This window comes from Rattus norvegicus, chromosome 5 (assembly GCF_036323735.1).
Source record: "Rattus norvegicus strain BN/NHsdMcwi chromosome 5, GRCr8, whole genome shotgun sequence".
Classification (NCBI taxonomy): domain Eukaryota; kingdom Metazoa; phylum Chordata; class Mammalia; order Rodentia; family Muridae; genus Rattus; species Rattus norvegicus.
In genome coordinates, this window is record NC_086023.1 from 166633761 (window position 1) to 166703256 (window position 69496).

The 69496-nt window shown below is 49.4% G+C and overlaps 2 protein-coding genes and 1 long non-coding RNA gene across 13 annotated transcripts in view; 1 reads left to right on the forward strand and 2 right to left on the reverse strand.

Annotated features, from left to right (window-relative positions):
• Positions 1-2790: 2790 nt before the first annotated feature.
• Park7 (Parkinsonism associated deglycase) lies at positions 2791-26065 on the reverse strand. Of its 6 annotated transcripts, NM_001277251.1 has the most exons (8): positions 21327-21424; positions 20396-20454; positions 19895-20001; positions 18696-18797; positions 17257-17316; positions 16505-16574; positions 13967-14053; positions 9726-10073 (listed from the first exon to the last, which is right to left on the reverse strand). In NM_001277251.1, the coding sequence occupies exons 3-8, from the start codon at positions 19982-19984 to the stop codon at positions 9913-9915; spliced, it is 570 nt and encodes a 189-aa protein (NP_001264180.1). In that variant the 5' UTR covers positions 19985-20001; positions 20396-20454; positions 21327-21424; the 3' UTR covers positions 9726-9912. The 6 variants fall into 6 exon arrangements, with proteins under 6 accessions (NP_001264178.1, NP_001264180.1, NP_001264182.1 ...); NM_001277249.1 differs by lacking the exons at positions 9726-10073; positions 20396-20454 and adding an exon at positions 2791-3685; NM_001277253.1 differs by lacking the exons at positions 20396-20454; positions 21327-21424 and adding an exon at positions 25916-26065.
• Positions 26066-30733: 4668 nt separating this feature from the next.
• Positions 30734-57074, forward strand: Tnfrsf9 (TNF receptor superfamily member 9). Of its 6 annotated transcripts, none has more exons than NM_001025773.1 (8): positions 30734-31138; positions 41770-41894; positions 42850-42954; positions 44694-44831; positions 45636-45705; positions 47037-47167; positions 48131-48265; positions 56798-57074. In NM_001025773.1, the coding sequence occupies exons 2-8, from the start codon at positions 41795-41797 to the stop codon at positions 56893-56895; spliced, it is 777 nt and encodes a 258-aa protein (NP_001020944.1). In that variant the 5' UTR covers positions 30734-31138; positions 41770-41794; the 3' UTR covers positions 56896-57074. The 6 variants fall into 6 exon arrangements, with proteins under 6 accessions (NP_001020944.1, XP_008762504.1, XP_038966576.1 ...); XM_008764282.3 differs by lacking the exon at positions 30734-31138 and adding an exon at positions 31241-31739; XM_039110647.2 differs by lacking the exon at positions 30734-31138 and adding an exon at positions 40283-40735 and having other exon boundaries at positions 41659-41894.
• An 11022-nt stretch (positions 57075-68096) lies between these two features.
• The window catches only part of LOC134479048 (uncharacterized), a 2402-nt gene continuing 1002 nt past the window's right edge, over positions 68097-69496 (reverse strand). Inside the window, exons 1-2 of the long non-coding RNA XR_010052013.1 lie at positions 69195-69496; positions 68097-68637 (exon numbers count right to left, since the gene is read on the reverse strand). The exon at positions 69195-69496 is cut by the window's right edge and continues 1002 nt beyond it. This is a non-coding gene — a long non-coding RNA (uncharacterized LOC134479048). The remainder of the gene's footprint in view (positions 68638-69194) is intronic.

Here is a 69496-nt window from a genome sequence, read left to right on the forward strand (position 1 = left end):
GGTGGCAATGTGTTACAGAGGCAATGTGTTACAGCGTTAAAAAAAGAAAATTGAGATCCTAAACCTCTTGGGGAAACTATGGAAGCAAAAGGAAACTGGCCAGCTGACGAGCAGGCTGAGACACAGTCATGAGGTTTGTAGACTCTTGTCTAACTTTGTTTCCCTAGTCTACCTCTGAAGTCAGAAACCAGGCCTGGGCTGAAAAAATCAAAATGCCGGTGAAGAAATGAACAGAAAGTGCTACCAACTAGGAATCAGTGAATGAGTCAAACACACGCAGGTAAAATCATAGCCTTGTACACTGGAGTAGGATAGCCTGTTCTTAAGACCGTAGCAGTGGTCAGGGTAGTTATGGAACACTAGAGTCTGGTATGGCTTTGGGGAGAAAAGTTTTTAAAGGTACTTGACAAAACCCATATTTTACGCACGCCTTCTGTGTGGGAGGTGTACTGCGGAGTTATGATGGTTGAGACCTGCCATTGTGCTCACCGGGGCTGGGAAACTATAGCTGATAGGTAAAAGCCAGAGCTTGCAGACCCATGTATGAGCACTATCAAACGCCAGCAGGGTCTTGCGACCTCCCCAACATAGCAGCAGTGTGGGACGGGGTAAGAGAGGTGGTGGGGTGCACAAGCCAAATTGGTCGGGAAACAAACATGTATGAAAATCTCATGATGTGGGTTGGAGAGATGGCTCAGTGGTTAAGAACACTGACTGCTAGCTCTCTTTGTTCTCTTCTCTTCCCTGCTCTTCCTCTCTTCCCTGTCCTTTCTCTCTACCCCCACCCCTTCCCTCCACGTGCTCATGGCCTTTCCTCTCCTCTCCTCTTCTTCTCTCATTAAACCTCTCCACGTGGAAAAAAAAAAAAAAAAAAGAACACTGACTGCTCTTCCAGAGGTCCTGAGTTCAATTCCCAGCAACCACATGGTGGCTCACAACCATCTGTAATGGGATCTGGTGCCTTCTTCTGCCTGTAGGCATAAATGCAGGCAGGAAGCTGTTTACTATATATGTAATAAATAAATGAATCAAAAAGAAAAGAAAATGTCATGATGAAATGAAACATTGTGTACAACTAATAAATGCTGATGAAAAACACCTTCAAAATGAAGTCTCACAATAGTACTGGGTCTCTTTGACTGGTGTTCTATTTGTAACGTCCTAGTAACCAGAAATGGTTTTTCCTTCTTTTTGTCTTTTCTGTTTTGTTTTGTTTTGTTTTTCAAGACAAGTTTGTTTTCTCTGTGTAGTCCTGGATATCCTGGAACTCAATCTATAGACCATGCTGGTCTCAAACTCAGAGATCCCCCTGCCTCTGCCTCCTCAGTGCTGGGATTAAAGGCCACCAGGCCTCATTCTTTAAAGCAAACTTGGAGATAGTTACCCATGTTTTCAGTTGATAGATATTTAAGTTCTCCTCCCTAGAGAGAGAAGAGGGCCTCTCTGTTCAGCAGAGAAAGAAGCTAGGGAAAGGAGTTGATACAAAATTACCCTCAGTACAATGAGCTTTAATGGAGTGGGGGAGGGGGGAAATCTGGGTGGGTCACGTGACCATGGGGACCATAAAAGAGGAAGGGGAGGTAGGGAGGAGCAGGGAGAGAGGTAAGCCCCTTAATTTTAAGGCTTCCCTGGGGATGGGCAGGGCCATAGCCCACAGCCTGTTTCTGCAGGTGGTGGCCCACATTTGTTGCAAATTGGCTAAGTCCTGAGGCCAGAGGAACCAGAGCAGCTGGAGGCTACCTCATCCCTCACAGTTTAGAGCCTGGAACCTTAAATGGGGTAAGGGCAGCTATAGAATGAAACCAGGCGGTGGTAGCACAGGCCTTTAATCCCAGCACTCTGGAGGCAGGCGGATCCCTGAGTTTGAGGCCAGCCTGGACTGCAGAGGGATTTCCAGGACAGCCAGGCCTACACAGAGAAACCCTGTCTCGGAAAAAAAAAATTTAAAAAGATGGAAAAACCATTTCTAGCTACTAGGATGTTACAAACAGATCACCAACCAAAGAGAGCAGACCTAGGGCTATCTTGAAACTCCATTTCCTTGTTTGAAGGTTTGTTTGTTTGTTTTAAATGGGCATTTCTCCTCCCCCCCCCCCCACCGGAGCTGGGGACCGAACCCAGGGCCTTGCGCTTGCTAGGCAAGCGCTCTACCGCTGAGCTAAATCCCCAACCCCAAATGGGCATTTCTTAGTTGTACACAATGTTTCGTTTCCTCCTGAGGCTTTCTTACCTGTTTATGCTCCAGTACCACTTTGACCATCATCACCCCACCACCTTCTCTTACCCCCTGCTACAGAGCTACTACAGCGAGGAGGTCCTAGGACAGGGGCTGGTTGGCTCTTGTTTCAGGGGACCAGGCAGAGCAGAAGGAGATTCTGGTCTTACAACATTCTTGGACGTGGTCTTTGGGGGAGGGTGGGTTGCTTCATTGCTATTTGCTGATTTCAGATATGGCTAAGCAGCTGCCTGAAGTAGTTTGTTCCCAGTTGCTGTGTGAGGTTCCAGTAATTCCCCTGCCCCAGGGGCTGCTTAGACGGAAGGCCTGTTCTCCACCCCTACCCTTACCCCCAGGGACCAATTTACCAAAATGGCCACTGTAAAGGTGAGAACCAAGCCCAGGCTCCCGGACTGGGTTATACTCAAGTCAAAGACCAGAACACAGGGATCACTACAAAACCCAGAGAAACAAAACAAAGTCTATGTACACTCGAAAGTGGCCAGACTTGCACATACATGTCCATGTGATACATAAAACATAGCTTTGAATGTTTACATTAGAAGAGAAGAAAATCCTTCCATTTATTTATTTTATTTAAATTTATTTATTTTGAGACAGAATTTCTCTGTGCAGCTCTGGCTGTCTTGGAACTCACTCTGTAGACCAGGCTGGCTGGCCTTGAACTCAAGGATATGCCTGAGTGCTGGGATTAAAAGTAATCCGGCCTACAGCCCAGTTGAGAAGAAAAATCCCAGAATTAATGAGATAAGCATCTAGTTTTAGACAGAAAAACGCCAAAGGAAAGAATAAGGATTGCAGGTTCTGACAGCCAAGCATGGTGGCTCAGTCACTGGTTCACATGGTGGAGGGGACTCACCTCTGCAGGTTTTCCTCTGACCTCTGTACCTCAGCTCCCTCCTCACCCCACCCCTACACCGTAGGGCAGGCTGTCCTGACTGCTATAAGAAAGTAGGTGAACGGGCCAGTGAATGGTTCTACTTTCATGGCCTCAGTTCCGCTCCAGCATCATTCCCTCGGTGATGGAGTGTGGCGGTCAGAACGTAAGCTGAAGTGAACCCTTTCCCTCCCCAGCTGCTTTAGGTCATGATCTTTTATCACAGCAATAGAAACCTTAACTAGGAGGGGGGCACAAACATGAATATGTTAGAGAAACAATGGTAGTACTTTTCTCCTACTACAGCCTATACCCTCTGGAGCCATGGGCTTTGGTTCAGGCTCTCAGTGTCAAGCATGAACCCCCTCCTGCAGAGCGGGCCTTCAGTGTTTGGCTATCCCTGTAACCTTCACAGCTCCTCTTGACTGGCAGGTCAGTACCGTCGCATGGAGGGCTTGCTGTAATATCCTTGAGGACTTTTCTTCCCCCAGAGGCCTGCGCTACGAACGCTCGACACCAGGAGGAAGTTTTCAGGTCAGCCCAGCTTGATTTCTCTGTGTCCTGCGAGCAGCCTGTTGGATTTTAAGGGATTCCCGGTTCATAGAAGTATGGTTAAATACACGACAGCATAGGTGTCCCATAGAAATACTCCCCCGCGCCCAGGCAAAGGCAGTCTGACCCTGGCGCACATCCAAGTCCTACTGAGTTGTAAAACAAGCCCGTTTGCAAAGCAGTGTACACAATGAATCCCATTGTGTACCCACTTAAAAATAAATGCTCACACGAGCGAGAAAGAGACAAACGTGGTGGGTCGTCTCCCACCAGAGAGGCAGGGAGGAGGACAAGGTGGGCTTCCCTAGAGGGCAGGGAGGACATGGGCGGGAAGGAAGACAACATTTTAAGTCTTGCTTTATAAGGCTTTCATGGGTTGAGATCTTCCTACAGATGTATTTTTATGATTAAAACATCTTAAATGCTCTGAGACAGACTCGGCGCTGAGCTGATGTCTCACAGGCTAAAAGGACACAGTATAATCCGCCACCAGGGATCACTGTGGTAAGTGTACTGAGCAGCTGTGGCTCCTGCATAAGGCCACACAACCAGGTCCTAAATGTGGTGACCTCATTCTTGCCTGTGAGCTGTGCACACTTCCTTTTCCCCTGGACAAGTGGCTGCAATCCGAATACAAGGGACCAAACCTCCCTGCTTGGCTCTTAGGGCTGATGGTCCACCACCATACGCAAACTGACCACATAGCAAGCCTCAGCCTGCGGGCTCACTGGCCCCACAAAAGGGAGAAGGGAGGTCTGAGGGACACAGGATTGACACCACCACAGCTTGGGAAGACAGAGAGGTTCTAGCAGGGTACCATTCAAGGCTGGCTGTCTTGGAACCCACTCTGTAGACCAGGCTGGCTAGCCTCGAACTCAAGGATCTGCCTACCTCTGCCCTCCCAAGTGCTGGGATTAAAAGTGTGAGTCTCCCGTTCACTGCCTAGGTGCAAAAGAGCTCCCCCCTCAAAGATGCAAATCCAATAGGATGGATCAGCCCCTCCCGCTTCTCCCTCAGCACCTTCTGTCGTCCAAGTGCAGTTCGTCTGGTCTGCGTCCCTGCTATCACACTTCTGTTTTTGAAAACAGTGACTGTCCTCTGTAACGTTACCTCCTGACAAACTAGTTATGACGTAGCCGCAGATCAAACCCAAGGGCTCATGCATAGTGGCTCTGTGTCCCCAAGGCCCTGAAATGCCTTGCTTTTTGAGGCTTACATTTTGTTTTGACATGTGGTGGTGTCCGTCTGCACGGTGCCCATGGAGGCTGGAGGAGAGTGTCAGATCCCCAGGAACTGGAGTTACAGTTCATGAGCCAAATTGCATGTGCTGGAAAACAAACCTGGTCCTCTGCAACAGCCGCCAGCCCTGAGCCATCTAATGTCCAGTCCCTCTGATTTAACTTTGAGCCACCTAAAAACTCTACCAACAGACTGAATTAAAACAGCAGCAGCGGCAGCAGCAGCCGCAGCCGCAGAAACTTGTCTGAGTTGGCCACTCTATGAAGCCCAGGCTGTCCTGGAACTCAGGCCAATCCTCCTGCCTCAGTTTCCTGAATGCTGAGATTACAAACATGCATTCATGCTAGACCCAAAAAAATTTTTTTTAAGTGCAAAATTGCAAAGTTAAAATAAAGCATCAAGTGGTGCATCTCGTCTGTCCTGGTGACAGGGCTTGTTGGGGAGGCTGAAGCTCTGTCCTGAAACAGAGGGGGGGGGGGGAGAGGGGAGAGGGGGAGGGGGAGAATGCAGTGACAGTGATGGCGGAGGTGCAATAACGATGATGGTAGTGATCTTAGTCAGGGTTTCTACTGCCTCAATGAAATGCCGTGACCAAGGGAAGAGTTTATTTCCCTTACTTCTAGGTCACACAGTCCATCACTGAGGGAAGTCAGGGCAGAAACTCCAGCAGGGCAGGGAGCTGGGAAAGAACTCAGCTTATAGCTTGCTCAATTGACTTCCTGTCACACAAACACATCACCGTTAAACCAAAAATCTCCTTACTTCCCCATCCCCAAGAACTCCTATCACTGTCACAATATAAACCATCCCAACTTCCAGAAGTCCCAGCTTCACAAAGTCAGACGGTTTTTAAAGTCCATTCTCCTTAAACATCCACAGTCTCTTCAGCTCAAGTCTTTCTTCAACCTCTCCGAATCTCTAAAGTCTCTCGACTGTGGGCTCCAGAAAAGAAATATCAAAGTAAGTTAAATACCTTTTCATTCCGAGAGGACAGAACCAGGCACAGTCACAGTCCAGGCAAAGCCAAGCCAAGGGTCTAACAGTTAAGGCGCAAAGTCAGATTTGCCACACTCAGGATTTTCTGGTCTCCAAAAGGGTTGTCATAGCAACTTGTCTCCTAAGCCCAGGCTAGCCTCTGCTGCCGTCCTTGGGGACTGTCCCATGGTACTGACATTTCCAAAACATCGGGGTCTCTGCAACCAGCTGTACCCTCACCCATAGCCTCTCCCGGTCTCTTGGGAACTCTAACCCTGCCACATGGTTCCAAGCCTTCACCAACAGCCTCTCATGGGCTCTCTACAAGCCATGCTACACAATGTCGCAGCTGCTCCCTATGACCCCTTCCTATCTTCACAACCAGTACCAGCTGGGTGACCCTTACACATCATCAAGTTCGAACGGCTGCAGCCTCAGCCCCCTCTGGACCACAACTTCTGTGTGCTGACTGCAAGGGGACGCTTCTGAATTTACCATCCTCCATGATGTGTCTCTCAACCACCGCTAACTTCTCAGGTCCAGCTCATCGACGCCAGTTGTCTCAGACCAGCCGGGCTTTCCTTCACTTCAGTGGTGCTGGTCTCTGGTTAATCAGAGCTTGTTCTTTAGCCCCAGCTGACCAGAATCACAGATTCCTAACTCAAAATACGCAGTGGTCCGGAGAGAGTCTTTAAGGGGCTCTCAAGCTCACAGGTCAGTCTGGTGGGGACATTTTCTCAATTGAAGTTTCCTATTCCAAAATGACTCGAGTTTGTGTCAGGTTGACATGATAGCTCATAAGCAGAGTAGACCGTGACGGTGTTCATGCCGGACCCCAAATCTGCCCTCTTCCCAGTGTTGAGGCTCAGAACTGTCAGGGCACCCTAGGGCTCCACACCCAGGGCACACTCTCTGGTTCCATGGGGGCTCCTGGGATGGAGCTGGCCTGTATAACGGGCTGTGTGAGCCAGCCAGGACCAGCGACTGACTTAGTTGAGGTCTGGCTGCTGTCCACTCACCAAGGGAAAGAAGAGACACTTCCTAAAGACACCCAGAGGCTTTTGCAGAATGAGCTTTGGACGCTAACGTTCTCCTCCAATCTCAGTGGAGCATCAGTTGAGCGAGGAACAAGGGACCAACCTCCAGGATGGCACAGTTGGCCACACACTAAATGTAAGAAGTGTGCTTTGCTGGATCCCGTGGCCTTTGTAACACACCATGGCAGAGAACAGATGGGGTCATAACTTCTACAGGCAAGGTCTTCTCACAACCATCTGTAATGGGATCTGATGCCCTCTTCAGGTGTGTCTGAAGACAGATACAGTGTACCCACATACATAAAATAAATAAGTATAATCTTAAAAAAAAAAAAAAAGACACAGTTTCATGTGATCAAGGCTGGTCTCACTTTTGATAATGTAGTAAAAAGTGATCTTGAAATTCTGATTCTCCTACATCCCGTTCCCAAGGTTGGTTTTTGTTGTTGTTGTGGTGGTGGTGGTGGTGGTGGTGGTGGTGGTGGTGGTGGTGGTGGTGGTGGTGGTACTAGGGATCGAACCTGGGTTTTGTGTATCAGAGGTTAAGGGTGTGAAGGCACATCCTCGAGCCCAACAGGAAGAAACTGCAGGTACCAAGGCCACTCCCAACAGAAGGGCCCCCTCGCTTAGGTGCTAAGTACAGAAGTGCTGAGAGAGTCTTCCTCTTTCGGGGTACCACTTTACACCCAGAAAAGAATCAACGGTCCCTACCGCTCTGCCCACCGCCAGCAGCCCACAGAGCTGGCTCAGAAGTCAGCTGAGGAAAGCCGTTTCTGCAGCTGGCTTAAGGCTCTGAGTACCTGGCCCCACGAAGACGAGCTCTGAGCAAGGGTCAGGATTTCTGGACTGGGTGAGAGCAGCCCCTCCTAGCACAGGCTTGGGGCATCAGGGTCACTGTGCTCTGAGGTGAACAAAGTTTTACCAAAAAAGGGAGAGAACAGCATACCAAGGAGTCACTCTGAGTCACTTCAGACAGAGAAAGAGGCAGTCCACTGATGGACTACACCCATTCCTAACCCCAGGCCACCTTTCCATCTATGCAGCCCACCCCACCCCCTCAATTCTGGGTCCGTGGCCACCTGTTGGAGAGGAGCAGGCTGGACTAGCACAGCAGGCAGAGTAGCCCAGGGGCTAGAATCTTATCAACCCCAGAGCCAGCCGGCCGAAACTAGCCAGAGGTGAGAGTTTGATGAGCTAGCTTCCTGGAGCCCACTCCACACTCCAGATGCGCAAGCTGATATCACTTCCAAAGCTACCTTTCAGGGTTGGCTGTCCAGTCACTTCCTGCTGCTCAAGGGCAGGGACTGGAGCACACATCTCTCCCCCTATAGATGACATTCCAGGAAACCACGCAGAGCTGGAGGGATGCTCCTCGGGATGTGGAGTCCGAGGACAGTCATCATTAACAGTCAATTATTCTCAGAGAACAGTTGGTGACTGCTGGGATAATGCGTCCTGAGACAAGGGTCTCTCTCGCTCTGGCCCAGGCTGGCCTGGAACCACGTGACCCAGGCTGCTCTCAACCTCAGGGTCTGGGGTTCCAGGTGTCAGGCACCACCCCTGGCCTTTGGCTTTCATGACCAGATAAAGTATATTTTATAGGTACCTCAAATCCAAGCTGAAACCCAAATTCACCATCTCTGCCATCTCCTCTATCTGCTGACGTGTGAGAATGGCTTCCTGTGGAAGCCTGTCCATCCTTGGTCACTCCACCATTAGCCTGCCTTAGCAAGCCGGGGGTGCTGCCTGTTTCTACGACAAGGGTGACAACTGGGCCTCCTCGGCCAGCTTTGGCCACCTCTCCAGCTTCCACTCACCAGATCCTTCTCATCCCACCGCTCCCTGCTTCTCCACACCCCAAGCCAGCAACTACTTGGCCTTTGTGCGGTTTTTCTGTTTTGCTTGAGGCCTCTTATCAGAGCCCAGCCCATTCATTCTCAGATTTCCCCAGGACCTCAACAGGGAGGCCTGTGTTCTCACCACAGGACATGTACATGTACCCCATGAGCCCACTGACTTACTCCTGGGTCCTGTGACGGGGGCCTGGCACACAGCAGAGTGCTCAGTGGATGAGGGGCTGCGTGAAGAGTCCTACTGTAGCCTTGGCTGTATTGGAGCTCACTGTTGAGAGCGCTGAACTTGTGGATGATCCTCCTGCCTCAGGATCAAACCAGTGTACCACCTTACCCAGCTCCACCCCCATCTCACGGTAAGCGTGGCCCCTAACGTCAGTCTTGCCAGCCTGCCCACCCCCACCGCATCTCTTTCTCCCTCGGCTTTCTGTGTTATCTTTACTAGTGTTTCTCACAACGTGCATCTATCCCCAGCACTCAAGAGGCAGAGGCAGGAGCAACTCTGCTGAGTGGGAGGCCAGCCTGGTCTACAGTTAGTTCCAAGAAAGTCAGAGCTACATGGGGGATCCTTGTCTCAGGAATGATGTGCAGTTTCCAGCTTTGCTTCAACCGGAGCTGCCGGTACCTGTAAGGTTCTTTCCTCACAGTGACAGGATGGCCGCCAGGTACTCCATCTCTACCTTTCTTCTTGGCTACCCCAGCAGAGAAAGAGAAAAGGCCTTGTGTACTGGCTGACCTAGCCTGGGCTATATGGTCAGGGCAGATGAGGCCCACCCCCAGCAGATTTTACTCCTCAGTGAGAGCCCTGTGTGCTCTCGTCTCAGGCTGGAGGCGACTGAGGAGCCCAGGAGGCTCCCCTCCGTCAGAGGACGAGTCCACAGTGGAAGGGCTGAGCAGCTCCTTCAGCCTGAGGCTGTATGCAGCCCACACCATCACAAAGAAGCCAGACACAAAGGTAGCCGTCAGGAGCTTGGGGAACTGTTTATTCTACTAGCAAGGCTCAGAATAGTACAGAGCCAGGGCGAGATTCCTGAGCAGCGGGCTACTTCACACGTTAGTTCCTGAGGTTCACTGGGCTGTGGACACACTAGTGGGCTTCCAATGCCTGCTCAGCCTGGGGGTCCAGGGTCCAGGGCTTGGGCTCTAGTCTTTGAGAACAAGCGGGGCCTTCACTTGGTTAGCCATGTCCTTGCCACTGAGTGCCTCCACAATGGCCAGCGCAAACTCGAAGCTGGTCCCAGGCCCACGGCTGGTGAGGATGAGGCCGTCCTTCTCCACACGGCTCTCTGAGTAGCTGTAGTGACCTACAGGGAGCAGACACAGTTATGCTAGGTTATGATGGCCATAGAGAACCCTTCCGCACCACGCTGCTGCCATTCCTGGTCTTCAGTGAGTAAATGAAACTTAGGCTGCAGCTATTACCAAGGTCTGTCTCCTCGGCCCTCCAGGCCACTGCAGCCCTGTGGGAACAATGGTAAAGCAAGGCAAGATGGGTAGAAGGGACCAATGGCACAGGTGAAGAGACCTCTGCGGGCACTGGTGACAAACTTCCCCACTTCCTACACCAGGGCGCCATGGCAGAGCAGAGCAGAACAGTGGGGAGAAGAGACTGCCTGGTCCTCTGCAGCCTCAGGCCACACAAGACTGGTAGCTGGGAGCCTCTGCCTCCCCTGCTCCTCTGAGCAACTAAAGCAATGGGGTGGGCTCCACCAAGGCTCCCCAGCTCCCTACCTTCTGTCTCTGTAAGACAGGACCCAGGCTCCAAACATCCACCTGCCCGCTGAGGCCTTACTCATCTCCAATCCTCACCCTACAGCCCAGGGCTGCCTTCAGTGAGCCTTAGCCATGGTCCCAGCATCCGGTCCTTGGGCCGACCCAGTGTGGCCCTGGAGCAGGCCTGCTGACCCCACAGCTGGGCCACGCTCGTTCCTCCAGCTGCAGCAGCTGAGTCTGCTTTCTTATCAGCTGCTTCTCAGAGTGCTTGGGGCCTCTTCTGTTCCCTGCCTGTCTAACCAGAACACGGAAGCAGTTGCAGTCCAGGGTGAAAGTTCCCTGACTCGGTTCCCTGAGACGGTCTGCCCACTGTTCAAGTGGGGCTCTGCACCAGCGTCCCACCCTGGCCACTGTTTCCCTCAGCACGAAGGGCGCCGTTCAGGGCACACTGTGCAGAGAACCCCACTTTCTCAAGTACCTAGGAGACCCTCTGCCCAGGCTCTCTGGGCCCGGGCCTTGGCACAGAGGCGGTAAGAGAAAGGGGTGGTTGGGACAGAACCTTCGGGAAGAAGTGGATGTGGGAAGTGAGGGCAGGCAGAGAACAGGAATACAGGCCTCCAAGGCCAGGGCTCCTGTGGGAAGAGGGCCACATGCTGATGGTGAGGGGCAGACACACCGACACAAAGAATGATCACAGACCTCCACACCCCGCTCAGTGGGACCCTCCAACACGGCCTCAGCCCAAGATGCTTGGGCACAGCTTCATGTACCCTGTCGCTACCAGAAATGACGAACCCAGGACATCCAGAGTTCACTGAGGCCCCCAGAAGCATGCTTCTCCTCTAAGTGGGCCGCCACGCCTGGAAGAGCCTGCCTTCCTATCTCATTCAAAACTCACTTCACTGCTGCCCAGACGGACACAGCAGACACTTCCCATTTACACTACACGACAGAAGACGGAAACCACCACGGGAAGGGAAGTTTCGGTTCACCCAGCCCTACTTTCTGATGGCTAAACCAGGACAAGACATTTTAAATGAAACACTAGAAACCCAGCCTCAGTCTAAGCAGGAAGTTTAAAGGGCTCAACCAGGGTGAGTACTTGTCAATGGCCCCACCTAGTGGCCACAATGAGGAACAGCCTCACAAAGTACCAATGCCACCGGGGCTGCAGTGGGGCCAGGGAGGCTGTGGGCTGGGGAGAAGGACTGGGGGTTCAGGATAAATTTGCAGACATGAAAGAATCTCTTCAGAGAAAGCAACTGAAGGCTGCCGCCTGTGTGTACACAGAGACATAAATCACTCACTACTTAGGTCTTGTCTGTGACAACTAGGGAACACTACTATAAGACAGTTTCCATAGAGATCTGAAGCCCAGAGAGCCTCGAATCCTTCCACTTGGTCCTTCGAGAAAAGGCAGAGCCTCTGAGCACAGTGGCTCTGGGGTCTGGTCCCTCCTTAACCTGCCCTTCAGAGCGGCCTGAACTCTCTAGGCCTTGCTGTTGTGGGAATGGTGCTCACCCAACACAGTTCTCATTGCTGTGGGCAGGGGAGGAAGAGGCCTTTCCCCTTCCCAGAGGTTTATCAAGTGTTACGGAGCCCTCAGAAGAGCCTCACCTATGACAGTCACATGGAGGAAGGCTACAGTTCCTCAGACTGATTTTGAGGGGGCACAATGGCCAAACTTACTGATCCCATGCCTAGCTAAGACGTAGGAATGGGGAAGCCTTGCACTACACAGAAGGGGGTTGGGGAGATGGTTCCTTGCCTTGCCGAAGCACTGTAGGCTCCAGTGCTGGGCACTGTAAATTCTGAGGTCCCACTGCATGCTCTCAACAGTTAGGTTTCAGAAGCTCAGGTGACGCAGGACCAGCACCTGCGCACAGCGCAGCCTCAGTTCCTGTCATTCTCCCCACCATGACCTCACTTCACAAGGTTCACACAGACTCAGCATCTGTATTTACAGCCCCCAAGAGCCAGAGCTCGGAACAGCGCAGTGCCACTCAGTTTCAGAGACCCTGAAACAAAGCGACAGGCTTTCAGGGAAACAGCACTCCGGACAAAGCCTACAACATGCAGAAGTGCAGTCACAGGGCAAGCCCGGGTGCCAACTGAGAAGACACTGCAGAAGGCTGGCCTGTAGTGGAGCCAGTCTGTGGAGCGCCCTGAGTCATGGGTGATGTGGGTGGGCCCAGCTGTGGGCTTTCTGAAGCTGTAATGTACCAGGTGCGGTATGCGCCTTTAATCCCAGCATCTGGGAGGCACAGGCAGCCTGGCCTACAGATCGAGTTCCAGCACAGCCAGTGCGCTCAGTGCCACTGGGGATGACGGTGTTAGCAGTTAAACCCGGGTCTTGTGTACACCGAACATACACTCTACTACTGAACCTTAGCCTATAAAATAAAAAGGCTACTAATTCTTTAAAAATGCATGGTATACTATTTTACTTTGAAAAGGGAGCTCTAGGGCTGGAGAGACAGCTCAGTGGTTAGGGGCTCTTGCCAGAGGACGCAGGTTCCATCCCCAGTACTCCCCCAACTGCCTGTGACTCAGCTTGCAGGGAACATGACACTCTCTCCTGGCTTCTGTGCACACCTCTGCTCATGTGCACACACATAACTAAAACCAAAACAGTAACTTAAAGAAAGTTCTTGATGGTATGGGTTCACACAGGCAAAGAAGCAAAACCAACCACAGTCTACACCAGGAGCCAAAGAAACACAAGACACAGGAGATCCCACCAGCAATGAAGCCACCTGCAAACGTTGAAAGCAACAAGGTTAAGGTGAGACGCTACAGCCTCACAATGGCACACACTTACATGCCCAGTACTTGAGGCTGAGGCAGGAGGATGGCTTCAAGCTACCTGTGCAACAGTGGGTCCCATCTCAAACACAAACACGGGCTGCAGGGCCAAGTGGCTCTGAGTGAGAGTAACTAGAAAGGACGCGGGGTGCTCCAGACCCCCTAAGACACCTCACAGGCCTCACTGCCCAGCGGAGGAGGAGAGAGAAGGGAGGGGCCTCTAGCCTCGCTTCACCCTGCACACCCAGTCTGCCTGCTTCACCATAAAGAGAAGCTGCTTTTATAGACTTAATAAAACCCAGATGCTAGCCGACACGCAGGAAGCAAACACATCCCCAAAGGAGCTGGCCTGCCCTGAAGACAATCCCCAGAGTCTGTGGAACTGTGGACTTCGGGGAAACAGTCTTGGCTGAAGCTGCTGTTGGGGCTTCAATTCTACCCGTGGGTGCTGTTCAGGACTTGGTGAAAACACTAACTAAGCTTGCATTTCATAATCCTTCCTGCTTTTGAATCAGGGATCTGGTGTCTCATGCGCGGAGGCTGGGAGGCTCCTCTGTACCAGGCTGGGCAAGTGCCCCTGAGAGGGGCATAGAGGGAACAAGGCTGCCATACCACACCGGGGAACCCCCCGGTTCTAGGACTCTGTCAGTGGAAAAGCACAGGGTACAGACATACTTACTGCCGTTCATCATTTTGTCCTTAGCCAATGGGTGCGATGTAACCTTGCATCCAAAGCCTACTTCGTGAGCCAGCAGGGCCGTAGGACCTAGGAGTAAGATGTAAGAATACGCATGAGAGGTTAGAGAGAAACCCTGTGCTGTAAAACCAAAGCACAGCCCTGTGAGCCCAGGGACATGGGAGGCAGAGGCAGGTGGATCTCTGTGAGTTCCAGGCCAGCCTGGTCTACAGATCCAGTTCCAGAGCGAGTCCCAGGCCAATGAAGACCACATAGAGGGCCCTGCTCCAGAAAAAGAGAGAAAAAACAAACCAAAACCGCTTAGCAGGAAAAGTATTCTTCTAAATCAAACACCTAGAGCGTGAATAGCCACCACTCTAAATACCATGGCTTACACAGAGCATCTGCAATGAGCCTATGTGAGCACATCTGGTAAGGTAAGCATGGCTGCCGTCCCGTCATGGAAAGCAACTAACCACTGTTTGTTTCTTTTTTTGGGGGTGGGGGGTGGGGGGGGAGTTAATGGCCTGATCACCACTGCCATCACCTGAGCCTCTGATGAAGACCATGCCAAGTTAGCTCTGGGAACTGGCAGCAGACAGGGCCCCCCCTCCCCGCCTCTTCCTACAGCGCCGCCTGGTGGACGCCTGAAGGACACCCAGCCAACTAGAACTCCTTGGGTTCCAGGTGAACCCTTACACCCCAAGCTTCTGACTCCCAGGGCCCCTTCCCCTGCAAACTTCCCTCTCTCTCCCTGACTCATCCTCAGGAAAGCCTCCCTGCAATGACTTTCTTCTGGACTCAGCAGCACCAAGGGTGAGGCGAACAACTGAGACCTCCTGCTGATGAAGACAGGCTTCATCACAGAGCTCCGTCCTCTGCCCGAGTCGCCCCGGTTTTTCTGTTTATCCTTCTGAGACGGTGACATAGGACTGCTAGTTTCTTTTTTTAACACTGACTAGGTTTGGAGGAAGGGCTGGCCCTCAGGCCTGACTGAGCACAAGCAAGCGAGCAAGCCAGCTTCAGCTGCCGACATTCTAGTCCATGACACGGAAGACGATGACACTGCTGTTTACTTTCAGCCAAGTCTAAGGAACAAACCCAGGCAAACCGTAGGGAGGCTGGTCACCCAGACACAGCGAAAGACTTCCCGTCCAGTCAGGACAGGACGGTTACGGATAGCAACCATCAACCAACAGAAACCCCTGAGCTGTGGCTGTGAGAGCTCAGGCCGGGGCCCTGTCAGGGGAGCTGATGTGCAGGGGCTCCCACTGGCTCTCTACTGTGCACTCAAGCAGCAATCCCTGGATCCCGATGCCCACAACCTGCCACTTCTGGGAGTAAGACTGGCTTCCCATGTGTGTTTTTGGTGCTGGGAACAGAGCCAGGACTTCCCACACGCTAGGCACATACAACTCAGCCATGCTAGGGCCTGCACTGGGGACTTACAACTTATCCTCACGTTTTCCCTTCTTTCTTTTCTTCTGTGGAGAGAGGCTCTCCTATGTGGCCTAGGGTGGTCTTAAACTCACAGTACTCCTGCTTCTACCACCACGGCACTGCGGTTATAGCTTGGTCTCCTAGCCGGTCCAAATGGGGAAATTTTTTTAAATTTTTATTTAATTTTATTTTATATGCATTGGTGTGGGGATGTCAGATTCCCTGGAAGTGGAGTTACTGACAGTTGTGAGCAGCCATGTGGTTGCTGGGAACTGAACTGCAAGAGCAGCCAGCGCTCTTAACTGCAGAGCCAACTCTCCAGCCCCAGGGAAAGTTTTAAAACAGCAGAGTATAGCATAGTGCCTAGCCTGAAAGATGGCTTCGACAGGTGCCGTCATCTCAACAAGACACAAATAGCCACAGAGGTCCCTGCATCACCTGCTTTGTCCCTTGGGGGGAAACCAGGGCACCAGAGCTAGGATAGAGTCCCTTGATCCCCAAAGAAACCATCCATCCCTTCAGTCACTGTCCATTTGTTCTGTGACCACTTCAGGCATCGGATGAGGAAGACGCCAGATGCCAGAACATCGCCTGATGTTAAAGCAACAGCATGGATTTTAAGTGGGCCAGGAAGCAAACGATCAGAGTTTCAAGGCTCAGGACATGGACGAAAGCCCTCATCTGAAGCAGGAGTGTTCAAGAGCACTCAAGCCAAGGCTCAGTCATGCCCTAGAGGCAGGCGAGCCCGGGGAGATGTGTGGCGTTTGTGCCGGTCAAATTCTTGCTGACTCTCCTGGCAGGCCTAACTGCTGGCACAGAGATGTGCTGGAACAAGCTGTCTGCTGGATTCCAGAAGCCTTATTTTCCCTGAGGTCAACCAAACAGGGAAAACACCGAACTTCACAGACAGCGACCCAGGGCACAGAGACAGAACGCTCAACAATTGGGCTCAGTGCTGCCGAGACAGGAGTTCATGCCACCCAAACCAAACAGCCAGTGTGGGCGCCTTTTGGCTTCATGAAGGCAAGCTGTGTGCAGTCAAGCCCTGAGAGACTGGCCAGTGCCTCAGCCGCTGCATGCCCCACACCCGCACTTACTCACCCGCACAGATGGCAGCTATGAGGCCCTTCCTGTTCTCCTGCTCCTTGAGGATCTCCTTCACCAAAGCCGACTAGAGAGAGAACCCAAACGCCAGTCACCACTGAGACTGTCACTCCCAGCCTAACTCACTTCTAGCCGTTTCCCAGAAAGCGCTCTAACCAGCTTCCCAGTGTGTCTGTGTTCTCAAGCCTGGTCAATGGCATTCACTCCAAGAGAAAGGCCCAATAAAGACTGGAAAGACAAAGCAAAGTCACTAAGACACATAACCCTGTCCTGTGCTCCAGAAGAGGCAGAAGTGAGGGGACACAGGGTTCAGCAGCTTCAGATGGCAGAGGGAAAAGACCCCCAGGAGGTACAGCCCACTCCCTGCTCCTGCCTCTCCTGCATGACTCTTCACATAGAGCTCGAAACAAAGAGCAATGGCTGCCTCTCATGTCATCCTGTCTGTGGTCCTGCAGCTGTCCTCAACCCCGATGACAGAGCAGGCAGCACCTTCTAGGCTTAACCCACTCTGCTGCTGCAGCAGCTGGGAAGCTTGCAGCCTTGCGCCAGTCCACACTCGCCAAGCCTGTGTGCAGCAGAGATCTGCAGCGCTGTTCTCAGAACTGTGTGGGCAGGCTGGACTCAGAGCTAACCTCTGCTGCTTCTCCTGTGCCTACAGCACATCCTGAAGCATACCAAGGCGACAAGGCAGAAGCTGTGAGTTTCTCCACAAGCTTTTTTTTTTTTTTTTGTGACAGTGCAGTTTTTACCTCAGATAAGTTCTGTGCACCCAGATTTCCTCCTGGAAGAACAACCACATCGTATGGTCCCTGTGAGTCGGGAAACAAAAGGGAACACTTCAGTTTTACTGTATTAAATGGCAGCCCAGTATCTGCCAAAGAACAGCATGTATGCCTGCGGGGTGTGAGGGGTGGGGTCTGGGGGTGGAGTTATATGAATCTCTGTGGTAGAGCACATTCTTACCATGCTTGAGGGCCTGGGTTTGACTCTAACACCAAAAAAAAGTAAGTGCCAGGCATAGTAGTGCACACCCATAGAAGGAGGTAGAAGCAGGAAGGTCAAGGGTTCAAGGCTACCCTCAGCTACTTACTAACTTTGAGGCCAGCCAGATACCAAGACCCTGTCTCAAAACAACAATAACAAACCATCCAAAATGAAACAAATAAAGGTGGTAAAGGTGTGCACCTTTTGTGGAACAAAAAAAACCACTGTAAACAAACAAAAAAATGCACTGACACGGGGCCCAACTGCCTCTAACTCCAGCTGCACAGGACCCAACACCCTACCTGTTCTCTGGGGTGTGTGCTGTGCGTGCTCGCTCGTTCTCTCTCTCTCTCTCTCTCTATATATATATATATATATATATGTGTGTGTGTGTGTGTGTGTGTGTGTGTGTGTGTGTGTGTGTGTTTTAAAATGCAGAAAAATCTGTGATGGAAAATGTACGGAAGGAAGCCCAGGGAGCATGTGTAGTGTAAATGTACCAGGGTAGAGAGGAAACAGCGCCAACCACAGGGCCTTAGGGAGCCACCACACTCATGTGCACCAAAACAAACAGATATTCATCAACACCACAGATGCTCGCAGACGAAATACACCCAGCAGTGGACAGGGACCAGCCTGAGATAAGAGGGGTGCTTTATATATGTTTATATATAAACTTTATATATAAACGTCTCTACCATGTGACTTTTTCAATAGAAAATACAGGCAGTGTACTTTTAATAGCTAAAAATAAAAACCCAAATATTAAAAGGCAAAGAAAAAAGTTAGCATTATGAAACTTTGGGAAGAGAAAAATCACAGTATCCTAATATCTTAAACATTCGAACACCAAAAAAAAAAAACCTAATTAATTTTAAACATGGTGAAATTAAAAAGTACAAACAGAGAGAGAGAGAGCGAGCGCGAGTGCTATCATAATAGTATACACTGTAGTACGTGCCATCCACTTAGTCTTTGTGGTGCTGGAAATGGAACACATAGCCTTCCTAGGCAAGTGTTCTCCCACTAAGCCACACGCTGCCCACCCCACCCACCTACTGACTAAGGGTTCCAGAGCCTCCACCCAGGCCAAGTCCTTCTCCTAAAGGAAGTCTGTTCTAACTGCTGTCACAGACAGGGCCAAACGCTGTTTCAAAGAACTAATGAGCTCCAAGCAGGAAGAGTCCACGTGGACAAAACAAACCTGTGTTTTTGCTTCTTCCAGACTGGTATCCGGACAAATCACTACATCACGGCTACACTGCACGGGGTCCTTCCCAGCCAAGCCTGCAACGGTGACTTTAATCTAGAGACAGAACAGGTATTCAAGAACAGGAAAGCACGCACAGTGCGGGGCAGCAACTCTAACACCCATTCTGTGGTTTGTAAGTAACTCGTTAGGGAGGACAGGACCAAGCCCAGGCAATGGCAAATTCCTGGTCTCTTCTGGTTTACCCGGAATGGCCTGGCTAGAACACCCTCTATTCCTCAAGTGTTGGGTCTGGGAAATGAGTTACCGGGCCATCCTAATAACCCACCATGCGAGGGTCACCCTTGTTATCAGTCAAACCTCACATGCTTTTCCCAGAGCAGAAGTGCACACCAAACAACTAAACAACACTTTATCCTGCAAAACATTTAGTAGGGGACATTGGAGACAACTTGTCAAAACCCAGTGACGATGACTACACAGTCTTGGCCCAGCAGCGCCACCTTCAGGTGCAGAGCCTGAACAGCCATCCTCACATTTGCGCAAATGAACCCCACAAGAGAACATTTACTAAGAGGGTGCAGAGGTGGCCCAGTGGTTGAGAGCATCAGGGTTTGGTTCTCAGCGCCGACATGGCGGCTCACAACCACCCACAACCCTAGAATCGGGTATCCTTTTCTGGCCTCTTTCCGGTCCTGGGCACTTATGTGGTGCACAGCCATGCGGGCAAACATTCATATGCACACAAAGGATAAACGGAAGCCTTGACGCATTTCCTCCACTTTCGTAAGGCTGTCGTTGGAGGAGAGGGGCAGTGGCTTTCCCATGGTGTCAGGCCCTTTGCTATAAAGAAATGAACAGGCTGCCTGGGGCTGAGCCCTGCTCTAACTGGAAACCAGCGCGGCTGAGTTGTCTCTGCCTGGGGTTTGTGAGAAGAGGCAGAGAGCTAACATCCTTGCGGTAAGGAAACGCTTACACAAGGTAAGCCTGGCAAACATGAGTGCACTGAAAGCTTGCCGTGTTATATAAACACAGGATGAGGAGCCCAGGCTAGCCCGTGAGACAACACACAGCCCCTGACCTCCACATCTGCACCATACGATGCGGGCTCACATACATCAACAACAAGTAAAAATGACTTAAGAGTCCCCTCCTTTTAAGACAGGGAGGGCTTGCCCATGAGGGGAACTCACCCCAGCTCGCCGCATGATGTCCACAGGAATCACTGTCTCCATCTCCTCTGCTCCTTTGGCTAGGATGACCAGAGCTCTTTTGGATGCCATTTCTATTTCTTAAAGACCTAAAAAAACGGGGAAAAAAGTTGAAAATGTTGCCACTGTAACAACCAACTGTTCACACAGAGTAATATCTTCTATGCGACAGGTGCTTAGGGTAAAACTATTTCACATGGCAGCATTTCAGCGCTCTAATTCCAGGATGAAAACAGACGACGGGGTGGCTGGGCTGGAAAGATGGCCTGTGGTTAAGAGCACAGGACCAAGGTTTAGTTCCCAGCACCCACAAGGCTGCTCCCAACTGCGTATCTCCAGGTACAAGCGATACGGCGCCCTCTTCTGGTCTCTGCTGGCACCGCACACACATACATGTGGGCAGTACGCTGATACACCAAAAATAAATCTTTTTTAAAAAAAACAGTAGGGGCTGGGGATTTAGCTCAGTGGTAGAGCGCTTACCTAGGAAGTGCAAGGCCCTGGGTTCGGTCCCCAGCTCTGGCCCTGGGTTCGGTCCCCAGCTCCGAAAAAAAAACCAAAAAAAAAAAAAAAAAAACAGTAAATCTGGGATTGCTAATGTGTGCTAGTATTGTTTGCATTTTCCAGTACTGTGCTTTCTTAGGACCAATTTCTAACAAAGGCTGGTCACATAATGGGCCCTGCGTCTCAGTCACACTATGGAGAGGCAGGCTTTCTTAAAATATTGAGGGGGAGGGGAGAGAAAAGAGCGAAGGGAAGAGAAAGTTCGAGCCGGGAGTACACCTTTAGTATCATCGCTCAGGAGGCAGAGACAGGAGTTATCTATCTCTGTGAGTTCGAGGCCAGCCTGGTCTACAGAGTGAGTTCCAGGATAGCCAGGGTTACACAGAGAAACCCTGTCTCAAAAAAACACAAAACAAAAAACCCCTAAAACAACCCAAACCAAATTATTCGAACCCCCCCCCCAAAAAAACCCTGAATTTCACTGGTAGAAAAACCAACTTGTAAATTTTGAAGGTTTTGTTGCTGTTGTTGCTGTTCCGATAAACTGCTGAAATGTCAGGACCAGGTTGGGGGAGACCAATGGTGCTAAGTCTCTGACCACACTACTAATGATTAATAAAGATGGAATATCCCTTTAGGAGGTCAACCCTGCCAGACGGCTCTGCACCGCGAACGAGAGCAGTTAGCCGCCACTGTGAAGCACGTTCCGCGTGTTTTTCCTGCGCGGTTCCCAGGCATCAAAACTTTGGTTAAGCCTTCCAGTAACTGTGCTCGCCACAACCCGGAGGGGGCTGTGCAGAGCTCTAGCCCGGCATGCACCGCGGCCGCCGCCCCCAGCCCGCCGGGCCCGGATCCTCCCCGGGCAACGGGCGGACCACAGCCCGGCCTCCTCCTGCCCCGGGGCGCTGACCTGCAGCCGCGCCTCCTCCACCCACGCGAAGCCACAGACAGTCCCGCAGGAACACCGTACCCGGCTCAGTCGCACAGATTTGTACACAACACGCATGCGCACTATGCGCGATGAGGCTGCGCACCCTCTTGCTTCCGCCTCGGTGTGCGTCACGTCCGGTTGAGCTCAGGACCCGGGATGATGAGTGAACAGAGGATACTACGCGGCCGTTTTTTTTTTTTTTTTGCCCGAAGCTGGGGACCGAAGCGCTCTACCACTGAGTTAAATCCCCAACCCTGCGCGGCCGTTTTAACACGCCCTTCCCTCCCCCAACCAATGGTACTGAGCACCCTGCGAGCGCCTGCGCGGTTGATCTGCAGGGTTTCTGCCCCTGCAAAGGTTAAGAGGATAGTGGCTACGAGTTCGAGGCCAGACTGGGCTAGAGTTTGAACCATCCCCTCCACCACCACTCCCCCTCGCCGCCGTTTGTCCAATGCAGGAAAAAGAAAGGGAGAGAAAATAAAAGTACACAGCACAGTGGCCCACACTTGTAATTCTAGCATATGCGAGTTGGAGGCTGACGTTCAAGGTCGTTTTTGGAAGACGTCTTACACCCCGTTTTTTGTGGACTGTTTCCCTTTCTTGCTCCTTACTGTGACATCCCTTCTATTTGCCCCTGGCTTGCTAGTACTCCGTTCCAGGTCATCCCAGAACTGTCCCTTCCTGGTCACCCTGTCCCCTGGGTCACACGAGGGCAGGAGGGAGTCAATTTAAGAGCTCTTGCTTGTTTTGCAGAGGACCTAGGTTGGGTTCCCAGCATCCACTTGAGTCTCGTCACTGCCTCTAATTCCAGATCCAGGAGATCTAATGCCCTCTTCTGGCCTCCACAGGCACTGCACTCATGCACACACACCTAATAAAATGCCCTACTGCACCCTCAGGTTAGACAACGCTGACATCTACGATAAGATAAACTATTATCTAATTTTATTTCAGTGTTTTACAGTTTGGGGTTGACATTTATTGTGTGTGCATCTCAACCCGTGCCAAAGAGTGCATGCAGGGGCTCACTGAAGACCACTTGCTTACTGAGTGTGCTCTTTCTTTACTACAAGAGTCTCGGATGGAACTCAGATCCTTGGGTGTGCCACAAGCACCCTTACCTGCTGAGCCCTCCCGCTGGCCCTCTCCTAAGTAGTTAATAAATATCTTTCAGCTTACAGGGGAGAGACTCATCCTTACCTGGTCCTATCTGTACCCACTACAGAGAAAGTCAGCTCATTTGACAAGTCTCAGAACTTTATGCAAACCCCAGACAGGATGTAAACTTGCTTTCCTTCCTATATAGAGATTGACTACCCCACATACATTGGCTGATTTCCATTATAGGTTCATAGTTTATAGGTTATAAACTGGAAATTCCCAGGCATTAAAACTTTGGTCAAACCTTCCAGTAACTGTGATCCCTACAACCTGGAGGGGGCTGTGCAGAATTTAATTTTTTTGTTGTTTTGTTTTTTTGGAGCTGGGGACCGAACCCAGGGCCTTGCGCTTTCTAGGCAAGCGCTCTACCACTGAGCTAAATCCCCAACCCTCAGAATTTAATTTTTAAAATTGTTAAGTAAGTCAGGTACACAATAGAACTTGTTTTAGGAGTTGTGGAATGGATGGGCTCTTCACTCTGTGCAAAGGGGAAAGACAGAGCCAGCTGTCTGAAAGTACAGGAAGCTGGAGTGACAAGACCTGGGCAACTTGTCAGATGTGTGCTTTGAGATCCACAGAGGGTTTGGGGATTGGTGGCTCATGCCTGTAATCCCATGTACTTAAGTGAAGAATGAAATCTACCTCTAGGGGAACACATGCCCTGGTCTCTTCCCTTCAGGGTTAATTCAGTGATGCAGTTCAGGGACCTGGCTGGGAACACCCCAGGAAGGCAGCTTCACCTTGAGAAGGTGTGCGACTCCTTTCTGGAGTCCCTGGAGTGGAAAGACACAACTGTTCCCTTTTCTTCTCTTTTCCTGATGCTGGAAAGATGCTTTTAAACTCCTTAACATGGAGTTTCCTCGCTCTTTTCTAAAGCTCCTGTCCTCACTGTGTGGCTGCCTGCTACCATATGCTGAGTCCTGCCGCCATGTGCTGAGTCCTGGCACCTCTGTGCTGTCCCCTGCAGCCATGTGCTGATCCCTGTGCCATTTTATCTTTTCCATACTCTTACTCTGGGGTGGCTTCAAGATGAACAGCTTGACTCTCTGGGGTTTTCTTTTAAACTCTGCTTACATAATTCTCAAGCTCCCATCTGATCTATACTTTAATTTTTCTAGTAATGAAGAGATCCTGATTTCCCCAGTCTCTATGGTGACTCTATGGAGACCTCCCAAGATTTGTGGTAATGCATCCTTCTTGCCTTCTAGATCTTTAATTGGCAGAGGATATGAAGCCATTCCTGCACCTCTAGACAGGATCATTTGGAGACCTGAGGCAAGATCTCAAGTTCCAGGCCAGCCTGGGCAACTGAGGGAGACCCTGTCTCAAAGCAACAATGTGGCGGAGGCTGTTGTTCCAGGGTAGGAAGCCTGCATAGCCATGAGTCAGTCAGGGCCCCTCATTCCAAACTCCAGAGCTAAAAATGGAAGAACAAGAAAAGGGAGGCACAGAAAGCTGGTTGGCTGCTGTGGCACGAAACAACTGAAGAAAAAAAAAAAGGTAAGACACATGGTGGGGTGGTGGCAATGCCATGTCAATACTTTGAGGGGACAGAAGTCCACAATCCTGACATCTCCACACCACCAGCAGGAACTGAAAACGGAGCAGGGTCAACTCTGGTTTTATCCAGTGAATACCCTGCTCGCAGTTTTAAAACCCACATATTGGGGCTGGAGAAATTGGCTCGGTGACTAAGTGCTACAGAGAACCTGCGTTCAGTTCCCAGCATCTACATTAGGTGGCTCACAGCTGCCTGGAAGGACAATGTCAAAGGCCCCCCCATGACACCTTCTGGCCTCCAAGGACGCACACATGCACGCACGCACGCACGCACGCATGCACGCACACAACTACACACAAGAGGAACATCATTAAAAATAAATCTTTTTAAAAAGCCTCCAATGTTGTTGTTACCTCTGGGAGCTGGATTCTCCCTCCGCCCCCCAGAAATAGTCCTTTCCCCTTCCTGCTTGCTATATGATGCGGTTTCCCTCCTCCCTTCCCTCTGCCAGTCTTGCCTCGGGGATGTTAACCCAGGATTGAGCAAAGTCCTGAAGACACGAGTGGAACAGACTTGCTATTAGTAACTGCTGACTTACACAGCAGGAGCTCCCCTCAGTCCTTCCCACCCCAAACCTTTAAATGTTCCCTTCTGCCAAGCTGGCCTCATGGAGATTGGCCTTCTTCTGCTTCCCAAGTGCTGGGGTTAAAAGCATGTGCCCCACACCGGACTGGATCTCAGTATTTCCAGCTAGAATGCTGATGTTTCTCTTTGACTTTGGAAGGTGTCCGTGAATACTGTTAACTTGACAAGATGTGGAATAATCAAGGAAACAGCCCTGTGCGCGGACGTGGGAGGACGTTAGATTGGGAACACCGCAAATGTGAGGGGCATCATTTGCGGGATGGGGACAGTCCCTCCTTGAAGGTTCAAAAACAAGGCAAACTGAGCACTGGTATTCGAAGATCTACTTCTTGCGTGCCAATGCCACGTGTTCAGAGCTCAAGCCCCTGCAGGGAGGGGAGTGTAAACCCTCGGTTCCCTAAATTACGTCTTGCCAGGTACTTTGCCACCACAAGGAGAAGAGTAACTAATACAGCATATCATCATTTTCATTTTACAGATACGAAGACTGAGGTAGAGGAAAATAAAATGATTCTATAAGGTCTTGCAGTCTTGGACAAATTCAGATATTCTGATGCCAAAATTCACACTCCGCCCACCCCACACGCTGCCAGCATTAGTTAATAGTGCCAGTAACACTCAAGACAGCTCGAACACATTTCTCACTACATATTCATAGAACAAAGTAAAAAAAAAAAAAAACCCAAGCATTTACCAAAATATATTGCTGTAATTCTGGTCATGATGACGCCTCTTAGAACAGCCCCATACCATTCACGAACTTTTTCACTCAACGTTTCTCAGGTCATTATGCATTGTGGGGAGACGGACAAGCTACAACTTCCCTTGGGTTTCAAGAAAATTGGTGTGTTGAAGCAATTGCCATATTTAATCTAATTTCTCACATCAAGGTCATTTGAGCAGATCGTGATTGTTACACGTGCCATTTGTAGCGGGAAATTAACATTTTCAACTCTTTCGTGCTTCCCTAAAACTAAACCACAGGTATTGGGCAGAGGAAATGCTTTTGGGACGTTTACCAAAAATAGGAAAAAAAAAAAAACCGGGGGGGGGGGATTGTCCTACATTACAGCTCAGTAGACTAGAACTCGAATTCGCGGGCATCCTCCTGCCTCTGATTCCCGAGTACTGAGACATGCGCCACCACGCCCGGCTGATACTCCTGTTTCCGAAGTCGCGGAGAACTCCCCCCCCCTCCGCCCCCGCCCCAGGGCCCACGAAAGGTCAGGTCGGCGCGACCGGAGAGTGGGCGAGCCCTGACCTTTGAGGCCGCGCTGGCGCAAGGGGAAAATTCTGACACGGAGATCTGTGAGGGGCCGAGACCCACTTCGCCTCGGCCGGGACGTTGTAAAGCTTCTCGAGGGTTGACCACCCGGAACGCCTCCCACGGAGCACCGCCCGCCGGAAATGAGTCGGCTGACCCGCAGAGACGCACAGCTCCCTTCCGTCAGGGCGGCGCCGTCGATTGGCTAAACCTAACCGTAGTGGGAGGGCGCTCGAGCTGCCCTGCGGGACTTAGTGCGCTTGCCCAGCTTTCGTGCTCTCACCCGCACACAACCTGATGGTATTTGGGTCGACCTCTGCGGTCCCCGGGCGCCCTGAGGTCACCAAGTACTGCGACCTTGTGGACGTCCGGGGCTTGAAGGTGTGACGCGCTTGCTGCCGACTGCTGCAAATAGACTGGCCAGAAAATGACAGTTTACCGAATTTCCTTTCTGCTTTTTACTATTAATTCAACGCTTTATTAACTTATTGAGGACAAGTGGCCAGACCTTACTTGGGGGACAGATTTTGACACACAGTCAAGATGGATAATAGTTAAATATAAATAGGACCCTTCTACTGTAGGTTAAGCAGTGGCTACCCCCAGGACAAGGACAAAATACTTTCGAGAGGCTGTGCTTGTTTGTAGTTCTCTGAATCTGCAGATTTAGGCAGTGACTCCTAGATAGGCATTAAAATTAGTAGGAGTTATGCCAGCTACCAGTCCACCCACATTCCACAGTGTGGCTCAACATCTGTAGTCTCATGGCCCTTTGTTCCAAAACAGTAAGGCTGTGTGCATCATGTATGTAGTGTCCTCCTCTCAGTGGTATGTCCAAACATGCCTCACAAAACAGGAAGAGGTTCGTGACGGTTTATATTGTTCTCTGAGTCCAAGGGATGTAACAGTGGACAGTGTCCTTCCCTGGTTATCAGATTCTGTTCAGTGGGAGGAAGACAGACCAGTCTTGTGTCACTGATGACGGAGACGTGTTCTGAGAAGTGCATTGTTGGTTTTGTGTGGACGTCACAGACACATGTGCACACTCAGCTTCAACATCATTAAGCTAGCACTTTCTGGGACTAGGCTGGTGTGTGTGTAGTATGTTTTATATCATGAAGGACCCCCGAGGATGAACAGGTGAATGTGTGTGTGTGTGTGTGTGTGTGTGTGTGTGTGTGAAGACAAGTTGCACACTGGTATTTTAGAACTTTGATTTAGTGTAGCGACATTTAACTGAAAAACAAAAATAGAACAAAAAGCAATGTTTATCCATTGATTCTTCATCATGAAAGAAATGTAAGGGAACAGAAGGGAGATGCAGGGAGAACTAGAATGATCTAGAGTTATTCGGATTATCTGTTACCATTTAAAAGCTCAGGGTTAGTGGGGACATGGCTCAGATGTGCCTGCAGGCTTGCTGCAGGAGCATAAGGACTCAATATTTATCCCAGGACTCAAAGTAAATGAATAAATAAGCCAAGCACCGTGGCATGTGCTTGTAAGCACCGGGGTGGTGGAGACCAGGGTCCTCTGGGCTCTGTGACCAGCAGCCGGTCTAGCCAGTGGATAGGACAGGCCCACTGAGAGACTACACATAGGGAAGGGGGAGGGATCTACCTCTGATTGTCTTGTTCTTTATTTGAATAACAATAAAAACAATGCTAGTGGACATAGGAAAGCTGAACCTCTGAAGTAATCAGGTGAATTGGGGGATTGATTTGGACAGTGTCCTTTGTGTGTTATTGCGTACCCCTCCTGTCTGTCCCTCCCTGTTCCCACCCCCACCCCCCAGTGCTGTGGTAAAACCTGAAACAAAAGTCATACAACTCTTGCTGTTTCTTGGGGATGATTCATCTGTGCTTGTCACAATTGTCACTGCAGTCCAAGGAATATCTTTGAGTGACATTCAATTGCTTTCTAAAATAAGCACGACATATTTATATTTACTTGCCTAATAATTTTTTGGCCACGTGCTCTTGACTTCTTCCTTTTGTTTCAGAGAATTGAACCCCGTACATGTCAAGTTCACCCTGTACCACTCTGATTAGATTAATTGTCAACCCCACCTAGAATCACCTGGGAAGAGTCCTTAATAAGGGACCATCTTGAGCAGGTTGGCCGGTGAGCATGTCTGTGGGGAGATTGTCTTATAGATTGATGGAGGAAGACCAACCAAGCCCACTGAGGGCAGCACCACTCCCTAGGCAGGGGTCCACAACCGTGTAAGGAAAAACTGAGTTGATCACAAGCAAGCAAGTATCCATCCCTCTCCGCTCTTGGCGGTGGATATGGCGTGACCAGCCATCTCTCGCTCGGGCTGCTGTGAGCCCCCTGCTTGGATGGACTGCAATCTGGTACTCTGGAGTCCTGAGATAAAATAAGCTTTTCTTTTTTTCAGGATGTTTTATTACAGCAACAAAATTGAAGGTAGGACAACCAGAGTCAAAAAGATGTGCGTGCACGCACACGTGCCAATTTGTGCAGGTGCCCACAAAGGCCAGAAGAGGGGTTTAGATCCCTTCAGGGTAGACTCACAGACGGCTGGGAGCTGCCAGACATGGGGGCAGGGATCAGATCCTCGGAGGACCAGCCAGTACCATGCAGCTAACTCTCCCAGCCAAGATCTGTAAAATGGTGGCTCTGTGTAGTCACTGATGCTCCTCATCCCGTCTGAGTAAGGGGGGGTGGACTCTCCGTTTCTGGGTAGTCATTCACGTAGCTGTGGTTACTGCCGTAGCTCTCAAACCACTGAGTCTACAGTCTCACCCCTGACTGCTGAGTTAACACTTTTTTTTTCATTCACAAGAGTAGAACCAACTCAGCAGCTCTGGAGTCAGTCATCTCCCTTAACCCCGGGTTCAGGCGGCTTCCAAACGAGAAGTCCTGGCCTCCATCCTGGCATCTCCTTCAACTTTGGTTGCCTCTAGTGGCAGTCTGCAGCCTGTATCGGCCTAAACCCAGCCCTTGCTGAGTATTTCTGAGCAAATTACTAACCCCTCACTCAGGCCTCAGGCTCCTGGCCTGTAAAACATAATAGTTAAGGCTTTGCTCCCCTGCTGTAGGCTGCTGGACATGATCTTGTAAGGGGAAAGGAAGCTTAACCCGGCTTCCGAGCTACGTGACCTCTCTGTGGTGAACCCCCCTCCTGCCGATCTCAGGACGAGATTTCCAGGGTTTGGTCACGCCTCAACCCCACTTTTGCTCCAGGATGGCTCCCCTGGCCTTACAGCTTTCTGGCCCCACTCTTCCTCCCCCCCCCCTTTTTTTTTGTAAAGGGGAGGAATCATCAGGGTCCAGCCTCTAGGTTGGGACTGGGTTGGTATTGAAGCAAATCCTGGTTGGTAGTGACGTCCGTCAGCAAGGTTGCTTGCTGATTTGGTGTTTCGGAGACTTGGTGAAACGGGGCCAGGAGGAGCAAAGGTTCCTGGCACTCTTGGAGGGCAATCTCCTGTCCCTGTAAGTCCATTTTATCCATAATAGCTTTCTCTAACAAAAATCTCCAGTGGTGGGTATTGGGAAGATCAGGGAGGGGCCGGGTGGGAGTGGAGTGAGAGTGGAGCATCACAAAGACAACAGGAAGAGCGGAGGAGAGGCAGGCCTGGGGGCACCTCCTTTGCCTCCTCAGTCCTTGACCCATCAGGGAGATCTTCTCGGTTGGTACAGTGGTATCAGACACTTCTGGCTGGGATGCCAACAGACACAAAACCCTTTCCAATCATGAGAGGGTCAGGTCCCTTCCATGTTCTGTCTAAGGGATCACACCATCATACCGGGATGGGAGGAGTTAGTCCTGGTGTGTGTCAGTGGACGGGGAGAGAGGAGGGCGTTGGGAACCTTTGTAAATCTCAAATATATTTAGAGTAGCCATTGTTAGTGGTATGTTAGGGGGTAGGCGATTGCTTTTTGTTTTTAAAGTTGGGCTTTTAGAATTTGATGTGTTGGGCTGGAGATTTAGCTCAGTGGTAGAGCGCTTGCCTAGCAAGCGCAAGGCCCTGAGTTCAGTCCCCAGCTCCAAAAAAAAAAAAAAAAAGAAAAGAAAAAAACAAAGAATTTGATGTGTCCTTTCTATGACTCCTTGGCTCTGGGGATCGTAAGGAATGTGGTGGTTACGTCATCTCCTGTTGTGAGGAATTGAGTTAGCTTTTATCTTTTGAGGGATGCTGACATAGCAAAGGAGGGGGAGCATCCTTGTGGTGAATTCATCCTTTTGAGCTTTCTCCCGTTTGGGCTGCAGTGTTGCCCGATATGCGTTACGGACTGGGAAAACCTGTTCTTAGTTGTGGTGTGGTTCAGCCCCAGCACACACACACACACACACACACACACACACACACACACACACACACACCCTGCCCCGCCGGGAGCTGGGGACCGAACCCAGGGCCTTGCACTTGCTAGGCAAGCGCTCTACTGCTGAGCTAAATCCCCAACCTCACAGCACACACCTTTAATCTTTCTATCCGGACACAGTAAACAGGATTAGGTAAAATCAACCACAGGTCAAGGGGCGGAGCAAGCAACCGGGTGAAAGGAAGGGAACCTAGGATTATTAAGTGAAAAACTGTAGAGTAAGAGTTGGGAGGGCACAGGGTTGGGGATTTAGCTCAGTGGTAGAGCGCTTGCCTAGCAAGCACAAGGCCCTGGGTTCGGTCCCCAGCTCCGGAAAAAAAAGAAAAGAAAAAAAAAAAAAAAAAAAGAAGTTGGGAGGACAGCTGAGAGACTCACAAGAAGCAGAAGGGAGGGGCATTCAGTCTGGAGGAGGTCATTTGAGAAGGTTCTGCAGACAGGGATTCCTTCTGGGATTCCAGCCGAGGAGGAAGGTCAGCTGGGTGTTTTCTCTGCCTCTCTGAGCTAACAGGCTTTCCACCGTAGTGGCTGCCTTCCAAGTGTTCACTGGTGAAAAGGAACGATTGAGATTTTGTGGGGTGGGGAATCCTGTGAAGGGATCTTTAATATCGAGTTATTTTCAGTATTAGGGTTAAACCAAAGAAAAACGTCCAAACAAACAAACAAAAAAAATCAAGCAAAGAAGAAAAGTCTAAGATCTGGGTCAGGCTGTGACGCTGTAGCTGCAGCTGCCCCACCCCCCACCATCCGACCATCGGTCATTCCTGGAATTCAGGTGCTGAAGGCCAGCCCTCAGCGTAAAGAGCTGACAGAGACCCTGTGGCCAGGGGTTCTGAGTTCCAGCCACCATTCATTCTTTTTCACCTTTGGGTAAGTTTCACGCCACTGTTCTTGAGCAGGGCTCGCAGAGCCCTCTAACTTGGGGACTCCTTTTGACATGATGAGGTATTTTCCATAATAGGAAAGGTCTGGTTTTACCTGGGCAGAGAGGATCTTTCTTGGGCAGTCAGGACTTGAGCCTGTCTGCAAATTTCAGAGAAAACAGTGACCGTCCTAAGGGTGTTTAAGTGGTCATTGTATAACTGGTCTTTTTTTTTTTTTTTCCCAAGGAGAGATTAAAGATATGGGGTTATGACTGACACCCAAGTAGGCAGGGGTCTAGGGTCCTTCTACCAATGCCAAGCAGTTACCTTGGCCAGAAGGTGACACCATAAACAGAAAGTAGGAGATCAAAGGCAAAAACAGACTGCCAGTCTTCATGGTGGGGAGGCGGGATCTGGTGGGGCCTGTGGATGTCCCCTGGTGTGTGGGCGTTGCTCATTTTCTTCCCGAATGTCCGGTTGGTGTCTGTGTTTCACACTGAGGTGCCAGCTGTCCTTCAGGCTCCACTTCTCTGCCCATAGCGGCATGATCAGCCTGTGATCACAACCTGTGGATCCTGAGGGGGAGGTGAAACAGGAACTGCTGAGAGGTAAGAGACAGGAGGCGGAGAGCTCTCTGTGAAGAGTCTCGGGAGACAGAATTCAGTGAGACATTGGGGGGTGGGAGGATGTTATAAGGTGAAGGCAGGTACAAGGTAGAAAGAGACCTGTCACTGGACAAGAAGGAAGGATGGGCGGGAGAAAAGTTTGAGGGAAGAGGAGGAGACTGGAACAGAAAGGACAGGAGACTGGAGGAGACTGCAGAGTAACCTCAGAGGGAACACGGAGGCTGATGTTAAGATTCCACTCTGGGGCCTGGGGATTTAGCTCAGTGGTAGAGCGCTTGCTTAGGAAGCACAAGGCCCTGGGTTCGGTCCCTAGCTCCGGAAAAAAAAAGAACCAAAAAAAAAAAAAAAAAAAAAAAGATTCCACTCTGCACATTTACAGGTTGTTATGAATATTTTTTTTTTGGTTCTTTTTTTTGGAGCTGGGGACCGAACCCAGGGCCTTGCGCTTCCCAGGTAAGCGCTCTACCACTGAGCTAAATCCCCAGCCCCTGTTATGAATATTCTTTTTTTTTTTTTTTTGGTTCTTTTTTTCGGAGCTGGGGACCGAACCCAGGGCCTTGTGCTTCTTAGGCAAGCGCTCTACCACTGAGCTAAATCCCCAACCCCATGAATATTCTTAAGGGATGGATGTGAACAGGACTTTGTATGTTTAGGTGGGCAATTATGTCTTATCAATTGGGTCAGAGGTTATTGTGTTGTGTGTTCTTTCATGTAGTAATTTAAGTGTAAGAGAGTGTGCGGCAGCTAGAGGCCTTGGGCCGCCACGGAATTGGGATGTGTAGTGTCGAACCTGGCGGGGTAAAAGACTGCCCTTTTTATAATTTTACAACAACAGACACAAAGCCTTTTATTTATTTAAATCTGGTGGGGGGGTTGAGTAGGGGTTTCTGTTGGGGTGAGACCAGGATCAGGATACCTCATTTGCATAAGGAGGAGTTCCAGGTGCTGCTGGACATGAACTTATAAGGGAGAGGAAGTTTAATCTGGCTCCCTGGCTACATGACCTCCTCCAGAAGGGCAAAGGTGAGGGCATAGGGCTACATGTGCCGGGACATGTAGGCCCTGGGCAAGCAGGAGTGATCCTACTTCTGCCGATCTCAGGACAAGATTTCTGGGGTTTGAACACCCCTCAACTCCATTCTTATTCCAGACTGGTTCCCCTTGTCTCACAGCTCCCTGCCCCTGTGAGGTCCGACTCGAACCTCTTCCAGGACCTCTTGAATGAGACTCATGGAGACAGTGATCGATGCAAAAGCAAGAGGCGTTTAATTCTGGCATGTCGGGGTCCTCGTACTTCAAGGGGAGACGACCTGAATAGACTCTGACAGGGAGTCATATATCTTGCAAACAATTGGGGTAGAATTCAAACAATGGTAACTAGGCAGGGTACAATTGATGGGGTAAAGTGACCTCCCAGCTGACTCGTGATCAGTGGACCGTTCTGGACTTTCCAGGGGGGACGGTTGGGAGTTAAGGAGAGGTCGGTTGGGAGTCACAGGTGGCTCTGTTTGACAGTTTGGTTTGCAGTTGATCCAGGAGCTAACTACTCCCTGGAAGGGAGGAGTCTTTGTGCTTGGAGGTTTGCTGTGGAACTTTCCCACTGGCCTTAGATTGACCCCAACTCTGGTTCTTTCACCCCCTCAACCCCACCCCCTCCTGTCCCGACACATGACTCCCTGGCCCCACATTAGTGGCATCTGTCTACTTCATAGGTTGTCATGGGGATGAAGAGGGGGCAGCAGGAGTTGGAACACTGGCCTGCAGTGACACAATTTCCCCTTCCTCCCACATTAGAATCGTGCTCACAGTTCTGAACGGTTATAAGGTTAGGTATGATTCACGCCAGGTGTGGTGGCTCATGCCTGTAATCCCGGTACTCAGGAAGCCAAGTATCTTAGTCACGGCTCTAGTGCTGTAAAGAGACACCATGAACAAGGCAACTCCTAGAAAGAAAGCATTTAGTTTGGGGCCGGCTTACAGTTTCACAGGTTCAGCCCATTATCATCAAGGTGGGAACCGTGGCAGCGTGCAGGTGTGGTGCTGGCTGGAGGAGGGGCTGAGAACTATATCCTGATCTGAGTGAGTGTGTGTGTGTGTGTGTGTGTGTGTGTGTGTGTGAGAGAGAGAGAGAGACAGACAGACAGACAGACAGACGCGCGCGCGTACACACACACACACACACACACACACACACACACACACACACACACACAGAACTTGCATAGGCTTTTGAAACCTCCAAGCCCACCCTGAGTGACACACTTTCTCCAACAAAGCCACACCTCCTAATCCTTCTAATCCTTTTAAATAGGTCCACTCCCTGGTGACTAAGCATTCAAATATATGAGTCCATAAGGACCATTCTTATTCACACCACACTTAGGCAGGAGGATAGCTGCAGGATCAAGGCCAGCCTGACCTCAGGCTACACACAGGCCTTTGCTTCCAAGTGCAGAGAATTTGGTAGGTGCTGTTGGGAGCATGAGGCCCCAGCGCCCACAGATCAATAGGGAAACCAGGAATGTTAAGCACACGGGGTTGTCTTTTCAAAGGAAAAGACATGTGACCTTTGGGGACCAGAGGTGGTTAAATAGCCTGGCAATCTGTATGCTAGGCTGTGTCCAGCTCCCAGAACCAGGAACACAGATACTAAATAGTCTACATGAGCCTTATATTATCTGTACATTCAGGGACTCCTCCAAGCTCCCACAGCTAGGGCAGAGGTGGCTATAGCCCAGATGACCTGTACACTGTCTGTGTGACTCAGACCACGACAGGTCCTTCCCTAGGCCCTTAAGCTAATATCTGTAGTCTAGAGCCACAGGGGCTAAAGAAACAGTTCAGTTGGTAGAAGCAAGTGCCAGCATCTGGAAGAGGCAGTCAAGGTTGCCTTTAAGTCCGGTTCCTGGGGGGTCGTATGTACATACTCAAGACAGACACACACAATTAGAATAATTTATTTCATATTTAGTTTGACTTTAAGAAATATTTTTCTAGGGGCTGGGGATTTAGCTCAGTGGTAGAGCGCTTACCTAGGAAGCGCAAGGCCCTGGGTTCGGTCCCCAGCTCCGAAAAAAAGAACCAAAAAAAAAAAAAAAAAAGAAAGAAATATTTTTCTAAAGGCTTCAAGATTATCTGTTAACATTAAAGTATAAGGGGCTGGAGAGATGGCTCAGTGGTTAAGAGCACTGACTGCTCTTCCAGAGGTCCTGAGTTCAATTCCCAGCAACCACATGGTGGCTCACAACCATCTGTAATGGGATCTGATGCCCTCTTCTGGTATGTCCGAAGACAGCTGCAGTGTACTCACATACATTAAATGAATGAATAAATCTTAAAAAAATTAAAATATAAACTAAAACAAATAAATAGAAAATGCTGGTATTAAATGCTAATATTTAATAAAACATTTATTTTTAAATGTTAAATATGAGAATTTTTTTAAAAGATTTTATTTATTATGTATGAGTACACTATAGCTGTCTTCAGACACACCAGAAGAGGGCATCAGATCCCATTACAGATGGTTGTGAGCCACCGTGTGGTTGCTGGGAATTGAACTCAGGACCTCTGGGAGAGCAGTCAGTGCTCTTAACCACTGAGCCATCTCTCCAGCACCTGGAAATTTTTTTAACGTTTAAAATTTTTCTTAAGTTGTGTTGAATTTTTTTTTTTTTTTTGAGACCCAGTCTCATCACAAAGCCCTGGGTAGCCTGGAACTTGCCATAGAGATTAGACTGGCCTTGAACTCACAGATATCCGCCTGCCTCTGCCACCCAAGAATTACAATTACAGAGTTGTGCCACTGCCTCCAGCTGTGTAAGAATTCAATTTACTTACAGTTCTGGAGTTCTGTTTCATTCTGGATGATTCTAGTAAAGGTTAAGTATTAAGTTTTTGTGCTGTGTAGTCCACGCATCCATATCTGAGGACGATGTGAAGTGTTTGTGGTCGTAGAGTATGGCCGCAGCACTTCCGAGACCCAGGAGTCACACGGTCTTTCTCTTAGAAGTACGAGTTGGAACATAAGTAGGGTGTGTGGGGAACCAGGATCTCCTACCCAGAGTCAGCTGTAGGGGAGTGGGCTGCACCCCCTGTATCTGGAAGGCAGGGACCTTCACAGTATGGCCACTGGTAGGCACCACCCGCCAGGTCCCAGCCGCAGGTCAGACACCTGCAAACTGTGTATCTGTGGCTTGTAGGCAGGGCTGGAGAGCACTTACTTAGTAACAGATCTTATCTGACACTTTTCTTCTGAATATCTGGATGTGACATGCGGGCATCCAGAGAAACCCCGTGCACGGAGCAGGATGGGGACCCTGAGGTCTCATGAGCATGGGTATCACACAGGGAGAGTGCATGAGCCAGAGCAAGGCCAGCAGCCTGGCTGCCAGCACCTCACCTCTCCTTAGTGCTGCTTCCTTCTTCCAGGTCACCCTCCGCCATGGCTTCTTTGTTTCTTTGTTTTAACCACTTTCCTTTGTCTGAGTTTTGTTTGATTTCCTCTTCTGGGTCAGCTTCTATTGGTATCACAAGTGAATAAATGCCTTATCTGATATTACCTACTGGGTAGTTGCCCAGGATATGGGGTAAGGGTCACAAGGACATGTCACAATGCCCTTGGGCGTTTTTCACAGGAAAAGTTTGTTTTCCTTTCTAGTTCTTCTGTCATGTACCCCTTCCCCATTCCCCTTTCTTTCCCTCCCCTCAGTAGAAGCCCTAAGACAACTACCATCATCTCCACTGACACATCCCCTCCCCTCCTCCCCTCCCTTCCTCTTCCCCCTCCTCCCCTCCTCCGCTTCCCTCCCCCTCCTCTCCCCCTCCCCCTCCCCCTTCTACCTCTTTATAGAATCTCAAGTAGCCAAGGTTGGTCCTGAATAGACTGTGTAGCTGAGGATGACCTTGAACCTTTGGTTCTCCTGCCGCCACCTCTAAATACTGGGTTTGCTGGTGTGTGCTATGGGGCTTGGCCTGTTTGTCTTCCTTCCAAACATCTCTTCAGCTCCTTACGGCAGGTGAAACCTCATGCTGTCTAGGCTCAGAGCCACACTCACTTGACACGGTCATAGGCACACAGAGCCGGTCCCCAGCTCAGACCTGAGAAGGTGGCAGAAGCAGTTTAATGGGTGCCGTCAAGGGCTGGTACTCTGTCTGGACTTAGGAAGATGTTGTAGTTTTGTGACTTTCTTTTTCTTAAAGATTACATTCGGAAGATTAGAGAGACACGATGGATTAAACAGTAGCTCATGTATTTTCAAAGCAAATGACCACCAAGCGCTTTGCTGGCATGGGCAGTGTCTCCTGTCATCTACCTTCGTAGCCGCGGTAATTTTACCACACAAGACCGCAGGGACGTGGTGACGGCGGAGAAGCACCTTGCGCAGAGCACTCCTGGAGCGGTTGGTCTGGTTCAGCTGTAGGCTGATAAAACTAATCTTGAGAATCTCTTAGCTCAGAGGAGACATGTGTCATGGGCAGAGGAGCCCATGAATGTCACTGTGGTGGGAAAAAAATGACATCCCTTCAGGGGAGGTGACAGTTCTGCCCACAACCACCCAGATGGCAGGAGCAGGTCTCGCTCGACTAAATGTCACCGTGCAGCAGGGGCACAGAGCACGGGTGCATACGAAATACACAAAGGCCACTGGGTTAGCCCAGGGCATTAGAAACCTCAGGTGAGGCCCTGGGTTCAGATCCCCAGCTCCGAAAAAAAGAACAAAAAAAAAAAAAAAAAAAAAAAAAAAGAAGCCTCAGGTGATCTGGTCAGCAGTGTGGCTGTGTGTTTTATGGTGTGACAGACTTCCAGTCACCAAAGTTGGAGCAGGATGACTGGGAAGCTGGAAGGGTATGTTCCTAGATGGCCCCTTCCCCTCTGCTTCTCTCCCATTGCCTCTGGTACTTTGTTGATGATTGTTACCAGAGTCTGGAGGTGGAGTTTCAAAACCCATCTCACGAGAGTTCTGTTTTCTTTGGAAACACAGGCCTGGTGCTGAGCTATGCGGTCCACATTACTTCTTTTCCTTCATCCCTTCATACATAGGATGACTGTACTATAACGTCCGATTGGCCACATAAACATAAAGGTCAGAGTCTAGATTTATCCAGGCCCGACTGATGGCCAAGTGTGGGCTCGTGACCACCACACCATGTCCCCACTCCCTCCCTCTCAGGATTCACTGGAGTCAGAATCCCAAGGACAGCAGATCGAATCTCAGTGGCTTACCATGCCACCAGCCTCCAGGACGGCTGACCACTTTCCTTAAGTGGAAAAATCGCAAGCATTAATGTGTGGAGAACTCAAAACCGCTCTTTGCTACAGACGAGGTTGTGAATTGATGTAGCTTCGGTGGGAAACAGCTCAAAGCGAAACTGAGCTACTACTTGGCACAGGAGCCCCGCCCTTAAGTGTACGCCAGAGAGAACGGTTCGGTTATGTGTACACCTGAATGGCAGCGTCAAGGCCAGGGGTGGAACCAACTCAGGTGTCCATCAACTGCTGAATGGATAAACAGCATGGGATATCTCTGTCTAAAGGAATATTACTACACCAGGAAGAGGACACATTCTACAACATGAATGGACCTTAAAAACACGCTAAGTGGGGGCTGGGGATTTAGCTCAGTGGTAGAGCGCTTACCTAGGAAGCGCAAGGCCCTGGGTTTGGTCCCCAGCTCCGAAAAAAAAAAAAAAAGAACCAAAAAAAAAAAAATACGCTAAGTGAAAGGAACCTGTCACAGAAAACCACAGGCTGGCTAATTAATTGTACTTTATGAGTGTGTAGAACAGACAAGTGCCCAGAGACAAGATCGGTCTCAGGGGGACACAACATATGTGGGATTTTGTCATGTGCCCCACCCCACCCCCAAACAGGGTTTCTCTGTGTAGCCCTGACTGTCCTGGAACTTGCTCTGTAGACCAGGCTGTCCTTGAACTCAGAGATCTGCCTGCCTCTGCCTGCCTCTTCCTCCCGAGTTTTGGGATCGAAGGTGTGCGCTACCATGCCTGGCTTTAGGAATTTCTGTTTTAAAATATTCCTTAAAAGCTGGACTTGGTGGCGCACGCCTTTAATCCCAGCACTCAGGAGGCCAGCTTAGTCTCCACAGTGAGTTCCAGGCCAACTGAGGCTTCATATTGAGACACTGTCTCAAAAAAAAAAAAAAAAAAAATCGTGCCATGAGTGTTTTGCGTATCACACCATATGCATGCAACGCCTGAAATGGCCAGAAGAGGGCATCACATTCTCTGAAACTAGAGTTTTAGGCATCTGTGAGCTGCCCCGTGGGATGCTGGGAATCAAACCCAAGTCCTCGACAAGGACAGCTAGTGACCTTGATCACTGAACCAACCCAGGATTTCTTTATGATTGATGGGAGAATTCTGTAATTAACTGGAGGTGATGGTTTCATGCCCAGTGAGTATCATAAAATTTCCTGATTATGTATAACTCAAATGTTGACGTTTATGTTATGGGGCATGAGCTGGAGTTACAGGCTGTTATGAGCCACTTGGTATGGGCACTGTGAGTTGAACCTGGGTCCTCTGTAAGAGCAGTATGTACTCTTAACCACTGAGCCATCTTTCCAATACCCTTTATTTTTAAATTACGTATATGTTGGGGATATGTGTGCATGAATTCAGGCACCCAAGGAGTCCAGAAGAGGGCACCAGATCTCCCTGGAGTTACAGGTGCTTGTCAGCGGCCCACTGTGGATGCTGGGAACTAAACTCAGGTCCTCTTCAAGAGCACTACGCCACCATAACCACAGAGCCACCTCTCCGGCCCCTCTCCTGCATGCTTCAAAGGTGGGCAGTGGCACGACTGGCCTCATGCAGACCTGGAGAGCTTTCGGCATGCGTTTTACGAAATGTTGGCTCTCTTCTGGTCTCCCATCTCTCGGTCCAAGAGCAAGCCTCCTTTTCTCTTGTGGAAAAGCATTTGTTAGTCATTTGGATTCCAGATAAAGCCTCCCTTTCGAAACACTAGGACTTGATGCCTAACCCAGGCAGACTTGGAACTCAGGACTTGTGAGCCTCCTGCTTCAGCCACCCGAGTTCTGGAATTAGAGCTGTGTGTCTGTCCAAGCCTTCTTGCCACGATCCCCTCCCTGCCATCTCCTAAGCATCTTTAATCATGCTCTGTTTCCATAGCAACCGCTTCCTCCCTTTCCCTCCTCCGTCCCCTCTTCTCCCTCCTTCTTCCTTCCCTCCTCCCCCTTCTCCTCTGCTCTTCACCCTCTCTGCCCTCTCTTTCCCCTCCACCAGTTCTTTCTTTTTCTCACGGATCTCCACTTCATTCAGTAACATCACCCAGTGCCCGCGAGCAGCCTGCTTCCCTTTTCTCTCCTGCCCTGCAGTTTGTCTTCTCCCCAGTCTCACACGCAGACATCACAGAGTATCCTGCCCTGCTGATCCTCTGCCTGGACACACAGCCAGAGCCGTCTCATTTGCATAAGGGCACTCTAACACCGGTGACACAATTCCTGGGGTCCCTTCCAGGGTTGGGTCGTGCCCTCTGCAGCGCAGCTCAGTGCTGGGGTTAAGAGGCTTGTCTCTCTGTTCTCAAGATTTAGGAGATGATTTGTGGCAAAAACAAAACAAAACAAAACAACCCTTAGGTTGTTCTCAGTCCTTAAGTCTCCGGTATTTTAAGGACGCATTAAAAGCTTTGGCATGGGTAACGGACTATGCTCAGCAACCAAATTTGTTTCCTAAAGTTGTCCAGGAAATGTCCTAATGGTCGACAGTTGGTTCCAAGAACCTTTCAAAGTAACATCAAGTAGGGACTGGAGCTCTGGGGATTTTGAGGGCAGCGAGGAGATGAACGGCTTCACAGAGAAGCGTGGGGATTTCCCAGGAGGCCCTGCTCAGTTGAGTCACAGGTCCTGTGTTTGACCTGTGGTCTTCTGGAGCGGCAGAACCTCGCCGAGCTGCTAAGGAGCAGAACGTTTCTTTCTTCGCTGCCCCGAGATCGCAAGGTTTGTCTGCTTGGGGCTAGTGGGGGACTAGAGAAGTGGGGATGGACTGCGTTCTCAGTGCAGGTTTCTAGATGGTACCTTCCTGGTAATTTATAGTTTCTCTCTGCCCACTACATAAAGACCAAGAAAGTCTTTTCTTTTTCTTTTTTTGGAGACAGGATCTTGTGTAGCTCAGTCTGGTTTCAAACTGTCTGTATAGCCAAGGGTGACCCTGAATTTCTGATTCTCCTGGCACCATCTCCTGAGTGCTATTACAGATGTGAACCACTGGGTCTGACTGAGTCCCAGGGCTTCATGCATGCCAGGCAAGTCCTCTGCCACCTGAGTTTCAGCACTAGCCTTGGAATTTGCTCTTAATTACCTGTTTTTGTTCGTTTTTAACAAGCTTCGAATCTCAAAATTGAATTTTGGGCAAGTGCAGGTCTGTGCTTAAGAAAACTCTGAAAGTGAATTAACAGGGGTCTTTTTAAAAAATGGACCCAATCGGGGTTGGGGATTTAGCTCAGTGGTAGAGCGCTTGCCTAGGAAGCGCAAGGCCCTGGGTTCAGTCCCCAGCTCTGAAAAAAAGAAGCAAAAAAAAAAAAAAAAAATGGCACTGGCCATCTGGACTCTGCTTCAGGGGCAGCTTGGCTGCAATCAATGCCAGCCTGATAATCTGGAAGCACTAACGCAGCCCCAATATTCCGGTCTTAGTTGCTCCCTAAAACCTTGTGGAACTGCTCAGGGATCGTTGACGGTGTGGACAGTTCGGGAAGGGAAACCCACCCCGTTTATAGTTGACAGAATGACACTTGTAAGATAGTCTCCCTCTTTCAAAGAGAGCATCTCATGTAGCCCAGGCTGGCCTGGAGCTTTCTCCGCAGTTGAGGATGACCTTGAACTCTTGCCCCCCTGCTTCCATCACTCGTATGCTGGGCTTACAGACATCTACTTCCACTCTGGATCTCTGCACCCTGGTGCATGTCGAGCCAGCACACTACAGCAGCAGCCAGAGCAGCAGCTCATCTGAGACGCTTTGGACTTTCCTTTGCTAGTGTCCTGTGCATGTGACGTTTCGCTATGGGAAGCAGCTGTTACAACATGGTGGTCACCGTGCTGCTGGTGGTGGGCACCGAGGAGGTGAGAGCCACGCGGAACCCCTGTGACAGCTGTGAGGCTGGTAAGTGCCAAACTGGCAGGTGCTTTTCTGACTGTCGAAGGCTCGGTTAGCCTGGTGTCTTAGTTAGTTGGGGTCCCGTTGCTGTGAAGAGATACCATGACCAAGGTCGCTCTCATAAAGAACAACATTTAATTGGGGGTGGCTTATATAGGTTCAGAGGTTCAGTCCATTATCATCATGGATTCTCACCAGGTAGACTTGGTGCAGGAGGAGCTGAGATTTCTACTTCTAGATCCAAAGGCTGCCAGGAGGAGACTGTCTTCTGCAGGCAGCCAGGAGAGGGCGCTCTTCCACACTGGGTGGAGCTTGAGCATTAAAAGACTTCAAAAGCCCACGCCCACTGAGACACACCTGCTCCAACAAGGCCACACCTCCTAATAGTGCCTCTCCACATGGGCCAAGCCTATTCTAACCCGCACACCTGGTTAGAAGACAGCTCATTCCCTCGCAAAAGCTTGTTGAACACAACCAACGGCCACGGGGACCCAGCTTTACCTCGCCACTTCAACTTGCCATCCGAGCATAATCGGAGAAGCTGTCTCATAGGGTTGCGTGGAAGGGTCCCAGGACAGGATCTGAACAGCCCCATGGTACATGTGAGCTTTGTATATGAGGTGCACGTTCAGCAGTAAGGAGGAGCAAGAAGAGAGCAAGCAGGTGGCTGGCCCCAGTGACCTTCTCCTGGGTCCCAACCTGCTCTGCTCACTTCCCAAAGGGATCGCTCAACAAATGCGGGGTTTCCCCCTCTTGATCTCTTCGTGACACTATTTATATGTTGTTATTCCTGGTTGCTGGATTATGCCAAGGGTCACCCCACAAAGGTGTGCAGTCTTAAAATGCCAGTCAGTAGACGTGTCTACTGCTGTGATGCCAGGAGGGCAGATGGAAAGTTTATCCCGATGTCAAGTGCTGGTCGTATGTTGTCAGACACAAACGCCTGTGACACTTCTTGCAGGGACTTTCTGCAGTAAATACCCTCCGGTCTGCACCAGCTGCCCTCCAAGTACCTACTCCAGCACAGGTGGACAGCCGAACTGTGACATCTGCAGAGTGTGTCAAGGTAGCTCAGTCTGTCTCTGTGTCTTGAAAGGAGATCTTGCTGTTGCCCAGGCTAGACTGGGACTCATGACTCCCGTTCCTCAGCCTCCCAAGTCTGGAGGTTTGCTTCAGAGGGAGACCGTTGGGCAGAGTTCATCTTTGTTCCCTTTTTACTCACTGATCTTTCTTTGGAAGCTTGATGCCTCTGTCCACAGCTGGGTGTAGTAAAATTCTTTCATGAAATAACAATCATTTTTGCTGAGCTTTCTGAGTAACAGAGCAAATACTCACTTGACATCAGAGACTTCTTTCGTTGTTTTTTGTTTGTTTGTTTGTTTGTTTTGAGTCTGGATTTCATGATGTAGCCCAGGGTAACCCAGAACTTACTATATAGACCAAACTGCCCCTGGAACTCAGAGAGTTCTATCTCTGGAGTGCTGAGATTAAAGGTGTGCACTACCATGCCTAGATTTTTTTCTTTTTAAATAAAGGTCTCATGTAGCCCAGGCTATCCTTAAACATCTCATCTTCTTGTTCAAATGATGAGATTATGACAGTGGCTCTCAGTCTTCCTAATACTGTGACCCTTTAATACAGTTCCTTGTGTTGTGGTGGCCCCCAACCTTAAAGTTGTTTTCATTGTTACTTCATAACTGTAATTTTGCTACTGTTATGAATCGTAAGGTAAACATCTGTGTTTTCCCATTATATTAGATAACCCCTGTGAAAGGGCCATTCAACCTTGAAAGGGGTCACTACCCACAGATTGGGAATGCCTGTTTTATGAGGTGGGGATGGGACCCAAGGCTTTGACATGGTAGACAAGCACTCTACCACTGAGCCGCACCACCAATCCAAGAAAAAGTTTTATGAACAAAGCATAAACATATTGTAATTGAGAATGAAAATAAAACAGTATGAACCAAGCATCGTGGCACACAGATCCAGCGCTAGGAAACTGAAGCAGGGGGATTTTTAGTTTAATGCTAGCCTGGACTGCACAATGAGACCCTATTTCAAACCAAGAAAAGAAAGCAAACAGGCAAACATGATGTTCTAAAGTTATAATGTCACTAACATAAGCAGAGCAACCATGGATATCTATCTATCCATCTATCTATCTATCTATCTATCTATCTATCTATCTATCTATCTATCTATCTGTACATATATGTGTCTATACGATGCATATATGATGTATATGTATACATATGATATACATGTGCATGTATGATATGTGTATGTGATGAGTATGTATATATTATGTATGTATCATGTATATGTGTATATATGTACCCATGATGTATAGGTGCATATACAATATATGTATGTGATGTATATGTATCTATATGTGTATATAAGTACATATGATGTATGTGCGTATATATGTACATGTGATATATGTGCATATATGTACATTTGATGTATATGTGTATGTGATGTACATATATATGTGCATATATACTGTATATGTCATGCATGTGTATATGTACATATGATGTACAAGTATATATACGATGTGTATGTGATGTATATGTGTATATGTGTGTATATGATGTATATATTATGCATATGTGTATATATATGTACACATGGTGTATATGATATGTGCATAGAAGTATACATGTATGTGTGCATATATGCACATATGTATATGTGTGTACATGTATGAATATATACATACACACATGTAAAACTGCAGAACTAAGATTCGTTTCCTGAATTTGGAGGTCAAGGGTAACACGGAGCTGGGGTTTGTAGGCTATTTCAGGTTCAAGAAGCCTTGCTCCTCTACCCACAACGCAGAGTGTGAGTGCGTGGAGGGATTCCACTGCTTGGGGCCAAAGTGTACCAGGTGTGAGAAGGACTGCAGGCCCGGCCAGGAACTAACGGAGCAGGGTAGGTTGCTCTCCCTCCACCCTGTGGGTGGGAGTCTGTGAACCTGAACATAGCGAGCAGAGGGAGGCGCAGACGCATTGCCCACAGGTGTTCTCACTCCGCTCTAGTGCGTGTGCTATTGTGCTTCCATGAGTGGGAATAATCTGAAACCGGGACGTTTGTCAGCCAGCAGAGCTGCGCATCCGGATATGTTTAGATGTGCTCAGTATCCCTCGTATGATTAGACTGGACACGAGCAGTCCCAGGCTTCCAGCGCAGGAATCATCTAGCAGGTGCTTGAGAGAGACTGCTGCCCTTGCTGAGGACCCGAGTTCCGTTCCCACGTCAGGCGGTTCACAATGGCCTGTCACACCTACCCCAGGAGATCTGCTGCTCTCTTCTGCATTCACGTGAACGTGTGCGTGTACAGATGCATGCACACATACATGTGGATTAAAACATTAAACTAGGTTGGGGATTTAGCTCAGTGGTAGAGCGCTTGCCTAGCACGCGCAAGGCCCTGGGTTCGGTCCCCAGCTCCGGAAAAAAAAAAAAGAAAAAAAAAAAAAACATTAAACTAATCTGCATATTAACCACGAAGCAGTGTGCGCAGGTTGACCCAATGACCTGGTTCAGTTGCTCATCGCCCGGGGAAAGCTGTGAGACAGTAAAATGCCTCCCACTGATTCTCAACTTTCCTTTTTTTCTTTTTCTTTTTTTCTTTTTTCTTTTTTTCGGAGCTGAGGACTGAACCCAGGGCCTTGCGCTTGCTAGGCAAGCGCTCTACCACTGAGCTAAGTCCCCAACCTCTCAACTTTTCTTTAGGTTGTAAAAACTGTGGCTTGGGAACGTTTAATGACCAGGACGGCGCCGGCGTCTGCCGACCCTGGACGAAGTACGTATGCACTCTCATTTTTTCTTTTCTTTCTTTTTTTTCTTTTTGTTTTGTTTTTTTTTTTTTGTTTTGTTTTTTTTTGGAGCTGGGGACTGAACCCAGGGCCTTGTGCTTGCTAGGCAAGTGCTCTACCACTGAGCTAAATCCCCATCCCCACTCTCATTTTTTCTTACAACGCAAAGACCCTGGGACAAACTGAAGGAGGGGGACACTGTCACTGGAAAGTAGATCTGGAGTGACAGCCCCTAGGTGACAGGGGAACTCTGTGCTTACAGAAGCTCCCATGAAGGTGGTCATTTCCTCAGAACCCATGCTGTGTGTGTGGTGGAGAGCAGGGCCTCTGCCTCCAGCACATACATGTGTGCTGTGCTGGCCGCTGGAGGGACACAGGCAGTGGAAAAGGTCCAGATGTTCTCAAGGGCTTGCAAGGTTGGCACTGGGCTCTGGGGGTGGCCATACGTCCAGGTGAGGTTTGATGGTGCCTAGGACAACAGGGGTCTGGGTATGGAACACATGGCTCAGAGGTTGTGAAGGCAACTGGCAATCACACGGACTACTGACCCTGGTGGTAAAATCACATTTTAGACGCCTGTGATCCTCAACCTAAATTGATTAGAACGCCCCAAGTTAGTGTTTGTAAAACGGGGCGTGAACAGGGATCTAAAGAAAAGGAAAAATCATATGTGGTGGTTGTGATAGTGATGGTGGTGGTGGCTATGGTGGCTGTGATGATGGTGGTTGTGGTGGTGGTGGTGATGGTACTGATGATGGTAGAGAGGATAGTGATGCTGATGGTGGTGATGTCAGTAACAGCTGCTATTCATGAGCCTGTATCCCTAGGACTTATTCACTTGCTTTCATCCTGATTCTGGGAGCACAGGCTGCCTCTCTTTTAAGCTGCTGAGCAAACCAAGGCTTCAGACAGGCTTTATAAATCTGCCAACGGTCACTCTGAAGTGCAGACCCAGGGCTTACGCCTGCGTTGTCTGGAACTCTCCGCCCACCCCACCCCCACCCCACCCCCACCCCCACCCCCACCCCCACCCCCGTCCCTGTTGATGCCCTGCGTGGGCCCAGGGCACTGAAAGGAGCAAGAACTTCAGGGGAAGGGTTGAGAGATTAATGAGTCAAAACCCATTGCACCACGTTGACTGAATTTGGCTGTAAAGGAAGCTGAGAGAGATGGGCGGGAGGCCAGAGAGCCTCTCGGTACTCACATCATCTGCCCACTGCTTGTGAGCCCAGGCCGGCTGCATCACTTGGATACAAAGTTTCTCATTGTGCTCCTCTGTAAATTAACCATCTAAGTTCCTTCTCTTGATTTATCTAAGCTGCTCTCTAGACGGAAGGTCTGTGCTTAAGAATGGGACCAAGGAGAAAGACGTGGTCTGTGGACCCCCTGTGGTCAGCCTCTCTCCCAGTACCACTCCTAGTGCTGTGACTACTCCAGAGAGAGAATCAGGTGATTGTTTTATTTGCTGTTAAATAAAAGTTACTGAGCAGCTGTGGTAGTGTACAACTGGAATAATGCCCCTACTGAGGCTGAGGCAGGAAGTTGGCAAGTTCCGGGATAGCCTGAACTACATAAAAACCTTGAAAAACCTCATCCAAGTAAACGCATGATGTCTATTCAGACCACAAGGTAATGTCCTCAGCAATGGGCCTACCAGCTCTGCCCACAGCAGGCAGCTCTGAGGTAACATCCTCTTTGTGCCCTGTCTTGTTTTCTGGATGCTGTTACTTAGTCAGTAATAGAGACCCTTGTCCCATGAAGGCCAAGTCCACGGGACTGACAGGCCTCACACCTCTTCTATGTTCAGTGGGCGAGCTACTTAGTTTCCCTAGGCTTCTAGTAAAGCCATTACATATGGATACACTGTAGCTGTCTTCAGACACACCCCAAGAGGGCATCAGATCCCATTACAGATTGTTGTGAGCCACCATGTGGGTGCTGGGAATTGAACTCAGGACCTCTGGTAGAGCAGTCAGTGCTCTTAACCACTGAGCCACCTCTCCAGCCCACATTTGGGTTCATTTTAAAAAGCCATTGAGATTTAGGACTTGGGTTGTGACTCAGTTGGTAGATTGCTTGTCACGTGCAGAAACATCCCTAGAACTGTATGAATTTGGACATGGTGGTGTGTACCTGTAAACCCCAGCCTGGTGGTGGAGGCAGGAGGATCAGGAGTTTGAGGTTATCCTCAGATTCATGTGTAGTTTGAGGCTAGTCTGGGATACGTGAGACCCTGTCTCAAAAAACAAAACAGAACGAATAACCAAAAGACAGTAAAGTCATCAAAGCTTATCGAGTCATGGGTTGGGGTGCTTGGCCACTGCCTCCCCAGGGCCCATGCATTTCTGGGGTGAGTGTGGGTCAATATTGTCCTCACTAACCACTTTGCTATCTGCCTCCTTGCTCCCTCAGGAGAGCGCCCCTTGCAGGTTCTTACCTTGTTCCTGGCGCTGACATTAGCGCTGCTCCTGTTCCTGATCTTCATCATTCTCTGGTTCTCTGTGCCCAAATGGCTCAGGAAGAAGTTCCCCCACATATTCAAGCAACGTAAGGCCAATACAGCGTGGTATATGGGGGTGGGGGTGGGGAGGCAGGCACATGTCTGGGAGTCAGAGGACAACCTTTCAGAATGCCTTGTCTTCCTGTTTCAGGGCCTGAATGAAGGTCCTCAGACTTGTGTGTCAAGAGTGTCTTTACCCCCCCCCCCCCAGCCATACTGTAGGCTTGAATTTTTTTTTTTTTTAAATTATAGGCGGACAATTGGCTAGCGCATGGTTGCAAAGCCAGGACAAGTTTGTAGCAATGTCTGGAGGCAGTCATATAGTGAGAATCTTGGTTTCCTTTAAAACTCAGAAATATTATAAGAATGATTTTTTTGTTTTAACCCCATGTGTGGGAAATGGGGCTGCTTCAGACTGTCCAGGGCAGCTGACTACGGTTTGCCTCATGCTCTAACAGGGGAGTGATTTCGCCAGCTGCAGATAGTTTCTGGGAATGTGTGACACTTGGAATTCCAGAGACTTCTCAGGGGATTATCAATGATAGAGCCCTGCTGGAAGGGGCTGTTTGGCAGGCTGGCGGGTGGATGCTGTTGGTTGCGGTTTGTTAAGTAGTCGGGTGCAAAGAGACAAAAAGAAGAAATTAGGCAAAAGTCAAACTTGCCCCAAGGAACTTGATACCTCTAGTCATCAGGGAGTAGTCTAATGATATCATTGCCCCCCCCACCTCCATCCCCACCCTTTTTTCCCCTCTCTTACCTGGTGTTAGGGAGTTGGAAGGGAAGAAGGGAAGGGGTAGAGATGGGTGGAAGAGAAAGGACCCACAAAGTACCCAAGAGTCTGGGGACACAGTTGGGGAGGTTGTGACTTGGTGCTGAGAGGTGGAGTTGGAGTTAAGGCTGAGGCCCCACAATGCAAAGGGTGACTGCTAGGGCAGAAATAGAGACAGAACAGGACCTAGGGTATGGATAGGACATCAGACACATATGCCCCAGTCCCAGATTCCTGTGAGTGTGGGCACCTAGTCGGCCAGTGCCGACAGCACAGAAGAACCAGGAAAGCATGTTGCTCAGAAGCTGGGGGTGGGGGACTAGCTCAGTTGGTAAACTGTTTGTTTTACACAGAGACATGCTAACACCCAGATCTGTGTAAGAAGCAGTGATGTGCTCCCAACACAGAGCAGGCAGCCAGCCTCTCCTACTTGGTAAAGTAAAGCTAGTGAGAGACTCTTTCTGGCAAAAAAAGCAAGCAAGCAAACAAAGGTGGACCTCTGACCTCAAACGTACGTGTGCACTGCACACATGTCAATGCGTGCACATTGCTATAGAGAGCACCACCCCACCCAGCCTGCTTTACTTCTATGGATGGTGAGTAGACTTGGCCTCGACTCAGGTCTACACTTAAGGAAGTAGGGAGAACTGGATGGTGTGGAATGGGGTGTAGGGTGGACTGCTGCCGAGCGGACAGTGAATGAAAGCTTTCGGAGCGGATTTCACCCATTCATAAATAGGACGCTGCAAGGAAACAAGCTACTGTCTGGCACAGAGTTAGTACCCTCCACAAAAGCTTTCAGGGTCTACACACGTTTTACGTTTCATAGACGGGGTGGCTTGTGCTCTGACTTTGTGAAGGACAGGATGAGGGCGGATAGGCCGGTTACAATCCGGTCAGAGACAAAGAGCATCCAGGTGGCGAAATTGCAGCCCAAAAGGAGAGCAGACAGGAGCATGGAGATTGATTGAAATATCTGAGGAGGGCTCAGTAGGTAAAGACGCTTGCTGCAAGGCCTGATGACCTGAGTTCAGACCCTGGGTAGTAGGAGAGAACGGACTCCCACAGGTTGTCCTCTGGGACGCGGGGACGCACCACGCGCATGCGCACACAGGCACCCTTTAAGAATCTGAGGATTGACCTGGAGAGGTGGTTAGTCAGGTAAGGGTGGCTGTTGTTCATTAGTCAGCGGATCAGCTTTGGTTTTGTTTTTTAACTTGTGGCAGGGGAGATGTGGGAATGAGGAACTTAAGTCCTGTCCAAGGCAGTAGATCAAACTTTTCCGAAATGATGTGGACCACACTCGATGCCTCTTCAGTGAGCTGCGAGTGCTGTTTGCTCCACTTCGGTGTGAACGAGGTAGCGCTATTTTTATCTGTCTGGTTGGGTGTGGTTTGGATTTGCATTTCCTTGATGATAGTTGAGGTTAGACTCCTTTTCCTCTTTTCACATTTGATTGGCTGTTTGGATTTCTTACGCTGAGCAGTCTTCCCACGGGGCCATCTGTCCTTTCCTTATCAATGAAGGGGACACCCGTGAATGTCCCCCTCTGCAGATGTCGGATCTTTTCCCTTGGTCTTCCTCTCCCCTGCCCAGGCCTCTTTCCGGTGGAGCCCTCTAACCAAAAGAATCATCATCACATCCCCACGCAGAGAGTCAGCAAGGTTTCTGTGAGCATGTTCTCAGAGGTATTAATTAGTAACGACTGACCCGCAATTTAAAAAGAAGAACTTTAAAAACCTTTTAGTTTTTATATCATAACACATTCACAGAAAGTCACAGAGAGAAGAATAGCGTCACGTGGCATCCACGAGACTCTAACGTCACAACGAGGCCAGGACTCTGAAGTACAGAACACACATGAAACAAAAAAAAAAAAAAAAAAAAAAAAAAAAAAAAACAACAACAACAACAACAAAAATCCCCAAACTATCCACAAGCAAGGACTGGCCTTGCTGGCTCTCCTCAGCTCCCCACTCCTGTCTGCCCTTTCTCTGGCAGCCGCTCCTCAAGTTTCCATTTTGACTCCTAGTTGTTTAAAAAAAAAAAGTATTTATTATTTATTTTATTTATGTCACGTGTGTTCTCTTGCACGGGTTTTATGAGTATCACATGCACGCAGGAACACGTGGAGGGCAGATCCTCTGGAACTGGACTTACAGGAGGAGGTCATGTATCACTGTGTGCGTGCTGGGAGCTGATCTAGGGTCCTTTGCAGGAGCAGCCAGTGCTCGACTACTGAGCCATCTCTCCAGCCCCGTGACATTTTTACGTACATGTAAAAAAAAAAAAAACCAAACAAACCAAAAAACAAAACAAAACAACAACAACAAAAAAAAAACCCAAACCAAACAAAAGCAACAAAAAAAAAATCCCCAAATTTATGTTTCATGCTAAAGTAAGTTTTGTATCACTTAAGATAAATTGTAGGGAGATATATATATATATATATATACATATATATATGTATATATATTTGAGTTTGCTTTTGTTTACTTTGTGTGTCAGAAGGCCACCTGCAGAGGGAGGATTCTCTCCTTCCACTTGGCTGAGGCAGTCTCTCCTGTTTCCACCAAGCCGTGTAGACTAAAACGGCACTCAAGCTCTTGATGCCCCCCCCATTCCCATCCCCCTACCCCTGTCTCTGCTTCACATCCATCTCTCCATAGGAGTGCTGGTCTTACAATCGGTTGCCACTGGATTTGGCTTCAAAATAGTTCCTTTTTTTTTTTTTTTTTCTTTTTTTCTTTTTTTAGGAGCTGGGGACCAAACCCAGGGCTTTGCGCTTCCTAGGCAAGCGCTCTACCACTGAGCTAAATCCCCAACCCCTCAAACTAGTTCCTTAACAGGGCTGGAGCGATGGCTCAGCTGTTAAGAACACTATCTGCTCTTTCTGAGGTCCTGAGTTCAATTCCCAGCCACTACGTGGTGGCTCACGACTAACTGTGATGGGGCCTGATGCCCTCTTATGGTGTGTAGGTGTACATGCAGGTAGAACACTTTCTTTTTTTAAAGGAAGAATAGTCTTTATGTCTTTCTCTCCCTGTGTGAGTGTGTGTGTGTGTGTGTGTGTGTGTGTGTGTGTGTGTGTGTGTGTGTAATGACTGGGGGGCGCGAGCGTATGTATGTGTATGGTCATGCATGTGTATGAGATGGAGTCCCCGTGGGAGTAGGTGCTCTCCTACCATGTGCGTCCGGTAGGTTAAACTCAAGCCCTCAAGCTTCCTCAGCAGGTGCTTTTAGCCGAGCTACCTCGCCAGCTCACATCTAAGAACCCTTCCTTACCTCCTGGGTCTGAAGGGTTGAGACTTTCCCCGCAGTGGTAGTATCTACGTTTTACACTTTTATGTTTGATAATCAAAGTTATAAGTTAGTTAGCTATAAAGTGTCAGAAATTAAAGTCGAGACTTTTTCTTTGGGGGGTTAGGGAGCTGTGTGTGCCCTGTTCAGTGTCATTCAAAGAAACATTATTCTCCCTCTTCTGTCTACCCCGAACATTGGCTGTGCTCATGAGGGGGCGGAGTCCACGATCATTGGCTGTGCTCGTGCGGGGGTGCCCGATCATTGGCTGTGCTCGAGAGGGGGCAGGGCCCCGATCATTAGCTGTGCTCTGCAGGGGTGGGGTCCCCGATCATTGGCTGTGCTCGAGAGGGGTGGAGTCCCTCTCCTATTAGAGCTGCGTCTATTCCAGCACCACAGAGTCTGGATTACTGTGGTTACAAAATCAGTCTCAAAACTGGGTAGAGAGAGAGAGGACCCTCCCTGCTCCATCTTCCCTGTTCAGGTTAGTTCTAGCTGTTTATTCTGCTTCTTTTACATTTCCACGGGAACTTTATGAGACTCTTATCTCTGTCTACAGAAAGGCAGCTAGTATTCTGTCATGAAATCTGCGGATCTTTCTGTTAGCTGTCCTCTCCGTGAACATAGTGTGTCTCTCCATTTATACTTTCTCTTACTTTACTGATATTTTGTAATTTACAATGTATAAGTCCTATATGCTTTTTTTTTTCAGATTTAGGCCTGAGTATTTACTGCCCCCCCTTCATATGTGTGTCTGTGTGGTGTATGCGTTTGAATATTTTTGCATACATTTGGGCATACCTATGGGGGGGAATGTGCATGTGGAGACCTTATTTTGATGTCAGGAATCATTTTTGATTTTTTTTCATCTTTTTCATCAAAGCAGGGTCTGTCAATCAAACTCAGCTCAGGCTGGACTTGCTAGTCAACTTGCTCTCTACCTTCCAAGTCTGAAATTACAATTGGGCTGCCAAGCTCACCTGGCCATTTTGTGGGATTCTAGGGAGCCAACCTTGCATCCTCATGAGTGGGTGCCTTAGTCACCTAGTTACCGAGCCGTCTCCTCAGCCTTCTTAAAAATCCTTTTCTTAAAATCCTTTTATGCATATATGTGCCTGTGTAAGTGAATGTTATGTGTGTCGGAGGTAGACACCCTGAAGTTGGAAATTGGGAGCTCCCTGATGCAGATGCTGGGGACTGAACTCAGGCCCTCTGCAAGAGCAGCAAGCTCTCTGGACCACTGAGCATCTCTCCAGCCCCAGTCCTTTGATTTTGTTCTTAAAGAATTACTTATTGTATGTATGTGAGTACACTGTCATTCTCTTCAGATACACAAGAGGGCATTGGATCTCATTACAGATGGTTGTGAGCCACCATGTGGTTGCTGGGAATTGAACTCAGCACCTCTGGAAGAGCAATCAGTGCTCTTAACCACTGAGCCATCTCTCCAACCCCTTTCTCTTCCTTCCTTCCTTCCTTCCTTCCTTCCTTCCTTCCTTCCTTCTTTCCTTCCTTCTTTCCATCCTTCCTTTCTTCCTTTCTTTCTCACAGTTTCTTTGTGTAGCCCTGGCTATCCTGAGACTATGTAAACAGACTGCCCTTGAACTCAAAGATCTACTGGGATTAAAGGTGTGAGCCAGCAGTGTCCAGCACCGTAGACCCACCCCCTCTTTTCTTTAAACAATTCAGCACGGGGCTGGAGAGATGGCTCAGTGGTTAAGAGCACTGACTGTTCTTCCAGAGGACCTGAGTTCAATTCCCAGCAACCACATGGTGGCTCACGACCATCTTTAATGAGATCTCATGCCCTCTTCTGGTGTGTCTGAAGACAGCTACAATGTACTTATATATAAATAAATAAATTTAAAACAATTCAGCACGACATAGTGCCTTAGATCATGTGTTTATCCTGTGTAGAAGGGGTGTGCATAGACAACAATAAATAGGTCAACATTTCTGCTTCTGTGTGGTGGGAGACACTTCCTGCTGGCTGTTATTCCAGTGGGTTTCCCCTGTAAGTAGCAAGGAGTCTCTCGATGCTCTCAAGACTTTCCTCTGCCTTTTGTCTTCAGAGCCCTGGCTGTGATGTGATGTGGATTCCTGGGCTCCTCCAGTTTGACGTTCAGTCAGCTTCTAGAACTTGTAGCTTTCGTCTTCCCAGCTCTGAGGCTGCAGCAGGTGGTGGCGAATCAGCCATTATTTCTTCAAATGCTTTTTAACATTCCAGCCCCGTTTCCCTCCTCTGACCCTTCGTGCTCCAGTGATGTCAATTTGGGTCTCTTGTCAGAGTCCTTGAGGCTCCGTCTGTCCGTCCGTCCATCCATGGATTGGACATTTCCTGCTCCGCCCTCCCCATTCCATTGTGAAAAGTCATGGTTTTCCCAATTTTTAGTTATCAGAATTTTCAGTTTTAAAATAGCTACTGGGGGGGCTGGGGATTTAGCTCAGTGGTTCGGTCCCCAGCTCCGAAAAAAAGAGCCAAAAAAAAAAAAAATAGCTACTGGGTTCCCTTTGTTTCTCTCCCTGAGTCTCACTATGTTGTCCCTCTGGTCTTGAACTCCTGACCTCAAGCAGTGCTCCTACCTCCCAAGTAGCTGGGACTCTAGATGTTCACTATGGCACGTAGCTCTCCGACTTGTTTACTCCCCATTTGTTTCTGATGTCTTCTTGGTTGCTTGTTGGACATTTTGATGAGGCTGCAGTTAGATTCTTATCTTAGCATCTGCGACTCGGTCGGTCATATCTTCTCGAGCTGAGCTCTCCCTGGTTGCCTGAGGCCACTCCCAGGGAGGTCTGCTCTGAACTTCGTTGGAGGAGGGGCTTGCTGTTGCCTTTGTGTAGGGATCCTTTCAGGCCTCAAATGGCATTACCTTGGCTCAGAGGACAAGGCACACTTAGGTACTGCAGTCCAGGTGGCCTCCACTGACCTGGCACCGGGGTGGCACCAGGAGTGGCAGTATAATCTGAGGCTCTATCAGCTTCCTCTGAGGGAGAGCAGGCGAACCTGGACAGCGAGGGTTCTTCCCAGCCCATTACCCCTTGGGGTCTGGGAGTGGCCCTGGCCTTTGCAGTGATGGTCACTCATTGTCTATCACAGTGGTTCTCAACCTTCCTAATGCTGCGACCCTTCAATACAGTTCCTCATGTTGTGGTGACCCACAATCATAAAATTATTTTCATTCTTACTCATAACTCTTAATTTTGCTACTGTTATGAATTGTAATGTCAGTGTCTGTGTTTTCTGATGCTCTTAGGTGATCCCTGTGAGAGGGTCGTTTGACCCCTCCAGGGTCACAACCCAGAGCTTGAGAACCATTGGTCTAGCAGTTTCCCATCTTGCTAGGCTATTCTATCCCTGTCACTGGAGAGAACGGGGTTTTTCCTACCTCTGTGCTGGCTTCCTCTCAGCTCTTCCTGCTCCCCTCTGGGAATCAGAGGCAGAGGGGAGACCCAGGCAGCTTATGCTGTGCTGTTTCTTAGGCCCTGAGATTCTTGGCCAGTTTTCCCTGTCCCCTCTGTCTTCCAGCCACTTTGTGTTTGTTTCCTAGGTTATGTCTGGAGTTTTGGACAGTATAGACCAGCAAATCTGGGAAAGTATGGCCTCCCTGACCTGAAGTGAATACTTACTATTTTGGCTAAATCTTGGACACAATTAAAAAAGCTATCCCAGCAGCATTCCTCAGTCTTAACTTTGCTCCCTTCCCCTCCCCCTCCCCTTTAAAATACGATCTAGGACGTAGACGATCTAGGAGCGTAGACGCACTGGAATGGGGTCTTTTGCTAGGTTGAAAAGACCCAGAGCTGGAAGCGGGGCTCAGCTGTAACCACAGATTAAGGCACAGCCTGAGCTGTAGCTGCAGGGAGAGCCTCGGGTGCTGGGGCCACGGTCCTAACACCGATCAGTTAGTTCTTGGCTTTCGTAGACAGAACTAGTGAGCAGCTTTAAACTTGGTGCCACGTGATCTCATGGAGAAGAAGTGAAAATCTGAAATACTCCAGAGAATAAAAAAGGGGCTGCCGCTCTGAAGCCATAACCGCACCTGCAGCCTGGGCCGCACTTTCAGCCACTGTGAGCTGGGCTCGAGCCTTGGTTTGCTGTTTTCAAGCCGTTGTATAAAGTATAGAAAAATGGTTTTGAAAGCGGAAAGAAGGGAGGGAGGGAAGAAGGGAGGGAGGGAGGGAGGAAATAAATTCTGGCATATTGGGGCATGCCTGTAATTCCAGCTCTTGGGTGGGCTGATCTAGGGGAAATCACATGTCCAAGGCCAGTTGGATCTACAGAGAGAGTTGTAAGTCAGCAGAACAACAGAGTGAGATCCTGTCGGGGAACAAACCACAGTAAACTAAACTAAAATGCAGTAAGATAAAATAAGCTGTATCTAGGAAGCTCGAACCTGCCATCACCAGGTTTGTAAGCTTGCTAGGGTTGAGAACCAGTTCCCAGGTGTGTCTCGTGTAACAGAGACTGCGGCTAACATGTCTGTTACATTGTATCTGTTGTTTTTTTTAGCATTTAAGAAGGCGGTTAGAACTGCTCAAGAGGAAGATGCTTGTAGCTGCCGGTTTCCAGAGGAAGAAGAAGGAGGAGGAGGAAGCTACGAGCTGTAATGTGCCATCCTAGGAGATGTGGGGACCCTCAGGAAACCGAGAAGCACTAAGACCCCCACCCTCCTAGGGAGTAGCACAAGTTACCCCACCCCCCTGTTCTTAAAACCATCCTAGATGGCATTTGAGCACGCACCCCGTCCAAGTCTCTTCTGATGCTAATATATTTGTTAATTTTTAAATCCTTTTTCTTATTTTAAATTTTATGTGTATGACTGTTTTGCCTGCCTGTTTGCCTGTGTGTGTGTGTGTGTGTGTGTGTGTGTGTGTGTGTGTGCATCTACATTCCTGATGCCTGCAGAGGCCAGAAGAGAAAGGGTTGGCTTCAGAAGAACTGGGGTTGTGGATGGCTGTGAGCCTCCATGTGGGTTCTAGGGATCAAGGCTGGGTTCTTTGCAAGGGCAGCCAATCCTCTCAACTACTGAGCCGGCTCTCCAGCCTGCCCTTGACATTTTTAAAATTAAAGATATATATATATCTTTATGTATATATATCTAGATATATAGTTTAAGATACACACACACACACACACACACACACACACACACACACCCCTAAAGAAAATAACAGTTCATTTGGGTCTCATAGACCAATGGTTCAGCTAGAATAACTGTAAAATCAGCATGTGTGTGTATGTGTGTGTAAATATGATGCATGACCATGAGCCATAAGATGCTGTGTTTCCCCAACCCATTTTCCCTTGCTTTCTCACTACAGTACCACCCTCCACTGTCTGAAGAGTGGGAGACCCATGCATCCCTGTCTGGCAAAGGCCTATCAGAGATTGAGGGGGATCTTCAGAGGAGTCCAAGGGTCTGCCTCTCCTGTGTTCTCCGTGTCAGCCTCATCAATAAACGAACCATGTAGGGAAGGCGCAGAGCGCTGTGAGGCAGGGAACACCCGTGAGCTCACAGTAGGAACACGGCCTTCAAACCTGCCATGGGCAGACGTGGCTGTCGCCTGCCTTTGTGTGGCCCTCGTACAGCTCAGGAGCTGACAATGGTTTTTACTTTCATTTATTTTGAGACAGCGGTCTCACCCCTCACCGTGTACTCCCGGCTGGCATGGAACTCACAGAAATCCTCCTGCCTTTCCGTCCAGACTACTGGGATTTAAACTGTTCACCACGACGCCCCCCCCTCCCCACAAGTCAGCCTCTCCATCTTTAAAAGCCACCTAAAAATATTAAAGTTGGGCTCTTAGGGAATTTGAGTCTCCCCACCCCCCCCACTCATTCCAGAAATCCTGACCATGAAGGCAGGAACACACGCACATACATATGTGTCATGCGTCTTGAGCTTCCTGGCGTCCGGCTGTGTGGTGGCAGCTGTGAGCCACTTCAGTCATTCAGAACTGGATCTGTAACTCCTATGGCTGTGGGTAGCACCAAGGGTGCCCCTTCTGCAGGGACCGCCTGCACCATTTATGAGTCCATCCTCCCCAGAGCTACGTTCGGGTTCCTCAACAGCTTCTCTACCACCGTGGCTGCTGCTGATCCTTTACTGTCGCCTGTGCAGGGGAGGCACTGGGGAGACGCCCTGTTACTGGGGTGACACCCTAAAATACAATTGCTGGGTTTGCAGCAGGTGCCTGGATCAGTTAGGATGGGCCAGATTATACAGAAATAATGAGTGACACCCTCCAGACCTCAATGGAGTGCAGGGAAATGAAGATATGTCTCTTTTTGAATGTGTGTGTGTGTGTGTGTGTGTGTGTGTGTGTGTGTGAGAGAGAGAGAGAGAGAGAGAGAGAGAGAGAGAGAGAGAGAGAGCGAGCTGGAGGTCAGCCTTGAGTGCTGATCCTTAGGTCTCTTACTGACCCACGGCTTACCAATCAGGCTTGGCTGGCTGGGTGGCCCATGAGCCCAGGGATTTCCCAGGCTCTACTTTTCCAGGAGGTTGTGAGATTATGAACGTGCATGGGTTCTGGGGATTGAACTCAGGTCTTCATGCTTGCAGAGCAAGTGTGTAACTGGCTGAGCATCTCCCCTGTCCCCAAACCCCACTGCTTACATTGATCCCAGGCCCGTGGCTCTATGTCATGGCCCAAGTTTGAGATGTCCACTACGGGTTCATGCTTTGAATGTTTGGCTCCCCACTGGGGGCTTCGGAGCCTTTAGGAGAAACTCCGAGGGCAGTCCTTCAGAGGCTCTACAGGTCCCTGGTCCCCACCTGCTTTCCCTGCTTCCTGATCCAGTCAGTCTGAAGAGCCTTCTGTGTCTGCTCCTGTTGCCACAAATGCCACCATGTGCCCCTGACATGATGCTCTCTCCACTGTGATGGACCGAATCCTCCCCGAAACTGTGAGCCCAAATAAACGTTTCTTTTCTCAAACAGTTATGCCTATGTTCTGTCATAACCACACTGCAGACAGCGCCTGTGACCTCTGGGAGCTGTCTCTGGGACCTGCGTGGAGGGAGCAGCCTCTAATGGGAACACTGGATATCTTACAGCAGACCGTATGTGATGGATTAGATGCCAGCCTTTAGAGCCAGGCACACAGCCGGGTCAGCAATGATTGGCCCTAAATGTGATAATTAGTGGGTGCCGTGGCCCATCTGTGAGCACAGTAAGGTAGTGGCAGGAGTCGAGCTGCTTTCCCGAGTTGATCAGGCTCCTGCGTCTGTGCTTCCTATCATCTCCAGCTGCTTCAGCGCTGTCTGCCCTCAGCCATTGTCACAGTCCCTCTCTAGACTTTTGTTGGTACCAATGGCACTTCCTGGGGTCTTAGTTTGCATCCCTTCATGACAGACCAGTGTCCTGTCACATCAAATACCATTTGTTCCCTTTAAAAAGGAAGATTTAGGGGTTGGGGATTTAGCTCAGCGGTAGAGCGCTTGCCTAGCAAGCGCAAGGCCCTGGGTTCGGTCCCCAGCTCCGAAAAAAAAAAAAAAAAAAAAGAAGATTTAGCTGGGCACCATGGCGCAGACCTTTAATCCCGGCACTCGGGAGGCAGAGCCTACGTAGGTGGATCTCTGTGAGTTCAAGGTCAGCCTGGTCTACACAAGGAGTTCCAGGACAGCCAAGGCTACATAGAGAGACCCTGAGTTAAAAAAGAAAAAGAAACAATTAAGTAAAATACTTATTTTTATGTGCACGTATGCATTCTTGTTTGTGTACTGTGTGCATGTCAGTACCCACAAAGGCCACAAAAGGGAACTGGATCTCCTGGAACTGACATTACAGGAGGTCGTGAGCTGCCCCACACAGATGCTGAGAACTGAACCCCTGACCTCGGCAAGAACAGCCAGCGTTCTTAACCACTGAGCCATCTCTCTGCCCTTTGTGTTTCTTCTGAAATATTTGCTCATGTTTTGCCCCATTAAAAAGAGCCTGATTGGGGCTGGGGATTTAGCTCAGTGGTAGAGCGCTTACCTAGGAAGCGCAAGGCCCTGGGTTTGGTCCCCAGCTCCGAAAAAAAGAACAACAACAAAAAAAAGAGCCTGATTACCTTTTTCTTTTTTTTTTTTTCTTTTCTTTTTTTTTTTTTTTTAAAGATTTATTGTATGTATGTGAGTACACTGTAGCTGTCCTCAGACACACCAGAAGAGGGCATCAGATCTCATTACAGATGGTTGTGAGCCACCATGTGGTTGCTGGGATTTGAACTCAGGACTCTGGAAGAGCCATCGGTGCTCTTAGCCACTAAGCCATCTCTCCAGCCCCTGATTACCTTTTTCTTATATAAATTATAAACATATAAATTCCTTTTGTATTCTAGAAACTGACCTTTGGCCATTATCCTAGCATCTTTTCCCATTGCTGTACTAGAGTCCTCCCTGTGGCAGTGCTGCTGAGATGGCTCAGAGGTAAAGGTGCTTGCCACCAATCCCAACGTGAGCTGACAAACATACGTGCCCCACAGGTCACACCATGTACCTGCATGTGCACCCATGTGCACAGAGAAATAAACAAGTGTCATAAACTAAAAAAAAAAAAAAAAAAAAAAAATTAAAGAGAGCCCAACAGCCTCGTCACAAAAACTACAAAGGGGGCCCGGCACAAACATGCAAATGAAGCACGGTAATTCACACCAATCACTGTGCAACTTCCAGTTCCACCAATCAGAGACCTTACATAAAGACCAACCTCAGGTTTCCAGTTGCACCAGTCTCAAGCTGTCTGCAGAGCCACCACCAGGGGTTGACAGTGCTCCCATATGTCTGTGAATGAAAATAGGCAATGGGCTACCTGTTTGTATAGGCTAGTCTTGGAGAAGGCCAAGGGCAACGCAGGGCCTCTAGGGAAGCCCTGACAGGAACAAAAGCAGTAGCTCAGCTTCACCAATCTTTGCAGCTGGGGTGGAGTGTTCCTCAGAACGGGAGGGGAGGATCTGAACACTCCTGGGCTGTTAGAGGCGTCTGATTACTGCTAAAGGGTTCCTCGGCTGACGGTTTCCACTAGAGGCAGCCAGGCAGAGGAAGCGAACAAATACCTCCAGCTTCAATGACTGAGTGGTCCCCACCCCCAACCCCCAAGCAGTTCAAGAAAGAGAAACATTTTATATATAAAATAACATTCATCAGACATTCTTAGGGAGAGCAGGGTCTCTACTCATTTCTCTCACATTTTTCTTTTTCTTTTTCTTTTTTTTTTTTCTCTTTTTTCTTTTTTTCGGAGCTGGGGACCGAACCCAGGGCCTTGTGCTCGCTAGGCAAGCGCTCTACCGCTGAGCTCACATTTTTTGTTACAATTATTTGAGATCTGTTATTTTATGTGTAAAATGTACACAAGTCTGTCTGTGTGCCAGTATGTGTGCACCTGAGTGCAGGTGGCCTTGGAGGCCCAAGGGTGGCGTCAGATCCCCTGGGGTGGCGTTATAGGAGGCTCCCACACCCAGAGGCTGCAGGATCAGTATGAACTCTAAACCACTGAGCTCTCTCCAGCCCCACTTGAGAGTTATTTCTAAGAATTTTGCTTTGTGTGGTTGCTTTTGAATGGTTTGTTTTTGGAGCCAGAAATGTGGCTTGTTTCCATTTGAGTGGCCTTTGTTGTTGCTCATAAGATGTAGATAAATCCTTTCTTCACTGGCAATCAGCTTGGTTACAATGACAGAGTTTTCTTCCTTTTCTAGTCTTTGTTGCTGTTGTTTTTGTTTTTGGAGGCAGGGTTTCTCGGAGTAGCCCCTGTCTTAGAACTCACTCTGTAGACCAGGCTGGCTTTGAACCCGCAGAGATCTGACTGCCTCTGCCTCCTGAGTGTTGGGATAAAAGGCCTGCGCCACCACTGGCTGGCTACTCTCTCATTTCTTATCCTTGACTTAGGTGGTAGGACTTAACTCAATGATTTTTCTTTTTTCTTTACAGAGGAGATGTCAAATTCTTTGATTAGGTTGAGAAAGTTCATGCCATTCCTGGTTTGTGCAGAGAATTCTTCTTCATTTTTGTCTACCTTTCCATAGTTTTTGGGGGGAGGGTGGGCCATATAGCCCAGGCTAGCCTTAAATGCAATGCATAGTAAAGGATCATATTGGATTCCTGATCCTCCTGCCTCAGTTTCCCAAGTTCTGGGGTTACATGTTAGTACCACTCTTTCTGGTTTTTCCTTATTTTTATTTTATTTTTAGCAAATGTGTATGTTTTGCGACACAGAGTGTCAGTTCACTGCCAGGCTGGACCTGCCAGGATCAAGGATCCTCTTGCCTTAGCTTCCTGAGTAGCTGGGACAACAGACATGTCATCTATCTTCTTGCCTTCGGACACTTGGTGTCTTGGTCTGTCTGTGCCCTCCACCATCCACATGTGGTACAGGTGTGAGCCCCCGCCCAACCTCTGTGGCATGGCACATCTGGGGCAATGGAGTTGGTCTCTTATTTGCTTCCAACTAGGAACACAGAAAGCACGAAGCAAGGTGTGCTTATCTGACGGAGGCTGTGTTAGCTACCCCATCTCTGTGACAGAGTGCATGGTGGAGACCGAGTGAGGGAAGGTCTCAGAGGAGTCCAGGGTATCCTGGGAGGGAAGGCATGGCAGCATTAGTGGCAGTGGGAAGAGCATGTTATGTAGTTCCTCGTGTATTGGTGGGTAGGAGGCTAGACCACCGCCAGAGGCTGGTATAACCTTCAAAGGTCCATCATGAATGGCCTACATCCTCCAGCTATGTCCCAGATCCCGAATCCCCATAATCTGTGGAAACAGTACATCCAGCTCTGGACCAAGCACTCAGACTGTATGATGCCTTGGTTGTGGTGCACGGCATAGGAGTAAATGAAAAATGCAGGAGGATCTTGGGATTCCAGTCACTGACTTTGCAGTAGATAACAGAAAGGGAAAGGAAGATGAGGAAGATGGCTCCCTTTGGAAGGTCTTTTGGGAAATCCAATAATTTGTTAGAATAGACTACACAGACATTTCAATGATCAAAATAAATGAAATCACTTAAGTTTCCAGATTCTTAAAAAACAAACCTACGTTATTTCTGAGACAAGAGTGATTTTGTTCTTAGTGGAAGATGTCACCCTGATGGAAACTTTAGCTCTCGGGGCCAGGGGTGGAGGTGGGGGTGGGGCTCCTCAAGTGGGTGTCTTCAGCTGAGCCAAGCCAATGTTTCCATTTGTGGTAGGGTGTACCACACACCATGGCTACATTATACGCAGTATCTGTGTTCTGTGTGTGGGGGCGGGGTTAGAGTAGCGATTGTTATCGGTGAGCACACAGAACCCAAGATTGTCTTTCAGGAGGGAAAAATAAAGGCTTAAAAAGATAACTTTAGTGTGTTTGGGAGAGGGTGCACGTGCCTATACATGCACATGGAGGCCAATGCAACATCAGGTGTCTTTCTTGATTGCTCTCCACGTTTCTGACACAGGGTCTCTCACTGAACCTGGAGCTCAGGGGCTGATGCAGAGGCCAGGGAGGGATGTTACTTACTGGCTTGCTTCCCCTGGCTTGCTCAGCTTGCTTTCTTATAAAACCCAGGACCACCAGCCCAGGGACGGCACCACTCACCATGAGCTGGGTCCTCCCCACTTGATCACTAATTGAGAAAATGCTTTCCAGCTGAATCCCATGGAGGCATTTCCTCAAGGGAGGCTCCTTTCTCTGTGGTAACTCCAGCTTGTGTCAAGTTGACACACAAAACCCGTTAATACACTACCTATGCAGCCCCCACTAAGGTGTGGCCCTGCCCACTGGTAGCACTCTGTTGCCTGGGTTCCAGTCTCTCTAGCAAGGTAGTAGCAGTGTCTGCATCCTGAAACCTCCTCCTTGGAGGCGAGCCGCCCTCTGGCTGGCACCAGGCTTCAGCTGAGATTCTTTAGAAAATTCCAGAATTCTTGAGGTCCTTTGTTTCAATATAGTCTGATATCGAGACTGAGAGAACACAATGGTCTCTGGCAAGCCACTTCCAACGCTAGCCCTTAAGATGGCGAATCACGGGGTTGGGGATTTGGCTCAGTGGTAGAGCGCTTGCCTAGCAACCGCAAGGCCCTGGGTTCGGTCCCCAGCTCCGAAAAAAAGAAAAAAAAAAAAGATGGCGAATCATGAATGAATATGACGGTCTCGCTAGATAACGGAAGCGTGTCGGTCCCAAGTGTGTTACACGTTTTGAATGTGGAGCTGAGCACGGTGCATGCCTATGGTCCCAGAACTTGGGGCAGTGGCTGCGGCAGGCGGTCCATGAGTTTGAGGTCAGTCTGGTCCACAAAATGAGACCCTGTTCTCAGCTACCTCTCCCTCAAAAAATGACTTCATATTTTAGACTCTTTGTCACCAATGACTTAATTACTAGTAATGACATGGTTTGCATATGCTTGGTCCAGAGATTGGCACTATTAAGAGGCCTTGTTGGAGTAGGTGTGTCACCATGGGCATGGGCTTTAAGACCCTCATCCTAGCTGCCTGGAAGTCAGTATTCTCTGGAGTCTTCTTTTTTTTTTTTTTAATAATTTTTTATTTTATATATGTGAGTACACTGTAGCTGTCTTCAGACACACCAGAAGAGGGCATTGGATCCCATGACAGATGGTTGTGAGCCACCATGTGGTTGCTGGGGATCGAACTCAGTACTTTTAGAAGAGCAGTCAGTGCTCTTAACCACTGAGCTATCTCTCCAGCGGAAGCCTGTATTCTCCTAGCAGCCTTCAGACGAAGATGTAGAACTCTCAGCTCCTCCTGCACCATGCCTGCCTGGAGGCTGCCATGTTCCCGCCCTGATGATAATGGACTAAACCTCTGAACCTGTAAGCCAGCCCCAATGAAATGTTGTCCTTAAAAGAGTTGCCTTGTGTAGGGAGCAGCGTGGCGAAGTAAAGATGGCGCCGACAGCCAGCCCCGTCTGAATGTGAATAACTTACCGCGCATGCGCAGGCTTGTCCCCTGTCAGGGCAGCTGTATGATAATGAGGTGAATCTGGCGCCCTCCTGTGGTGAACAACAGTACTGCGCATGCGTGGGGTTTTGCACCTGCCGTCAGTCTGGCTGGGGCAGTACTATGCTAATGGAAGTTCATGCCGCACCAATCTCTGGAGGACAAGTAGCTGGGATGACAGTGGGTGTGACTCGTGCCCCACCAATCCCTGAAAGAATATTAGCATACTGTTGTGTATATAAGGCGAGTGGCTTTGCTGCTGACGCGGTAACATTTGAGGCGGTAACATTTGAAGCTGTAATACTTGGAGCTGTAACACTTAGAGCTGTAACACTTAGAGCTGGCTGCTGCCGCCGCTGCCTCCCTGTATCAAGAATGAAGGTGTCCTGCAGTAAAGGCTGTTGAGAAGAATCCAACCGTGTTGCATCTTCCTTGCCCGCCGAGGTGGGCGTGACAGCCTTGGTCATGGTGTCTGTTCGAAGCTGTAAAGCCCTAACTAAGAACACTGCTTCTGGTGAGTTCACAGAACTGGCGAGTGCCCAGATGATTCTCCCTCTGGTCTGGGGTGCTGAGGCACCTGCTCCCCATACTATGCTGTATTCAAAGCCACCAAGATTAATTCCTTCCCAACTGAGAACTCTGAGTCAAGGGAACTGGCAAGGTGGACCAGAGCCACACCAGGCAGGGTGTACATTCTCTAGGAGGATCGTCCATGACACAATATTCCTGAGGCCCTACCCTGTGCTGAGAATAGACAGTGAACGCGATCAGGACAGACTGGCAGCCTGGTGCCTGCAGCATGAGGTAGAGGCAGCTCATGTTAGCAAGCTGAGAGAGGGGGTGTCTGGGGCTGCTGGGGTCAGAGTTCATGGAGCATATCAGGTCAGGTAAGGAGGGTGAGGCCAAGGAGAGACTCCGAGTAAGGACCAGGAGGGATCTGATGGAGTCTTCTTCAGTATAAGAAAGATGGATTCAAGAGAGGCATGACTGGGGTTGGGGATTTAGCTCAGCGGTAGAGCACTTGCCTAGCAAGCGCAAGGCCCTGGGTTCGGTCCCCAGCTCCGAAAGAGAGAGAGAGAGAGAGAGAGAGAGAGAGAGAGAGAGAGAGAGAGGCATGACCAGACTCCAATGCTGGGCAGGGCTTTATCTGGGGACCCCTGGCTAGGGGCTGAGAGGTTAGTCACTGAAAGTCCTAGAGACAGTTCAGAATAGGGGAGATTGGGCCAGGGTAAAAGGCCCAGGGCAGGAAGGACAACCAAAGCACAAGTGACTCGGTGACAATCCGACAATCAGTTTAAAAACCTGCAGAGCGCAGTCTCTGGTGTTAGAATCAAAACTGGCCATCATCTTGGCAGCTTGGTCCCTATGGCTTGCTTAGTCTACTCCTGTCTTATGAGGCCGAGGACTACATTCCCAGGGATGGCTCTACCCACAGTGGGCAGAGTCCTTCCACATCAGTCACTCAGGACAACCTCCCACAGACTTGCTCACAGGCCAGTCTGATGGAGGCATTTTCTCAGTTGAAGTTTCCTCTTCCCAGGTGACTCTAACTGGTATCAAAACCTAACAGATACAATTGACACCTTGATGTGATACACTAACACATCGCTATCGGACTATAACCCCAGCAGGAGTGGTGGAACATGACTTTAAGTGTAGCACTCAGGAGGAGAGGAGGGCAGCTAGCTTTAAGCATGAGGTATACCTGTTCCGTTTGATTCCTAATATCTCATGTTCCCAACTCAATTTAAAACAAGAGTATATCTTTATAAGTCCCATGGTCCTTAATAGATTCAAACAGTTTCAAAGTTCAGTATCTTTAAAATAATCCGACGTCTTTTTAAAGGCGCAAAGGCTCCTAACTGTGATCTGTAAAACACAAAACTAAGTCTCATGCTTTATCATTTCTAAAAGGAGGAGGCAGAGTACCGTTAAATCTGAGCAAAGCGGAGCCAGCCGTGCTAATATGGCCGCCCTGCAGGCTGCTCCTCTGTGGAACACACCTGTTGTGGGTGCTTTGCTATGCACCATCCAAAGTCATTGGCTGCATCCTAACCCCAAGATGGCGGTATTACAGGGCCAGTAGGTCTTGAGGGAGCGTGGAATTAGCACCATCGCAAAGGGCTGAGTGGAACACCTTGTTGGGACATGGCTGCAAGCATCCATCTATAAACCCAAAATGAGCGAGGGCCACAGCCCAGATCTGCTGGCTCATGCTGGCTCATGCTGGCTCATGCTGGCTCAAGCTACACCTGCCGCTGTTCTTGGTGGTTGTCCCTTAGTGCTAGAATCTCCAGTAGGCTGGAGTATCCGCTACAGCTGAGGCTGCACCTTCACCAGTGGCCTCTCCTGACATCTTCCGGGGCTGACCCTACCTCCTGCATCCTCAGCATCTCTCCTTGACCCCCTCATGCCACCCAAATGAGCAGCATATGGGAGATTCTTACACATTAATAATAATTAGTTTGCTTACAGCTTGAGATGCAGCCTTGCACCTCTCCTCGGTGTGCTGGCCCTGAGAAACACTTCCCAGACAACGGTCTCGCCTGAGTGATGCTGGCCTCTGGTTAGTCCTAGCTGATCCCTCAGCTCCAGCTGACCACAGATTCCTTCCCCCCCGCCCCCCGCCCCCGGAGCCGAGGACCGAACCCAGGGCCTTGCACTTGCTAGGCAAGCGCTCTACCACTGAGCTAAATCCCCAACCCCCTCAGCCTGCTTTCTTAAAGAACTCAGGACCACCTGCCTAGGAACCTACTGCCCCTGGTGTGCTGGGCACTGCCACATCAACAACCAAACAATAGAATGTCCCACAGACTTGGGCACAGGTTAAATCTGATCGGGACCTCTCCCATTTGAGGATCTTCTTCCTAGATGACCACAGCCTATGTCAACAAACAGCCCCAGTATGCCGACATTTTATTAAATTCGCCAAACAGACTGAGGCATCTTCCCTGCCCGAGTAACAAAACCTTGCTCTTCTTCCTGTGACTTTGCCCTGTGTGGGGAGACCCATCTTTCCCTTCTGGGGACCTCCTGGGTGTGTCCAGATCTAGGTGTGTTTGCTGTGCCTCTCCCGATTGACAGAGTCTCTGTATCCCACCTCTTTCACTTTACCTTAAAGCCCTTCTTGTGAGAAACAGGGCTTCCACACTCCTGGAATACAGTGTGAACTTATGCAGGCCTAAGACCCTTATGTTTCAAAACTTATAGCCGCTACTAGAGAGGGAGACACCCCTTCTGTTTTTCTTTTTTGTTTCTTTTTGGGTGGGTTCTCGGTATGTAGCTAGGGCTGGCCTTGAACTGGAGACTCATAGGACACAGCGCAGATGCCAATGCCAGACTCAGGCGGCCTCCTTGCGGCTCTCTTCTGAGTTAAGAAACAGTCTGTGTTGTGACCTGACAGCTTTCAGCGTTGTGCTTTTGACTTCATGTTGCTTGTCCTGGTGGAAAGGTTATAACCAGAGAGGTTTTTAAAAATCCATCTTTCTGGGGGCTGGGGATTTAGCTCAGTGGTAGAGCGCTTACCTAGGAAGCGCAAGGCCCTGGGTTCGGTCCCCAGCTCCGAAAAAAAAGAACCAAAAAAAAAAAAAATCCATCTTTCTTTAGTTTGGGCAATGGGTCCTAATACTTCTTAGGGAGATTGGCTCTGGTAGGTAATTGCAAAGATTGTTCTCTGAAAAGGTTCCTCTGGCCTCCCCACTCACAGGACATCCCTCTCATCATGGTGTCCTCCCTCTCCCCCTCCCTCCTCCTCCTCCTCCTCTTCCTCCTTCTTCTTCCTCTCCCTCTCTCTCTCTCTCTCTCTCTGTTAGTGAGTCCAGGGTCTGTGGAGGCAAGAAGAGGGCATCAGATCCCCTTTAGCTGGAGTTATAGGTGGTTTTGAGCCACCGTATGTGTGTGCTTGGAACCAAACCCAGGTCTTCTGAAGAGCAGCCAGGGCCCCTAACCACTGAGCCATCTCCCCAGCTCCCTCCTTTTGTTCCAGGCAGGGTCTCACCGGATTGGCCTTCCGCTCTCCTGGGGCCTGAGGATGACCTTCAACGATGGATCCTTCTCCCTCCACCTCCAAAGTGCTGGGATTCCGTGTGTGTGTTGTTCTGTAGTGTTGGCTGTGGGACCAGGGGCGTCGTGCACGGTAGGCAGTTAAGCCCGCTGAGCTGCACCCCAGCTTCTTCTTGGACTTCTTGCCACCCATACAGGAGGTAGAGCTCTGCTTCACTTTCAGTAATAATTCTCCGTGTGCGCACACAGGTCAGCTGCGATTACATATGGCTCTGTAAGTGTATGCTGACCCTGGAC

What these genes read in the sequence shown, in the direction of transcription:
- Park7 (NM_001277249.1), bottom strand. Translation starts at nt 19,984, where the DNA reads ATGGCATCCAAAAGAGCTCTGGTCATCCTAGCCAAAGGAGCAGAGGAG. An exon ending in GTGCACAGAACTTATCTGAG is followed by an intron (nt 16,575 to 17,256) that starts GTAAAAACTGCA and finishes TTCTCTCTCTAG; the next exon opens with TCGGCTTTGGTGAAGGAGAT. An exon ending in CATAGCTGCCATCTGTGCGG is followed by an intron (nt 14,054 to 16,504) that starts GTGAGTAAGTGC and finishes TCTTACTCCTAG; the next exon opens with GTCCTACGGCCCTGCTGGCT.
- Tnfrsf9 (NM_001025773.1), top strand. Translation starts at nt 41,795, where the DNA reads ATGGGAAGCAGCTGTTACAACATGGTGGTCACCGTGCTGCTGGTGGTG. An exon ending in CATCTGCAGAGTGTGTCAAG is followed by an intron (nt 42,955 to 44,693) that starts GTAGCTCAGTCT and finishes TGGGGTTTGTAG; the next exon opens with GCTATTTCAGGTTCAAGAAG. An exon ending in GTCTGCCGACCCTGGACGAA is followed by an intron (nt 45,706 to 47,036) that starts GTACGTATGCAC and finishes GATTTATCTAAG; the next exon opens with CTGCTCTCTAGACGGAAGGT.